This window comes from Piliocolobus tephrosceles, chromosome 10 (assembly GCF_002776525.5).
Source record: "Piliocolobus tephrosceles isolate RC106 chromosome 10, ASM277652v3, whole genome shotgun sequence".
NCBI classification, from domain to species: Eukaryota; Metazoa; Chordata; class Mammalia; order Primates; family Cercopithecidae; genus Piliocolobus; species Piliocolobus tephrosceles.
In genome coordinates, this window is record NC_045443.1 from 66109683 (window position 1) to 66167386 (window position 57704).

At 41.0% G+C, this 57704-nt stretch overlaps 1 protein-coding gene and 1 pseudogene across 6 annotated transcripts; one reads left to right on the top strand and one right to left on the bottom strand.

The window, feature by feature from the left end:
- Positions 1–13996: 13996 nt before the first annotated feature.
- Positions 13997–15393, bottom strand: LOC111528610 (annotated as a pseudogene). Its single transcript, XR_002727089.2, has one exon. The product of XR_002727089.2 is annotated as an SUZ domain-containing protein 1 pseudogene (transcript).
- MDM2 (MDM2 proto-oncogene) lies at positions 14579–53754 on the top strand. Of its 5 annotated transcripts, none has more exons than XM_023195333.2 (11): positions 14579–14597; positions 18723–18807; positions 22723–22797; positions 26004–26137; positions 29462–29511; positions 34003–34070; positions 34197–34293; positions 38679–38839; positions 45546–45701; positions 46387–46464; positions 48960–49867. In XM_023195333.2, the coding sequence occupies exons 2-11, from the start codon at positions 18727–18729 to the stop codon at positions 49533–49535; spliced, it is 1476 nt and encodes a 491-aa protein (XP_023051101.1). In that variant the 5' UTR covers positions 14579–14597; positions 18723–18726; the 3' UTR covers positions 49536–49867. The 5 variants fall into 5 exon arrangements, with proteins under 5 accessions (XP_023051101.1, XP_023051098.1, XP_023051102.1 ...); XM_023195330.3 differs by lacking the exon at positions 14579–14597 and adding an exon at positions 17404–18011 and having other exon boundaries at positions 48960–53754; XM_023195332.1 differs by lacking the exon at positions 14579–14597 and adding an exon at positions 18003–18111.
- The last annotated feature ends 3950 nt before the right edge of the window (positions 53755–57704 follow it).

The following is a 57704-nucleotide window of genomic DNA, read 5'->3' on the forward strand; positions in this document are numbered from 1 at the left end:
TAGCCAGGATGGTCTCAAACTCCTGACCCCGTGATCCGCCCGTCTCAGCCTCCCAAAGTGCTGGGATTACAGGATTGAGCCACCGCGCCCAGCCGAGAACTGTTTAAGAGGAAGGAATGACTAACGTCTGAAGGTCAGAGGACTAAAATCCTGGTGACTGAACATGTTGCAACACATGGGTTTTCCCTGTTAAAAAACAAAACAAGCCGGGCAAACAAAACAAAACAAAAAACATTATGTGCTGGCCCCAGTAATTACTTGTACCCTTGCTCTTTCATTTCCTCTTCTAATGATAAAGGAAGCTGCAGTTGCTCAACTTGTGAACTGAAAACACCAGACAGCAATGACATAGGAAAATGGGCAAGTTCAGGCAAAAGCCCGTGTGGAGGCTGGAGTCCGGGCCCCTCTGCTTTCCCATCATTTTCCTTTCCCATGTTTGTTCTTTTCACCTTGATTTCTTATCATGTTCCTTTTTTTTTTTTTTTTTGAGATGGAGTCTCGCTCTGTCACCCAGACTGTAATGCAGTGGCACAATCTTGGCTCACTGTAAACTCCTCCTCCTGGGTTCAAGCAATTCTTCTGCCCCAGCCTCCCAAGTAGCTGGGATTACAGACGCGTGTCACCACACCTGGCTGATTTTTGTATTTTTAGTTAGCATGGGGTTTCACCATGTTGGCCAGGCTGGTGTCAAACTCCTGACTTCAAGTGATCCACCTGCCTCGGCCTCCCAAAGTACTGGGATTATAGGTGTGAGCCATCACAACCAGCCTGTTCCGTTTTTAAAAAAAAAATTTCCCACCACCCCTTTTTCCTTGTATCACACCTCTCCATTAAGCCCACAAGTTAAAGAATTGATAAACACTTCTACTTCAACTCGGGAATATTAATACAAAAAAAAAGACCCAGCACTCACTGATATACAACACAGAGCAAATTCCTTTTTCTACAGCACTTTCCAATGGATTGAAATGGTTCTTAAATGAAATTTTTAAACATATAAAATTGGGAAACATTTTAATAGAGACCTATAAATCCATGTTTTCCCAAATTTAGTCCTGTCAAGGGTATGGGGAAACAAGTACCCTCTTACATTCATCATGAGACCATAAATTGTGTAGCCACAAAAATGCTTATGCCCTGTAACCCAGAAAACCCACTTTCAGGAGTTTATCCTAAGAAAGTAAAGATGTGCAAGAAGATTTTCTTTTTAGATGGGATCTCACTGTCACACTGGCTGGAGTGCAGTGGCAAGATCACAGCTCACTGCAGCCTCAAACTTCCATGGTCAAGCCATCTTCCCACCTCAGCCTCCTGAGCAGCTGAGACTACAGGCTTATGACACTGAGTCTGGCTAAGTTTTTAAAATTTTTTTATAAAGACAAAGTCTCTCTTTGTTGCCCAGGCTAGTCTTGAGCTCTTGGCCTCATGGGATTCTCCAGGCTCGGCCACCTGAAGTACTGGGATTACAGGTGTAAGCCACCACATCCAGCCCTGCATAAAGATTTTTGTGCAGAGAAGTTTATCACAGCATTATTATTATTATTTTTAGAGACAGGGTCTTGCTCTGTTGCCCAGGCTGGAGTGCAGTGGTGCGAGTATAGCTCACTGCAACCTCCAACTCCCGGGCTAAAGCAATCCTTTTGACTCAAGTCTCCTGAGTAGGTTTGCACCATCATGCCGAGAAACAACATTATTGATAACAGCAAAAAAATGGGAAAGCAATTAAATGTCCAACAGTTCTTGGTCCACCCATCTGTGTGACTCCCCAGTCTTCTGGAAAGGCCTGGGATTTTTAACCTTATGCTTGCCACCTAAACCTCTGCTGGATAAGTGAGGCCCTAGAGATCAATAGACCTCTCTAATGATTACTAGTCTTCTCCCATTTCTAAGTACACACAGCTTGGTTTCCCCACCTTTATCAACATGCTGCTTAGAACATCTAACTATTTTCAACTGGAACTCCTTCCACCTTCCACTGTAAGAACTATAGTTTTTGGGCTGGGCGCAGTGACTCACACCTGTAATCCCAGCACTTTGGGAGGTCAAAGTGAGTGGATCACCTGAAGTCACGAGTTTGAGACCAGCCTGATCAATATGGTGCAACCTCATCTCTACTAAAAATACAAAAAAACAAATTAGTCAGGTGTGGTGGCGTGTGCCAGGGTGACAGAGCAAGACTCCGTCTCAAAAAAAAAAAAAAAAAAAAGGAACTATGGTTTTTGTTTTGTTTTGTTTTGATTTTTGAAACAAGGTCTTGCTCTGTCACCGAGGCTGGAGTGTGATGGCACCATCACGGCTCACTACGACCTTGAACTCCCTGGCTCAAGTGATCTTCCTACATCAGCCTCCTGAGTAGCCGGGACAGTTTCTTTTAAAAATTATGATTATTGGCTGGGTGCGGTGTCTCATGCCTGTAATCCCAGCATTTTAGGAGGCCGAGGCGAGCGGATCACGAGGTCAGGAGATCGAGACCATCCTGGCTAACACGGTAAAACCCTATCTCTACTAAAAATACAAAAAATTAGCCAGGTGTGGTGGTGGGCGCCTGTGGTCCCAGCTACTCAGGAGGCTGAGGCAGGAGAATGGCGTGAACCCAGGAGGCGAAGCTTGCAGTGAGCCAAGATCACACCATTGTACTCCAGCCTGGGCAACAGAGCAAGACTCCATCTCAAACACTATATATATAAAAAAATTTAAAAAATTATGATTGTATTCCCCAGGGCAGAGCATCCACGTTAGTAGGCACTTAGCAAGTTTTTACTGAATGAGTGAATAAATGAATGAGATGTTTACAATCTGCCTTGCCTATAATTAGCTCTACTTCAAACTGCCTATAGCCTCTCCAGAAACAAATCATTTACACAGTAATATTATGGGGAAGAAAATGACCGTGATTCATAACATCTAAAATTTTAAACTAACAAAACTCACAGAGCAAACCAAACAGGATTAGACTTTATTACTGGAGACTGGGCTTGAACCTCCGGGCTGCAGCATCAGAGGCTAACAGAATGGAGAGTAAAAAGGTGGATAAAAGACTTGGGGCTGGAAAGCAGTAGATGTGAGCAGAATTGACAGGACAGCACATGGCCAGGAGGTCCCTCCCCGCTAAAATACTAGGATACTGACTTAGAAAAGCAGAGGGTCAGGGAAATCTTAAAAAAAAAAAAAAAAAAAAAAAAAAAAGACTGACATTTCTATTTAAGAGACACTGCCTAAATTGCTGATTAAACAAACAGATCCATCCAAATTTAAATAACATTGGACATTTAATTAGTTTTTCCTATTGCACTGCAGGTACAGCCTCAGGAACACTTATAGGCAAAATTAAAGTGCGACTTTTCTATCTGCCTCTCTGAGCTGGAGTGAGTTAAATGAGCAACCCCCACATTGTATATAATAATCTCTTACACTTTTGTTCATAGTGCCACCTATGGTCACGACCAATTAGGGCTGGTAAGGCAGCTGCACTATTTGCCGCAGCCAATGAGGGTAAATGTACTATGTTGCTAAGACTCTCAGCCAATGAGTACTCACCTGAGCTATCCTCAGCCACGCATGCCCTGCAAGATGGGTCATTTGTGCTTCTTTGGCTTAACTTTCTGCCATTGACTTTGGGTTCTAGGGAACAGATTGACCCCAAACATCTGATATAGGTCACATAGTCACATTGGACTAGGGGCCCATCCTGCTCCAGTATGACTTCATCTTAATTGCATCTGTAACAATCTAAATACGGTCACATTCTGAGATACGAGGGGTTAGGACAACATAAGAATTTTGGGGTTCACGGTTCAACCCATAACACCGACCTTGTATGCTTTAGGGAGAAAATGTATTTAAATGATATTGACTTAAAGAACTATTGGAAAGGCTGAAGCAGCAGCTTGGAAAATGAGCAGGTACGGGGGAGGCTGGGTGCAGCTGTTTCCTCAAATCATGCCCCAAAGCAGCCCAGTGAGGACACCCTGACCTCTGCAGGACACTGGGCACCACAGCTTGGACTATTCCAGTATCTCTGACCTGCTATGCTGCAACTGCCAACTACCTTCAGGCACCCCCCGCCCCCGCCCAAGAATGGAGCTACTAGATCTTGGCTTTTATACCACTAGTTCCCAATTTTAAGTCTAGGTAACAGCCCCTCCCTCAAGGGAGGCTGGGAAAGTAAGTACAGTCATGTGTCACTTAAAACAGGAATATGTTCTGCTTAGGTGATTTCATTGTTATGTGAACATGATAGAGGTGTCCTTACACAAACTGAGATGGAAGAGCCTACACATCTGGAATATGTGGTGTAGCCTATTGTTCTAGGCTACTATCTGTACAGCATGTTACTGTACTGAATACTATAGGCAACTGTAACACAACGGTAAGTATGTGTGTCTAAACATATCTAAACATAGAAAAGGTACAGCAGAAATGCAGTATTAGAGAAACAAATGGAACACGTATATAAAGCACTTACTATGAATGGAGCCTGCAGACTGGAAATTGCTCTCGGTGAGTCAGTGAGTGAGAGGTGAATCAATATGAAGGCCTAAGGCATGACTGTACACTACTGTAGACTTTAGAAACACTGTACACTTGGCCGGGCGCGGTGGCTCAAGCCTGTAATCCCAGCACTTTGGGAGGCCGAGACGGGCGGATCACGAGGTCAGGAGATCGAGACCATCCTGGCTAACACAGTGAAACCTCGTCTCTACTAAAAAATACAAAAAACTAGCCGGGCGAGGTGGCGGGCGCCTGTAGTCCCAGCTACTCGGGAGGCTGAGGCAGGAGAATGGCGTAAACCCGGGAGGCGGAGCTTGCAGTGAGCTGAGATCCCGCCACTGCACTCCAGCCTGGGCGACAGAGCCAGACTCCGTCTCAAAAAAAAAAAAAGAAACACTGTACACTTAGGCTACACTAAATTTATTTAAAACATTTTTCTTTCTTCAATGATAAATTAGCCTTAGCTTACTGTAACTTTTTTTTTTTTTTCTTGAGACAGGGTCTGGCTCTGTTGCCCAGGCTGGATGGAGTGCAGTGGCACTATCTTGGCTCACTACAAACCTCTGCCTCCTGGGCTTAAGCCAACCTCTCACTTCAGCCTCCTGAGTAGCTGGGATTACAGGCACATGCCACCACACCCAGCTAAGTTTTGCATTTTTTGTAGAGATGGGGTTTTGCTATATTGCCTAGGCTGGTCTTGATCTCCTAAACTCAAGCAATCTGCCCGCTTCAACCTCCCAAAGTGCTAGGAATACGGGCGTGAGCCACAATGCCTGGCCAACATTTTTACTTTATAAGCTTTAAAAATGTTTTAAAACTTTTTGTAATAACACTTAGCTTAAAACATGAATACACTGTACAAAAATATTTTCTTTCTTTATATCCTTATTCTATAAGCTTTTTCTATTATTTATTTACATTTTTAAAACAGAGTCTCGCTCTGTCGCCCAGGGCAGAGTGTATTGGTGTGATCTCCATTCACTGCAACCTCCACTTCCCAGGTTCAAGCAATTCTCCTGCCTCAGCCTCCCAAGTAGCTGGGATTACAGGCATGTGCCATTATGCCCAGCTAATTATTTTTAGTGGAGACAGGGTTTTGCCATGTTGGCCAGGCTGGTCTCAAACTGCTGACCTCAGGTGATCCACCTACCTCGGACTCCCAAAGTGCTGGGATTACAGGCGTAAGCCACCACGCCTGGCCTATTTTTTTTTTCTTTTTCAACATTTTTGTTAAAAACTAAAACACAAATGCACACCTACGCCTATGCAAGGTCAGGATCACCAATATCACTGTCTTCCATCTCCATGTCTGGTCCCACTGGAATGTCCTCATGGGCGATTCCACTCATGCAGTTGCCATCTCATATGATATCAAGGCCTTCTTCTAGAATACCTTTTTTTTTTTTTTAATAAGTAGAAAGAAGGGCCGGGCGCGGTGGCTCAAGCCTGTAATCCCAGCACTTTGGGAGGCCGAGACGGGCGGATCACGAGGTCAGGAGATCGAGACCATCCTGGCTAACACGGTGAAACCCCGTCTCTACTAATAAAACTACAAAAAAACTAGCCGGGCGACTTGGGGGTGCCTGTAGTCCCAGCTACTCGGGAGGCTGAGGCAGGAGAATGGCGTGAACCCGGGAGGCGGAGCTTGCAGTGAGCTGAGATCCGGCCACAGCACTCCAGCCTGGGTGAAAGAGCAAAACCCCGTCCCAAAAAAAAAAAAAAAAAAAAAAAAAGAGTAGAAAGAGTACACTCTAAAGCAACAATAAATAGTATAGTAAATACATAAGCTGGTAACAGTGGCTTATTATCATTATATCAAGTATGTGTACTGCACATAATTGAATGTGCTTTTTTTTTTTTTTTTTTTTAGATGGAGTCTTGCTCTGTCATCCAGGTTGAAGTGCAGTGGTGTGATTCCAGCTCACTGCAAGCTCTGCCTCCCGGTTCACGCCATTCTCCTGCCTCAGCCTCCCAAGCAGCTACAGGCACCCGCCACCACACCCAGCTAATTTTTTGTAGTTTTAGTAAAGACGGGGTTTCACCGTGTTAGCCAGGATGGTCTTGATCTCCCGACTTTGTGATCTGCCCGCCTCGGCCTCCCAGAGTGCTGGGATTGCAGGCCTGAGCCACCGCGCCTGGCCTGTATGTGCTATTTTTTTATACAGCTGGCAGCATAATAAGTTTGTTTACAGCAGCATCACCACAAATGCATGAGTAATGCCTTTTGTTACCATATCAAGACAGCTACAATGGCAACAGGTGATAGGAATTTTCAGCTCCATTATAATCTTATGGGACCGCTGTTGTATATGTGGTCCACACTGACTGAACTATTGTTAGGTGGTGCATGACTGTATTTGGGCCACAAATATCTCTTCATATTGTTGGGAATAGGCCTCTATTAGGACTATGATCACCCACTCCCTCTAGCTTATTAGAACACATCCCTATTATTATTATTATTATTCTGAGACAGAGTCTCACTCTGTCACCCTGGCTGGAGTGCAGTGGTGTGATCTCGGCTCACTGCTACCTCTGCCTCCTGGGTTCAAGTTATTCTCGTGCCTCAGCCACCCAAGTAGCTGAGATTACAGGCATAAGCCACCATGCCTGGCGGACATCCCTAATATTAAATAACATATAATAAGATTGAAAAGGACAACATAATTACAGATATAGTAGACACATACATCAAAAGATCATACCTAAAAAATAGAAAGTTGTGATAATTTTCTAGAAAAAACATAAACAAAATTGACTTCAGGAAAAACAAATCTAAACAATAATAATTATTATTATAGTTATTATTATTTTGAGACAGTCTCACTCTGTTGCCCAAGCTGGAGTGCTGTGGTGCAATCTCTCCTTACTGCAACCTCCGCCTCCTGACTTCAAGTGATTCTCCTGCCTCAGCCTCCTGAGTAGCTGGGATTATAGGTGCCCACCACCATGCCTGGCTAATTTTTTCTTTTTCTTTTTTTTTGAGATGGAGTCTTGCTCTGTCGCCCACGCTGGAATAAAATGGCACAATCCCAGCTCACTGCAACCTCTGCCTCCTGGGTTCAAGTGATTCTCATGCTTGTAATCCTGAGTAGCTGGGATTATGGGCGCCCGCCACCACGCCTGGCTAACTTTTGTATCTTTAGTAGAGATGGGGTTTCACCATGTTGGCCAGGCTGGTCTTGAACTCCTGACCTCAGGTGATCTGCCTGCCTTGGCCTCTCAAAGTGCTGGGATTACAGGTGTGAGGCACTGTGCCCGGCCCAGCAGTTAATTTTTCAAAAACATTGTTCATAGAGGCAGGGTTTCACCATGTTGGCCAGGCTGGTCTCAAACTCCTGACCTCAAGTGATCTGCTTGCCTCAGCCTCCCAAAGTGCTGGGATTACAGGCATGAACCACCGTGCCTGGCCCTAAACAACAATTATTTAAAAAATTTAAAACGGTAGTCAAAAATCTCTAATACCAAGACATCTTCAAGCCTAGTTTCATCAAACCTGCAATGAACAGATCATTCCAGTTTTATACAAACTGTTTTGGAGAATAGAAAAAGCTACTCAACTCATTTTATAATACCATTAAAACCTTGATCTCAAAACTGGACAAGAGTATATAAGGAAAGAACAATATAGATCAATCTCTAAAACCCACACAAAAAATGCCCTAATTTAAAAAGATCAATATAAAGGGTTCCTTATTGGAGTTTTACTGCAATCAAATGTGTTTTGGTGACTGTACCATATAATACCCTTTTTCATTGGGAAGCAGCCTCCCTCAATGACATCTAATCCAAATCCATAATCTTTCAGTTCTTTTAGTTAGTTAGTTTTTTTGAGATGGAGTCTCACTCTTTCGCCCAGGCTGGAGTGCAGTGGCATGATCTCGGCTCACTGCAAGCTCTGCCTCCCAGGTTCGTGCCATTCTCCTGCCTCAGCCTCCCAAGTAGCTAGGACCACAGGCGCCCACCACCAAGCCCGGCTAATTTTTTTGTATCTTTTTAGTAGAGACGGGGTTTCACCATGTTAGCCAGGATGGTCTTGATCTCCTGACCTCGTGATCCACCCGCCTCAGCCTCCCAAAGTGCTGAGATTACAGGTGTGAGCCACCGCGCCCAGCCAGTTCTTTTAGTTTTTAAAGCAGTCTCATTTCAGTTATTAATATTGACTTCTTCATTTTGAAACTTCAAGTAATATTTGGTTCAAAGCTTTCCTTCTCTCACCAGAGCAGGCTGGACTTGTGGCCCCAGTGACCTGGAACTGGGAATGGGGGTGTGGGATGTAGGGCATAGGTCTTCTTGTCACATCCCATTCTGTCTTCCCAGTTATTACTTGTACTCAGAATTCCAAGAATGACTCCCAGTGACCTTGCCTATGGATGATCCCCTCCCCTTTAAGTGTAGGAGGAACCCGTGAATATGAGGAGATATTACTCCCATGATTCTGTTACATTACATGGCAAAAGGGAGATGAGGGGTTGGCCTCATCAAATCACATCAGCCTTTAAAGTCAGAGTTTTTTCTGGCTGGTAGCAGGAGAGTAAGTCAGATTCGAAGCACAAGGGCAATTCAACACCCTGTTGCTGGCTTGAAGATGGAGGGGAGTGTGTGGCAAGGAATGCAGGAAACCTTCAGGAGCTGAGAGTGGTCCTCACTGCCAGCAAGACAAAGGAGACTACCATCCTACAACCACAAGGAACTGAATTTGGCTAACAATTTGAATAAGCTAGAAAGCAGGTTCTTCCCTAGATCCTCTAGCTAAGAGCCCAAACTGGCCCACACCTTGATTTAGGCTTTATGACACCTGGAACAGAGGAACCAGGTGAGCCTACCTGGATTTCTGATATATGGACTGTGAGCTAATAATTTGTGTTGCTTTAAGCTACTACATTTATGGTAATTTGTTACACAGCAATAGAAAACCACACATGACTCCTGCCATCCTAATACCAGTTGGGGTGGCAAGGAGGAAGGAGAGGAAAATTACATTTCTTTACATAATTGCCCTTCAAAATTAGTTGCCCTTTTATTAGCAGGACATAACTGTGGTTCATTGTATGAACAACCTCAGCTAGGTGATGGGAAACATTTCTGCCCCTTTCTACTGGTTGTCCCAGTTTCTCTGATTATTACCAATTGGCCATCAGTTCCCTCCATCTGGCAGGTGTCCAAATGATATTTCTCCAAAGACTTGTGGCATGGTCCTGGTAGGAAGTTGAGCAGAGGTATGTGAATGAAGCTCAACTTCTTTTGCCCTAGTCCAGCACATACTACCAATAGATATCCTATGTCATTTGTTTCCAGGGTTCTATTATCCAGGTAGTGGCCATCTTAGGAGTTACCAGCAGAACTGCTTATACTCCTTCCATCTTCTCCAGGAACCACTTAATCTGGGGGAAACTCCAGCAACCTTTCCACCCCAAAGAGTGGGGATGCTGCTCAACCTCACTACCTTTCTTCTGCCAGCTGAGTGGCTCTGTAACTGTCAGACAAGATATGATCACAGATCTCAGATTTAGGTCAGCTGGGAGATTATAAACTCTTCATTCCACCAAAGGATGACTTCTATTGTTACTGGTCCTTTCTTAAAACTCTCAGTCGTGGCCGGGTGCAGTGGCACACGCCTATAATCCCAGCAGTTTGGGAGGCTGAGGCAGGTGGATCACTTGAGGTCAGGAGTTCACGGCCAGCCTAGTATAGTGAAACATGTCTCTACTAAATACAAAAAAATTAGCTGGGTATGGTGGCACATGCCTGTAATCCGAGCTATTTGGGAGGATGAGACAGGAGAATCGCTTAGTACCTGGGAGGCGGAGGTTGCAGTGAGCCGAGATCGTGCCATTGCACTCCAACCTGGGCAATAAGAGCAAAACTCCATCTCAAAAAAAAAAAAAAAAAAAAAGTTCTCAGTGGTAAAAGTTATCAAACCAGTTCAGCCTGTATTGCCTCTGTGGGAACCACAGTCTCAGGCCAAGAATTGGGCCTTATTTGAACTTAGCTTTAGAGAACTGAATGTTCTTAACAGGGCAATATTCTTACTAAAATCTCTGAAATATTTGTTATCTTCTAAGAGCAGGAACTCAATTATGCCCCCATATCATTATGTAATACTTTTCCTGTTAAAAATTCAGTCCATAAATGTCCAAAAAAAGAGATCTTTTGTAACTAAGTAGAATTTTATCTGAGTAAAACAAGGAAGGTCAGTATTAAAATCTATCAATATAATCTCACCACATAGACAGATTAAAGGAGAAAAGCCACATGGTGATTTCTAGATCCATAAAAAAGCAGTGTACAAAACTGAACACTCATTCATACTTTTTTATAACCTCAAAAAACCAGGAATAGAAGGAAACTTTTATGTAATAAAGAGCATCTACCTAAAATTTACAGCAAACATCACATTTTAAAAGCATTTTTGCTAATGTCATGAATAAGATGAGGATGCCCACTATCATTGCTACTATTCCATTCTAATGGTTGTAAGAAAATGAAAAAGAGATTTAAGGGAGAGACAAGTTAGTGATTTTTGCAAATGATATTATCTACAAAGAAAACCCAAGAGCATCTACTGAAAAACTAATAGTACTGAATAATAAAAGAAAATGCAGCCTGTAATCCCAGCACTTTGGGAGGCCGAGGTGAGCGGATCACGACGTCAGGAGTTTGTGACCAGCCTGGCCAACATGGCGACACCCCATCTCTAGTAAAAATACAAAAATTAGCCAGACGTGATGTCACGTGCCTGTGGTCCCAACTACTCAGGAGGCTGAGGCAGAAGAATTCTTTGAACCAGGGAGGCAGACACTGCAGTGGGCCGAGATTATGCCACTGCACTCCCATCTGGGTGAGAGTGAGACTCCGTCTCAAAAAAAAAAAAAAAAAAAAAGCAGTATTGCTGGCTGGCTATAAGATCAAAACACAAAAATGAGTAATTGTTTCATATGGTAGCAATAACCAAATAGAAAATAAAATTTTAAAAGGTATAATTTATAAACAGCAATAAAACTTAAGCACCTCAGAAAAAAGCTAGCCAAACATACAAGAGCTTTAAGGAGGAAACGATAAAGCATTATTAAAGGATGTTAAGAGAGACCTAAAAAATGGAGTGATATATCATGTTCTTATCTGGGAAGAATTCATACTGAAAAGAAGTCAAATTAGTCTAACAATCCAATGCAACGCAAAGCAAAATCCCAAGAGGATTTTTTTTGTGAATTAGACAAACTGGTTCTAAAAGTTAACATCCAGAAAGAGCCAAAACAATCCTGAAAAAGATAAGGAGAGCTTTTCCTGTAACATATTGAAACTTACTCTAAGACTGACTATTCTCTTACAGGTATGCAGTCTACTGTCCCTGTTATTTATGGATTCATAAATTTACAGTGAATGTATAAAACACAGACTTAGTGGACAGGCACCAAATTGATCATTATCAAGAGGAGGGGAATGGGATAAAGAATAACAGTGAAATTTTAATATTTTAAGCAGTTTCATTGAAAAAATATATTTAGGCCAGGCTCAGTGACTCACACCTGTAATCCCAGCATTTTGGGAGGCCAAGGCAGGTGGATTGCTTGAGGTGGGGAGTTCGAGCCCAGCCTGGCCAACATGATAAAACCCTGTCTCTACTAAAAATTACTAAAAATTAGCCAGGCATGGTGGCACAATCTCGGCTTACTTCCTTCCAGCATGGGTGACAGAGCAAGACTCTGTTTCAAAAATAAATGAATAAAAAATGAAAAAAGAATGTTTGATGCAGGAATGACAAATGTGAATTCTGGGTAGTGGTTTCCTTTTTTCTTTTTTTTGTTCTTCAGAGCAGAACTTGAGGTGGTGGTTTCTTTTGTTGAATATTGTTCTGTGAATGTTTCTGCATGTTTCAGTCAAATTAAACAAAAAGTTGATTAATTTTCAAAGTAAAAACAAAAAGTCTTTGTATCCACTATTTGCTAGGATTTTGCTTTTTATTTGTTACTTTATTTATTCATTTATTTATTGAGATGGAGTCTCGCTCTCATTCTGTCTTCCAGGCTGGAGTGCAGTGGCACGATCTCTGCCTCCCAGGTTTAAGCAATTCTGCCTCAGCCTCCAGAGTAGCTGGGATTACAGGCGTGCACCGCCATACCCAGCTAATTTTTTGTATTTTTAGTAGAGACGGGGTTTCACCATGCTGGCCAGGCTGGTCTTGAACTCCTGACCTCGTGATCCACATGCCTCAGCCTCCCAAAGTGCTGGGATTACAGGCGTGAGCCACCACACCCGGCCTATTTTTTACTTGTTAATTTTCCAGGACAGAGTCTTGCTCTGTTGCCCAGGCTCGAGTGCAGTGGCACAATCTCGGTTCACTGCAACATCTGCCTCCCAGGTTCAAGCGATTCTGCTGTCGCAGCCTCCCAAGTAGCTGAGATTACAGGCTTGCACCACCACGCCTGGCTAATTTTTGTATTTTCAGCATGGACGGGGTTTCACATGCTGGTCTCAAACTCCTGACCTTCAGCGATCTGCCTGTCTTGGCCTCCCAAAGTACTGGGATTACAGGCGTGAGCCACTGTGCCCAGCCCGGATTTTGCCTTTTAAATAACACTAATCAGTTTCAGATGTTTGGAAAGACATATGGAATTTGAACTACTTCTGTAATTTTAGATAGTCTCATAAATATTGTGAAACTCAGCATTCTAAACACGGTTTCTGAGCTAAATCTTGTTTCGTTTTCACCATGCTTTAAAGATTAGTAGTGGCCAGGCACAGTGGCTCACGCCTGTAATCTCAGCACTTTGGGAGGGCGAGGTGGGTGAATCACCTGAGGCTAGGAGTTCGAGACCAGCCTGGCCAACATGGTGAAACCCGGTCTCTACTAAAAATACAAAAATTAGCCGGGTATGGTGGTGCAAGCTTGTAATCCCAGCTACTTGGGAGGCTGAGGCAGGAGAATCACTTGAACCCGGGAGGTGGAGGCTGCAGTGAGCTGAGATGGTGCCACCACTCCAACCTGGGTGACAGAGTGAGACTCCATCTAAAAAAAAAACATGAAAGAAAAAAGATTAGTTGTGATTAATAAAGTATGAAATGGCCCTTGGGTCAAGATAAGTCTATCGTAGACTTTTTTTTTTCTTTGAGACATGGTCTCTCATTCTGTCACATAGGCCGGAGTGCAGTGGCAGGATCACACACAACCTATCCAGGCTCAAGCTATCCTCCCATCTCTGGCTTCCAAGTAGCTAGGACTACAGGTGAGTGCCACCATGCCTGGCTAATTTTTTTGCATTTTGTAGAGACAGGGTTTTGCCATGTTGCTCAGGCTGGTCTCAAACTCTTGGCCTCAATAGATCCTCCCACCTTGGCTTCCCAAAATGCTGGGATTACAGGTGTGAGCCTTGTTTGCAGAGTTTATGTCCCAAAGAATATAAAGACACTCAAAATATCTCAACCTCTTGGAACACCTCTTGGGCATCAAGAACAACGCTACTAAAAATAAGCAGTTTGCCTCTAGAGAAACTTCAAGTAAGCACAGCAAAGGGCAAAGTGACACAGGATAACTGTGGAATGCAAACAAACAGCAGCAGCTGGTCTGTATTTTTTTAAATGGTAAAGTTACAAACAATAGCAACTGCTTTTAGAGTGAGCAGATGGTTTGCTTTCTTTTTTTTTCCAAAGGGAACTCACTTTTTAAGTGATGAAGACATGCACTTGGGGGTGGGTAGGTGTGAGTTCATTTGTGTTTCGAAATCCCAAATTAATGAGCATGATAAACCGTTATTTCTGGCCCTGTCTGACTCTCTGAGTACTTGGTGGGTTCCCCGCAACCTTCTCCTAACCACCACCCTTTCCCTTTCCATTGACTTGGGACAGTCCTTGTCGAAGTGCCAATCACAGTGGGAAGGGGAGAAGGGGGGAGGTCACAGTGCATGGGGTTCAAGGTCACAGTGGCGGAGCAACGGAGATCACCGGGCAAGTAAGTCAGGTTCCTGCTGCTCAAGTCCAGCTGTCTGCCACGAAAGTGCAACCCTTGGCGGACGACGCAGGAGGCGTTGACGCTGCAGTCGCGCCGTATCTTCTTGGCTGCATTTATCTGCGCTGTTTGAAGTCTTGTGACCCATCAGGACCCAGAGGTTGTCTGATCACATTATTGGGCTGCCTGCTGTCTTTGGGTTGGGAGATCCTGGTTAGCCTGAAGGGAAGAAGATCAGAGGAAGGCCTATGGAGGATGAGTTTCTCCTGCTTCTCCTCCCGGCCGGCGCTGCCCAGGATCCGCTTCCGAGTCTCCGCATAATCGGCCTCCCGCTGTGCCAGGGACTTGACTGGAAGGGCGGGTCTGCTAGCGGACTTGGGGCTGTTGACCACACCGTTGCTGGTGGGCCTCTTGAGGATGCGGTGGAGGGGTACGGGGGTGGGGGGAAACTATCGTCCTGAATCACAATGGGCACTTTGGGAGATTTGGATTTCCTGCTGTTTTTGTGTGATCTTCAGTTTTTTTTCCAGACTTCTATTTCCCCGCTGTCTACCGCCTCCTCCCAGCTCTCAGCGACCTCCTCATATTCCATCTTACTCGCCACTTTCCAGATCGCTTGCTTTCTTATTCCGCATTTTCTCTGGCTTTGGCAGTATTCAATATTATTACTTGATTCTGATTTTTCGGACATCACTATATGGCCCTTGGCTTTTTGGTCGTTCCTCTCATTCCTTTGCTGTTTCAAGCTCTGTTCCCAGCCTAAGCTTTTTACCACTGAATTCTGTTCTGTGACGCATCACTTAAAACTAACCCAACTTTTCATTCCCTCCATACTTTCTTTGGTAAGCAGTATTATCATGCTTTAGGTGGACACTGAGTCATATCGCTGTGGTAGTGCTGGTACACGTAGTTTGGAATACCAGGTTCTTGAGTGAATCATTTTTGCTTCTCTCTCTCTCCCCCACCCCCGCTTCTCCCTTCTGCCTTCATTTCTGCCCCTTCTTTTCTGGTTCCATTAGAAAAGGACTAATCTTATCAGTTCTGCCTTTTGTTTCTACTCTAATAACTTTGTCAAGACAATTTTTTCAAAGCACAAGGCCAATGAGAAGGGGGAAAGTCGGTCCAGAAGGCAGCTGGCCCGACTATTCTGAGTTTGAATTAACTCCTGGTGGTCCTGTTAAAATAGTGTTTGAAGCAAATCACCTGTTTTTATGCTACTAGCTACTCTGTCTAAAGCCCAAATTTCCTTGCTTGGCATTTAAGGAGACTCCAATTTCTTAAAACTTCTTGACTTTCACGCAAGTCAAACTGATTTATTGTAACTCAAACAGTCCTCTTTATATTCTCCTTTCTGTATTTTTTGATAGTTTTCTTGTGCCTGGAATATTTTCTGCGTTTATTTAGTCTCATCATCTTTCAAGACACAAAATATGTGTGACTTTCTCTGAGGCCTTTGTGAACTGCCTCCAGCATTCACTAAGCAATTAATTATGTCTCTTAACTTTTATAGCACAAACCTATTCGCTCACTTGATATTTAGCAAGTATCAACCTCTATCACTTATCTTTTTTTTTTTTCTTCCGAGACAGAGTCTTGCTCTGTCACCCAGGCTGGACTGCAGTGGCTCGATCTCCGCTCACTGCAACCTCTAGGCCTCCCAGGATCAAGCGATTCTTCTGCCTCAGCCTCCCGAGTAGCTGGGATTACAGGCGCCCGCCACTGGGTCCGGCTAATTTTTGTGTTTTTAGTAGAGACAGGGTTTCACTATGTTGGCCAGGCTGGTCTTGAACTACTAACCTCGTGATCCGCTCACCTCAGCCTCCCAAAGTACTGGGATTACAGGCGTGAGCCACCGTGCCCAGAGGTATCACTTATTTTTCTTTTCATGCTTACATTTTCTCACTGTTTGAGATTTTCTTTCATCCAATGTCAAGCACTGAGTCTAACAATTAGAAACCCCACTGTATTTGATCTGATGAAGATGAGATTAGCTTTTTAAAAGCAACATATTAAATCTCTTAAATTAATAATATTGGCAATCAACTTCAATCAACTGAGTGACCGCTATGTTTAAGGAAGGTTCCTTTCTGGTAGGCAGGGAAGCAAGAGAAGGGAAGGATATAACTTCATAAAAAAAGCTGCAGAAGGGAAGGATATAACTTTATTTAAAAAGGCCCTTGTTCACAAGGAGCTAATCACTTACTGGCCAAAGAAAGGTGTTCCTTCTTTGCAACGGCTGTGTTTTTGGGTTTAGCTAACTCAATTCTTTATGTCCTCAACTTATGAGACCCCATCAAAAACGTTTTTGCCACACCTCTGTGGGCAAGTAGGTGAGTCAGAATGAGTGCGTAACATATAAATATATATTTTAATGATAATAAATGTGTAGATTAACAAACCCAAACTTTTTTTTTTTTTTTTTTGAGAAAAAGTCTCGCCCTGTCGCCCAGGCTGGAGTGCAGTGGCATGATCTTGGCTCACTGCAGCCTCCGCCTCCCGAGTTCACGGGATTCTCCTGCCTCAGCCTCCCGAGTAGCTGCGATTATCGGTGCCCGCCACCATGCCCAGCTAATTTTTGTAGTTTTTAGTAGAGACGGCGTTTCCCATGTTGGCCATGGCTGGTCTGGAACTCCTGACCTCAAGTGATCCACCGGCCTCGGCCTACCTAAAGTGATGGGATTACAAGCGTGAGCCACCGCGCCCGGCCAAACCCAAACATTCTAAAAGCGGGGAGTAACCGCTCCCCTCCCCACCAACGGTAACCAGCGTCTTTGTTCTCCAACCAGAACAGCTGTATGCACCAGTGTATAAGCCTGCCTTAAGTGCTATTTTTAATCTTTTTTAAAAACAGGCCTTAACTCATTTGTGTACAACTCCAGCGGCTAGTGCAGTGGGCTTAACGTATTAAACAGCTGTTCTTTTTGGTAACAGCGACACGGAGATCCGCACTTGTCGCCGTTTCCACCGCGGGCGGGAAGTGTAAACACAAGAAATAACAAAAATAGCGCAACGGCTAAAGGAGCGTCCAGTGCCAAGCCAGGCAGGCGCCGCGCCCGGGCCGAGCCCCACCCGCCCAGTTCGCGGCCAAAACTCCCACCCCGCCTCAGAGTCTGCCGCGCCTGCGGGCCGACACTCCCAACTCCATCTTCCCGGAGGCGGTGTGGCCGAGCCCCGCACCCAATTGGCGGAAGCTGGGTCGGGTGTGTGCGCGCGCACAAATGCCCGGATGCGCCGCGACACCCCGCGCGCTCCCCTCCGGCGGTAGGGGGCGCGCACCGCGGCTAGCTTGGCTGCTCGTGGGCCGTGTCCGGCCCTGTGTGTCGGGAAAATGGAGCAAGAAGCCGAGCCCGAGGGGCGGCCCCGACCCCTCTGACCGAGATCCTGCTGCTTTCGCAGTCAGGAGCCCCGTCCCTCCCCGGATTAGTGCATTCGAGCGCCCAGTGCCCTGGCCCCGAGAGTGGAATGGTCCCCGAGGCCCAGGGCGTCGTGCTTCCGCGGGCCCCGTGAAGGAAACTGGGGAGTCTCGAGGGACCCCCCGACTCCAAGCGCGAAAACCCCGGATGGTGAGGAGCAGGTACCGGCCCGGCAGCGAGCGGTCACTTCTGGTTCTGGGCTGTGACGGTGTCCCCTCCATTGCTGGTTCCCAGCCTCTGCCCGCTCGCAGCCTTTGTGCGGTTAGTGGCTTGGGGGCGCGGGGCGCGGGGCACGTGGCTTTGCGGAGGTTTTGTTGGACTGGGGCTAGGCAGTCGCCGCCAGGGAGGAGGGCGGGGTTTCGGACTGCTCTCGCGGCGGTGGGGGGCGGGAGTGGTTCGGAGGTCTCCGCGGGAGTCCAGGGTAAAGGTCACGTGGCCTGGGGGCTGCGGGGCCGCCTCGGCTGGGGGGTCCGGGTTATCACAGGGGCCTGTCGGGTCGCTCTTGTGAATGCTGCGCGTAGTCTGGGCGGGATTGGGCCGATTCCATGGGCAGGTTGACTCAGCTTTTCCTCTTGAGCTGGTCAAGTTCAGACACGTTCCGAAACTGCAGTAAAAGGAGTTAAGTCCTGACTTGTCTCCAGCTGGGGCTATTTAAACCATGCATTTTCCCAGCTGTGTTCAGTGGCGATTGGAGGGTAGACCTGTGGGCACGGACGCACACCACTTTTTCTCTACTCATTCAGGTAAGCACCGACTTGCTTGTAGCTTTAGTTTTAACAAAGGCGTTGTTTATGTCCTTTATATATGATGTATTTTTCACGGATGTTTCATGATTTCCAGTTTTCATCGTGTCTTTTTTTTCCTTCTTGTAGGCAGATGTGCAATACCAACATGTCTGTACCTACTGATGGTGCTGTAACCACCTCACAGATTCCAGCTTCTGAACAAGAGACCCTGGTTAGTATTTTTGTCTCGTGTAACTTAAGAATTTATTTTATGAAGTGATAAACTAAATTTCATATACCTCAATTGTAGCATGGCTCTGTAAATGACATTGCATGTGCATAACTTAAAGTGTGCTACCTCGGGCATATCTGCGTGGAGTTAAAAACTGTTAAGAACTGGTCAGTATTTTCTTAGCCCTTTGCCACATAGGCTTTAAAAATTAGTTCCATTACATTGTTAAGCGTGGTTGAAGTTATGTTTGTTGTGTGACTGATTTTTTTTTCCTTTTTGATCTCCCAGTATTTAATTTTTAAAAATGATTTCTAAAAGTCACAAAAATTATTCATGCTTGTTTTAAAGATTTTTGTCATTAGAGAAATTTTAAAGTAAAACGTGAAAATTCGTCTTTTTGTTCCATGTTCCCTTTTAGATTTTTTCTGTGTGCATACCCACATGTATTTACATTTGAATTTAAATCTATGTTATTGTCCTGTTTGTTGTACTAACAAGATGAAACTGTAGTTCTGTGACTTGCATCCTTGTCAATAAAGTCTACAGAATTCTTTTTAATGGCTGCATAGTATTTCACAGCATGAGTATGCCATTTAAAAAATTATGCCTTTACTGACAGCTTTTTAAAAATTGCCTCCTGTTTTTGAGTGTTACAGATAGTGCTGCTTTGTACATCCGTCCCGTGTGACTATTTCAGTAAGAAAGATTTTAAGGAATTATAGGCTGGGTGCGGTGGCTCACCCCTGTAATCCCAGTACTTTGGAAGGCCAAGGCGGGCCGATCACCTGAGATGAGGAGTTCAAGACTAGCCTGGCCAACATGGTGAAACCCTGTCCCTACTAAAAATCCAAAAATTACTCGGGCATGGTGGCGCGTGCCTATAATCCCAGCTGCTGAGGAAGCTGAGGCAGGAGAATCACTTGAACCTGGGAGGCAGAAGTTGCGGTGAGCCAAGATTGCGCCATTTTACTCCAACCTGGGCGATAAGAGTGAAACTCCGTCTGAAAAAAAGAAAAATATTTTATAGAATTAGAACTCCTGAGTCCTAAATTTTACTCATATTTGATTGCTGCTGGTAACTTGCTCACCAAAAGGCTCTAACAGTTTCACTCCTGCCAACACTGAATATTACCAATCTTTAATTATTATTACTTTTTTTTTTTTTTTGATAAAAGCTACTGTGCCATTGTTTAAATTCATTTTTCCCTAGTTTCTTGGTGAGGCTGGGCACCTTTCCTTTTTTCTGAGACAGAGTTTCCACTCTTGTTGCCCAGGCTGGAGTGCAATGGCGAGATCTTGGCTCACTGCAACCTCTGCCTCCCAGGTTCAAGCGATTCTCCTGCCTTAGCCTCCCAAGTAGCTGGGATTACAGGCACGCGCAATCACGCTCAGCTAATTTTGTATTTTTAGTAGAGATGGGGTTTTTCCATGTTGGTCATGCTGGTCTCGAACTCCCAACTTCATGTGATCTGCCTGCCTCGGCCTCCCAAAGTGCTGTCATTGATTACAGACGTGAGTCACTGCACCAGGCCTCCATTTTGTTAAGTCATTTGTTTTTTCTGGGATTTGCCTCGTCTTCTCTGGCCATTTTCCTTTTGGTTCTTTAAAATTTTTCTTAGTAATTGGAATAGCTCTATGTGTTTCAAGTATGTTTAATTTTTGTTGCTTACTAATGTAGCATTTGCTTTTATGTTTTCTTTTCCCCATTGAGAACAATTCTATGAAGTAAAATTTGTTGGCTTTTGAATTTCTTATCATGCTTTGGAAGAACTCTCCTATCTTGCCAATATATTCCTATATTTTCTTCTAGATTTAAATTTTTTAGATATTTAGATCTTTACCAAAGTAATTTATCTTCCTGTTCTTCAATGTAAGATTACGAATGCTATTATCTTTTATAGCCATTTCTCATTAATACATGTCTTTTAAGTCACTAATATACTGATAGCTTTCCATTACAGAATTTTTTTTTTTTTTTTTTTTTTTTTTTGAGACTGAGTCTTGATCTGTTGCCCAAACTGGAGTGCAGTGGCATGATCTCAGCTCACTGCAACATCTGCCTCCTGGGTTCAAGCAGTTCTGCTGCAGCCTCCCGAGTAGCTGGGATTACAGGCACCCACCACCACACCCGGCTAATTTTTGTATTTTTTGTAGAGATAGGATTTCACCATGTTGTCCAGGCTGGTCTTGAAATTCTGACCTCATGATCCACCTGTCTTGGCCTCCCAAAGCGCTGAGATTACAGGTGTGAGCCACTGTGCCTGGCCTACACCTAGGTAATTTTTGTGTATTTAATAGAGACGGAGTTTCGCTGTGTTGGCCAGGCTGGTCTTGAACTTCTGACCTCAGGTGATCTGCCTGCCTCAGCCTCCCAAAGTGCTGGGATTAAAGGCCTGAGCCACCACACCCATCTTCCATTACAGATTTTTACTTAGAGTTATTTTATCTAGTTTGAAGCTAATATAGCATATATTAAAAATTCAGAAGAAAAAAGATAATTTTTAAATCTTTTTTGAGATAATTCATTCTTTTGCCTGAAAGTAAAGTTGCATATGTAAGTACAGTTAAAAAAAAGTGCAATCAGAAAAATTAATAATTCAATATGTATTTTAAATTTGTTAGTTGTTTAATATTTGTTTTATTGATTAGCTGGAAATAGGCAATTTTAAAAAATCTGTTTTTAAGACAGTCCCAGTGAGGGGTGCTGTCAGATTTTAAACAGCTGTCAGATTTAGACACCGGACTGGGGCATATCAAAGAGAGGCAGAGGTACCAGTTTGTGTGGTGGTGGCAAGCTGTAAAGATACTTGAGTTTTGCAGATTTTGGTAAAAGGAAGAGAGAAAATGCATATAAGTACATTACATTTCCCTCTCCCATGGCGATTATTTTCTCAATACCATTTGTAAAACTTCTAGATAAGTGGCAGGCAAACTTTAGCCTGTTGGCCAGCTTTGTCCTGTTGCCTGTTTTTGTTTTAGTTTTTAAATTTTTTTGTAAAGGTGGAGTCTCTCAGTATGGCCCAGGCTGGTCTTGAACACCTAGCCTCAAGCGAACCTCTGGCACTCAGTCTCCCAAAGTGCTGGGGTTATAGGCATGAGCTACCTCGCCCAGCCAGCTTCCTTTCTTTCTGTAAAGAAAATTTTACTGGAATGCAACCATGCCCGTTGGTTTACATAATAACTATACTTTTTACTTGGATAGAACCATTTGTATGAAAGGCTTAAGATACTTAACAGTCTGGCTCTTTACAGAAAAAAATTGACCCCTAATCTAGTTGGCAGGCTCCTTGAATACAGGTCATATGTCTTATTTGTAATTTTTTTTGTAGTACCTACCACTGTCCAGTGCATAGTATTAGCTCAGTAAATGTTTGTCAAGTAGATATTTGAAATGTAGACCAACTAAGAGGCAGCACGATACAGTAGGAAGAAAATGGTGAGTTGTAGTTGAGGGACCTGGGTTGCTGTGTCTGATCTGTTCTTAATTACTCTTGTCAGCTTGGATTAGTTAAGTTCTGTAGCTTTCAGGAACCTAATCTTTAGAGAAAATTGATAATAGGATCCACTCTAAAGATTTATTCATTTCTCTTTGATTCTCTAAGTTAGCTTGCAGTAAGCTCATTGGATCAGTACAGTAAGCTCATTGGATCTTAAGAATTTATGGTTGTTTGTAAGGCAGTAAGCAGGTAATATAAATAGCTGAAGGAAAAAGTAATTTTTTCTGTCTTGGATTGGATGCTATCTTTGATCACAACTAATGATACTTGATGAGTCCATGATATTTGCATAATAATTAGATCCTCCCCAGCATTTTTTCCAAACCCCCTTTATTGAAGTTGATGGATACGTTTGCTGCAGGGCCTATAGTTCTGGGATAATTTTGGAAGTATAATAACAGCTCTTTTCTCTTTATAGGTTAGACCAAAGCCATTGCTTTTGAAGTTATTAAAGTCTGTTGGTGCGCAAAAAGACACTTATACTATGAAAGAGGTAAGCTGAATCAAGAGATAACTAGTATCTTACTAGTTACATGTAGCCATACTTAAAGTTTTCAAGACTGTGGGGAGAAATTGGCCATATAGAAGGATTTTTCATTAAGCAGCAACATTTAATTTTGTGGTCATTTGGACTATATTTTAAAGCTGAAAATTCTAATTATACTCGAGTTTCATTTCTCAGCTAGGAACTCAGATAAGCAGAAGCCCTGTAGGGGTGCTTGACCATTTTATGCTGTGAACCCTTTGGTAGACTGGTAAAAGCCTTCTTAGACTGGTAACTCCTTCTAAGAATCATGTTTTTAAATATATGAAATAAAATGTATAGAATTACAAAGGAAACATACTAAAATACGGTTACCAAAATAGTAAACTAGTTTGTGATATGTGTCCTTTTTTTATTAACACAATAAGTACTAAGATTTAGAAGCAGCTATAATAAATATAGTGTTCTTTTGGGTGTTTTTTGAGATGGAGTCTCGCTCTGTCACCCAAGCTGGAGTGCAGTGGCATGATCTTGGCTCACTGTAACGTCCACCTCCTAGATTTAAGCCACTCTTCTGCCTCACCCTCCCACGAAGCCGGGATTACAGACACCTGCCACCATGCCTGGCTAATTCTTTGTATTTTTAGTAGAGACAGGGTTTTGCCATGTTGGCCAGGCTGGTCTTGAACTCCTAGCCTCAGGTGATCCACCTGCCTTGGCCTCCCAAAATGCTGGGATTATAGGCATGAGCCACCATGCATGGCCAATAAATATCATTTTGATTTAGTGAGGAATACAAGTCATATTTTGAAATGTTTGCCATAGCACAGTATGATATGAAAACACCTATGTTTTTGTTGGTGATGAAATCACAGGTATTAATACTGTTGTGCTGTTGTGATTTGTTGCCTACATTTATAATCGAAGGAAAAGCTAAATTCTAGTTAGAAGTTTGTGAAAATAAAGATAGAATTTTTTTCCCATCCAAATTAATGGACCCCCTGAATTCTATCCAAGGACTTCCTGGGCATCCCTGGATCCCAGGTTAAGAGCTTCTGCACTAGAGATACATGAGTACAGTATACTGATCTTTCTAGGATAGAGGTGAGCTGATTCATGACCATATATTCTATTTAATGGATCCAGCATTTTAGTGCATTCCCCAGCTTTAAATTTGTGCACAGAAGCATGATTTTCATGCTTTTCAGTGAGAGATTGAGCCACCTTAGGCAAAATTTCAGTGTGATTGAAATATGCCTGTTCTCTCTCTCTCTCCCACTTAGTTTGTGGGACTCAGATTACTTAAAACATTAAAGTTTTTTTCCTACAACAGTGTAGTGGGGCAGGAAGAGCTTCCGTATCCTTTTCCTCCAGCTATACTTTTAGAAACTTCCTTAAGGGATACTTGGTGGAATAAATCTAAGTTCTCTTCCTTTTTCCTTTCCCACTGCTGGACAACAATCTGTCCAATCCACAGTCACATAAGAATATTCCTTTAAGGCTGATGCCTGCTTAGCCAGTTAAATCCAAAGACAGTGCTTGTAGGGAAGTGCCAGGTTAAATGGTATTTTTAGGGCTAATTTGAGATTGACCTTACTATCATTGTATAATCAGTTAAGGAAACAAAAAAGTATGGATTTAGCAGTAGATAGAAATGAGAAAATTGGCCAAGGCCACCATAAAGACTTAGAATGCTTATGCTAAACTATGTAACAGTAGTGTATGTATTGTCTGATGGAGTTCTCAGTTATAGGATCTTTGTTCTGGGGCACACAGGAAGGTAGTAAAAGCTAGTATGTGTAGTAAAAAGAGCATTGGATTAAGAGTCAGAAGAGCTGGGGCCAGTTTCTTCTTCTTCTTCTTTTTTTTTTTTTGGTGACAGCGTCTCACTCTTGCCCAGGCTAGAGTGCAGTGACATGATCACTGCTCAGTGCAGCCTGGACCTCGTGGGCTCAGGTGATCCTCCCACCTCAGTGTCTGCAGTAGCTAGGACTACAGGCTTCATGCCTGGCTGATTTTTGTATTTTTTTGTAGAGATGGAGTTTCACTATGTTGCCCAGGCTGGTCTCAAAACTCCTGGGCTCAAGGGATCTGCTTACCTCGGTCTCCTAAAGTGCTAGATTTCCAGGTGTGAGCCACTGTGCCCAACCCAGTTTCTTCATTTCTAATACAGCAATAATCCTATGAAATATCAGAGTGAGATAATACTTGTCAAAGTACACTGTAAACTGGAAAATGCCATACGTATTTAGGTAGTTGTTAATAGGTTTATATCTGGATATCTTAAGAATGTATTGCCAACTTCTTGTCTTAATGCAGCACGGGGAATGTAATTTAACTTTTATTAATGGTTCAATGTCATTATTTTTATTATTTATCATAATATGGAGTAAGTTGATACCTTTGAGGGTTTATTTCATTCTCAGAATTCTCTCAGTTTTGTAGCTGTCATTGATTGATTGTTTTTCTGTCCTCCTCCTCTGGTGACCTCAGAGGCTATTGAGGTTTATAGTGTTTATGACTGTTTACTAAGTGACTCCAGGCCACTGCCATATTTTAGTCGAGTTTTGTTTCTGCAACTTTTTATGGCTATCAGTTTTTTGTTTTGCTGCCTTTTCCCTTCCTAATATGTTAGTATCTAGGTATCTGGGCAGAGTTCAAGTCTATAAAAAGAAAAAAACCTCACATTTTAAGGTTTACTTAAGTAAATAGAGAAGCAGTTATTTTTGCTTCTGTCGAATTAAATGGAAAAGCCCTAAAAGTAGCTTTTTTTTTTTTTTTTTTTTTTTTTGAGATAAGTCTAGCTCTGTCGCTCAGGCTGGAGTGCAGTGGCGCAATCTCAGCTCGCTGCAGCCTCCACCACCTCCTAAGTTCAAGCATTCTCCTGCCTCAGCCTCCAGAATAGCTGGGATTACAGGTGTCCGCCACCATGCCTGGCTAATTTTTGTATTTTTAATAGAGATGGGACCAGGATAGTCTTTGTTGCCTGACCTCGTGATCCATCTGCTTCGGCCTCCCAAAGTGCTGGGATTACAGGTGTGAGCCACTGTGCCCAGCCAAAAGTAGCTTCTAAGTACAAAATGGTGGTTGTTCTACATAGTTGTGGATATGGTTGCTGGTTGTTTACCCCACTCAGATAAATAGTATATTATTAAATGTATTTAAAACTAATATTTAGTTTTCTTTAATGCTCAGAAATCATATTTCTATTTCAGGTTCTTTTTTATCTTGGCCAGTATATTATGACTAAACGATTATATGATGAGAAGCAACAACATATTGTATATTGTTCAAATGATCTTCTAGGAGATTTGTTTGGCGTGCCAAGCTTCTCTGTGAAAGAGCACAGGTAATTCTTCAGTTTAGTCCATTGTAAAAAGCCCGTTGGGCTAACATTTCAGTTCACCTCTACCCTCATTCACTTTTGTCAGAGAAAAACTGGTAAAACATATAAAAGACATGCTGAAATTTAATTTTTTAGCTCTGTGGCATATTATTTGAAAACCTGAGCTCTGGCATCTTATAAACCAGTGTTTGAAACCTAGCCCAGTCATCATTTACTAGTTTTGTGACTAGGTAGATTAACCTCTTTAAACCTGTTTCCCCATTTATAAAATGGGGATAATTAAATACTTCAGGTGGAGGTTAAAGCTCTTGAAGAGAGACGTTGTATAAAAAAAGCATAGTTTTTGGCACATACCAAGCATTCAAGTATTAGTCGTAGCTATTATAAATTTTTATTCCAGTCACTCCCAGAAACAGTATACCACCAAGTAGTAAAGGCTTAAATTTGAGCCTTAGCTGTTTTGGAGATCATTTTCATGGTCACTTATCATTATGGCACTTAACCAGCAGAATTTAACCCAGGTATTCTAGAATTAGGCCTGGCGCAGTGGCTTACACCTGTAATCCCAGCACTTTGGGAGGCCGAGGCGGGTGGATGATCTGAGGTCAGGGGTTTGAGACCAGCCTGACCAACATGGAGAAACCCCATCGCTACTAAAAATAAAAAATTAGCCGGGCATGGTGGTGCGTACCTGTAATCCCAGCTACTCAGGAGGCTGAGGCGGGAGAATTGCTTGAACCCAGGAGGTGGAGGTTGCGGTGAGCCGAGATCGTGCCATTGCACTCCAACCTGGGCAACAAGAGTAACAGTCCATCTCAAAAAAAAAAAAATATATATATATATATATATATTTTTTTTTTCCTAGAATTATTCTTTTTTTGTTTTGTTTTTGAGAGGGTGTCTTGCTCTGTGGCCTAGGCTGGAGTGTAGTAGCACAATCTCAGCTCACTGCAACCTCTGCCTCCTGGGTTCAAGATTCTCCTGCCTTGGCTTCCCAAGTAGCTGGGATTACAGGTGCCCGCCACCACACCTGGCTAATTTTTGTATTTTTAGTAGAGACAGGGTTTGGCGATGTTGAGCAGGCTGGTCTTGAGCTCCTACCCTCAGGTGATCCACCCCCCTTGGCCTCCCAAAGTGCTGGGATTACAGGTGTGAGCCACCACACCCGGCCTACATTTGGAATTCTTTGTCACATTTGATTTAGCACAGGCAATCGGTGTTGAGCCTTAGCATTCATTCTGTTAATAAATAGAATGAATGCTTTCACCTGAAACAGTTAACTAGCTTCTGCTAGTATTTAATACTCAATAGTATAGCTGAAAAGATGATAATTAAATGGGATTTTATTTTATTAAAAAAGATAACTTCCTCAGCTGAGCAAGGGATTTTATAATTTTAAAACAACCTCATTATTGTAAACGTAGTATATATTATATTATTGAACATTAGGAAATGACAGAAAACTAAGAAAAGTAGAGAATAAAAGGACTATCGTTTGTTACCAAAAGTTATTTTTACCAGTCATTTGTATATTATGTGCAACTGTGTTTTAACCTAGTTTTAAATATAGTACTGTATTGAATTTCATCTAGCTTTTAAATATTATTATAATTTTTATATAATTAATATATATTATAAATATATAATTTTTCATTGATGAATCACTTCTGTTTAATATCCATATATGTTGTCATTTTATACTTGGCCTTGGGATATATGATTTAATTTTATAAATTTAAAAAATATATGGGTATATTGGTGAATTTTTTGCCTATTGAATCTTCTAGTTTTTTTTTTTTTTTTTTTGAGATGATGTCTTGCTCTGTTACCCAGGCTGCAACCTCTGCCTCCCAGGTTCAAGTGATTCTCTTGCCTCAGCCTCCTGAGTAGCTGGGATTACAGGTGCATGCTACTATGTCCAGCTAATTTTTTGTATTTTTAGTAGAGATGAGGTTTTGCCATGTTGGCCAGGCTGATTTCGAACTCCTGACCTCACGTGATCTGCCTGCCTCGGCCTCCCAAAGTGCTGGGATTACAGACGTGAGCCACTGTGCCTGGTCTGAATATTGAATCTTCAGATAATGTTTGGAAGTATGATTTCGTTGGATTTGAATTCTAAATGTTGAGAGATAAGAAATAGGAGAAATTATTGACTTGAAAAGGATATGAATTAAAAATGTTATGGGTTTAGGTTGCCGTATCCTTATTCCCAAGGGTGAAAAAAGATAGTTGGGATTCATATTTCCTCTTAATATTGAGTGAGGAGCAATATTTTGTGACTAACACTCTCCCAAATCCTTAGTTTAAAAAGAAAAGGGAAAAATCCATCGTGATATCAACGAATACTGGGGTAAATGAATTATCCTCCTGTTAGGATATCAACTTCATCAGGGCATATACATTTCTGTTTGATTCTTCGTTTTCCCCAGTGTCTGGTGGTACATGGTTGGTTTTCAGTCTGTATTTATTGAATGAATGAGTGCTGCTTTATCTGTTAATAAGTTTTTTTTTTTTTTTTTTTTCCTCTGAGTCAGAGTTTTGCCTTGTTGCCCAGGCTGGAGTGCAATGGCATGATCTTGGCTCACCGCAACCTCCGCCTCCCAGGTTTAAGTGATTCTCCTGCCTCAGCCTCCCGTGTAGCTGGGATTACAGACATGCGCCACCACGGCCAGCTAATTTTGTATTTTTAGTAGAGATAGGGTTTCTCCATGTTAGTCAGACTGGTCTTGAACTCCAGGCCTCAGGTGATCCGCCCTACTTGGCCTTCTGAAGTGCTGGGATTACAGGTGTGAGCCACCACGCCCAGCCTCTGTTAATAAGTTTTAAGATCAAGAAAGGAAGTTGAAGCTTGATGAAAGTCAAGATTATAATTCCTATTTAGTGGATTTTGCATAACTCGATACTTTTTTTGGCAGTTTGTGTTTAATGGATTTTGCATAACTCAATACTTTTTTTTGGCAGTTTGCTACTAAGCACAGAGCTAAAAACATTTCTGTTTGAAAATAAGTATGTTAAACTGCTTCCTGCTTGCACACCCATTTTTTGAGGTTTGGTAAAGTCCAAACAAAGCACATTTCAGGAATTGGCAGTGTGAAATCTTTCAACTAGAGAGACTTTAACAATTTTTAAAAGTAGCTGTACGTAATCATTGTGCTACTAATTATTCTGCTTTTATGTGCCTACAAACTTGCCAATGATAAATTTGGTTTTGAATGTGTGCAGTAGTTCATACTAAGTATGTATGTAAAAGTCTGGTTAAATCTAGCTTAATACAAATTATTTTAAAATGTACATCTCTTGTTATTTTTTTTTTTTTCTGTCTACAAGGAAAATATATACCATGATCTACAGAAACTTGGTAGTAGTCAATCAGCAGGGTAAGTTAATTTTGAGCATCATGAATAAATACCATAAAAACATTTTAAAGACATTTTTGTTCATGTGCATATGTTTTGTAATTGATTCTCTTTGAAAGTTGCTTTAATATTGTAATAAAAATATGATAAATTTATTAGAAGTACATATGAACTAAAACTGCATTATACTGAGGTTCTAATGTAAGGTTAAATACCTTGTTACATTAATTTAAGACTTGGGATATCAGAGTTAGGATTTGTTTTGAAAGGTCTATAATTTCAAAAGCTCCTATTTAGGAGTGATCTGCCTTGAAAATGTATTGAAAGGCTTTGGGAAATAATACAGTTACCTAGATAGGACCTTGTGTAAGGATGAAGGATGGGTCTTTTTCTTTGATTATAGACAAAATTTTGTTTACCAATTTGTGGAAGTGGAATTTTATGTTCCTACTTCTGGTTCTTAACTGGTTATTAACCAGATTAGAGATTGGTTATCTCTTATTTAAGAGATTGGGTCACATCTCTTAAATAAGCTGATAAAAGCATTGGGTTCTTGTTCCAGAAAGATGCACATGGGTACATATACATGGATAAGTCAATAAGTGTTTTACAACCTTCTTTCCATGAGAAAAGCCCAGATTTATTTGCTTGCTGACTTCCATAATATAATACTCTCATTTGAAGGCTAAAAACATGGAGTTGGGAAGAGATGTACACAGTTTGGGTTTTTTTTTTTTTTTTTGAGAAGGAATCTTGCTCTATCACCCAGGCTGGAGAGCAGTGGCACGATCTCGGTTCACTGCAACCTCTGCCTCCCAGGTTCAAGTAATTCTTCTGTCTCAGCCTCCCGAGTAGCTGGGACTGAAGGCTTATGCCACCATTCCCGGCTAATTTTTGTATTTTTAGTAGAGACAGGGTTTCGGCTTATTGGCCAGGCTGGTCTCGAACTCCTGACCTTGCAATCTGCCTGCCTCGGGCTTCCAAGGTGCTGGGATTACAGGTGTGAGCCACTGCACCCAGCCCCACAGTTTGCTTTTGAGTGCTGGTTAGAGCTGTCTCTAATACACTACACCCTTCCGAAAGCCCATCCTCGAACTACAGTTAAGAAATGCTGTTAGGCCAGGTGTGATGGCTCATGCCTATAATTCCAGCGCTTTAGGAGGCTAAGGCAGGAGGATCACTTGAGCCTAGGAGTTCAAGACCAGCCTAGGCAGCATGGCAAAATCCTGCCTCTGCAAAAACTACAAAAATCAGCTGGGTATAGTGGTGCATGCCTGTAGTCCTAGCTACTCAGAAGTCTGAGGCAGGAGGATTGTTTGAGCCCGGGAGGTCAGGACTGCAGTGAACGGTGATCATGCCATTCCAGTCCGGGTGATGGAGCAAGACCTCATTTCTTAAAAAAGACAAAAACAAAATAACACCTCTCAGGAGCTTATTTAGTTCCTAGAATGAAATGACCACTCCCTTGTACTTCCTCTATTCCATATTCAGATTTTATTGTAAAATTGCTTTGTTATACGTGTGGGTTGTTTATTTGTTTTTGAGATGGACTCTCACTCTGTCACCCGGCTTGAAGTGCAGTGGTGTGGTCTTGGCTCACTGCATCCTCCACCTCCAGGGCTCAAATGATCCTCCCCCTCAGCCTCCCAAGTTGCTGGGACTACAGATGCACTCCACCGTGCCTGGCTAATTTTTCTGTATGTTTGGTAGAAATGGTGTTTTGCTATGTTGCCCAGGCTAGTCTCAATCTGAGCTCAAGAGATACTCTCACCTCGGCCTCCCAAAGTATAGGGATTACAGGCGTGAGCCACCACGCCTGGCTGTTACACTTGTTTATATTTTTGTTACCTATGTGCTATTCAGGTTTGCATTCTGCATCACACAGTATAGTGTTTTATTAATGTGGTATTTAATAAATGTGTTGAATACTTATTCTTCCAAAGTTAGGATTTAAAGCCCAGAAAAGTACCTCCATTTTATCCCAGAGTAAAAGTAGTTATTAGGCTGATGATTTGGCATTTTATTGTTTTAAAGCTCTTTAAGAAATTGTATGATAGCTAAATATACAATTATAATATTTGTAGTAGTATTTTGAGTTTTCTGAAGTATGTATCCCTGATGTATTCATTCCTTCATTTGTTTAAATAAACTTTGGCACATTACTAGAAAAATTGTATTACTGAGATGGAAACTTACAGATAATTTGCAGTCTGAGTTTAATTTAGGTATCAGTAGAATTAACTTCAGAACTCCTATTCCATGTTCTCAACTTTGTCACTTTTTTTTTTTTTTTTTTTGAGATGGAGTCTCCTTTGTTACTCAAACTAGAGTGCAGTGGCATGATCTTGAATCACTGCAATCTCTGTTTCCCGGGTTTAAGCAATTCATCTTCCTTAGCCTCCTGCCTGAGTAGGTGGGGTTATAGGTGCCTACCACCACGCTGGTTAATTTTTGTATTTTTAGTAGAGAAAGAGTTTCACCATGTTGACCAGGCTGGTCTCAAACTCCTGACCTCAGGTGATCCTCCCACCTTGGCCTCCCAAAGTGCTGGGATTACAGGCGTGAGCCGCTGTGCCCGGCCTAGGGCTTCCTTTTTATTACATCTTTTTTGTAGCAGCTGTTTATACTAATCCAAAATTCCTGGACAATGTAACCTACTATGTACAACTTAAGAAAATTAGTGTAATACCTTACCCGTAGTATAAAGAGAAAATTAACATATGATAATGCATAATTTCAAAATGTTAATGTCCAGGCATAAGTTCACTGTTAAGATGAAAATGTTTCCAAGGGGGTAGTAAAGGGTATTTGATGATGATTATCTGTATATCCCAAATCTGAAACTTTGACTTTTGAGCTCCAAGTCTTTATATCCAACTACAAATGAAACCTATGTGTCTGAATAACTCAGTTTGTTATCTTCCCATCCAATCTGTTTATCTTTCTGAAGTTTCTCTTTTCGTGAATAGTGCCACTCATTTATTCACCCAAGGCAGAATCTTGGAATCATCTTAACTCCTTTCTTCTTTGCCTTCTATTATCAAATACCAGGTCTTGTTGGTTTTTACCTATTTAATTTCTCTGGAATTTGTCTTCCATGCCTTAGTTTAGGCTTTAATCATTTTTAGTTTGTATTGCAATTGTCTAATCCTGGTTTTCCTGCCTCTGCCTTCTTTTTCTTATATTTTGCCAGAGTGATTTGTCACTCTTCTGCTTAAAATTACCATTTAGGAGTTCATTATTGCTCTCTGGATGTAATATTTTCTGTGAGCTAGAAATCAGTTTTATTTTTTGGACTAAAATCCTTTTTTTTTTTTTTTTTTTTTTTTTTTGAGACGGAGTCTGGCTCTGTCTCCCAGGCTGGAGTGCAGTGGCCCGATCTCAGCTCACTGCAAGCTCCGCCTCCCGGGTTTACACCATTCTCCTGCCTCAGCCTCCGGAGTAGCTGGGACTACAGGCGCCCACCACCTCGCCCGGCTAGTTTTTTTTTTGTATTTTTAGTAGAGACGGGGTTTCACCGTGTTAGCCAGGATGGTCTCGATCTCCTGACCCCGTGATCCGCCTGTCTCGGCCTCCCAAAGTGCTGGGATTACAGGCTTGAGCCACCGCGCCCGGCCTAAAATCCTTTTTAATTGTGAGTGGCTGCAACATCGCATTAGGGAAGATTCTGAAGTATCTGCTGGGAAGAATGCAGTGATAAGGGAATGACAGCCTGAGTCCTGCTCTGGCTAGACACACAGGATCCTTTACAATCTGAACCTGCCTACATTCCAGTAATAATGACCTGCTTGTGGTGTCCTGCAACAGGAACTGTTAGTTTGCTTTTGAATACTTTTTCACATGGCGTTTTCTTGGTCTGGAATGGCCTTTCCTAGCCCTATTTTCACATTGTCCTACAAAATATTTCCTGATTTTTTGCTTCTCAGACACTCCCTGTCCCTACCAAATAATGACTGTCCTGTCTCTCTGCTAATTTATCTTACAGTCTTTTAATGTCTTTTTTTTTTTTTGAGACGGAGTCTGGCTCTGTCACCCAGGCTGGAGTGCAGTGGCTGGATCTCAGCTCACTGCAAGCTCTGCCTCCCGGGCTTACGCCATTCTCCTGCCTCAGCCTCCCGAGTGGCTGGGACTGCAGGCGCCCGCTACGTCACCCGGCTAGTTTTTTGTATTTTTTTTAGTAGAGACGGTGTTTCAATGTGTTAGCCAGGATGGTCTCAATCTCCTGACCTCGTGATTCGCCCATCTTGGCCTCCCAAAGTGCTGGGATTACAGGCTTGAGCCACTGCGCCCGGCTTTAATGTCTTGATTATACTTTGCTCTTCTACATTAAAGTTGAATTATTTTATTTACATCTGCAACATTTAGTATGAGGGTGCCACCTGGAAAATACATGTTTAATGTTTATTGAAAGGTTAAATTGCATAAGGGTTTGTGTTAGACTGATCGCATATCTACTGAATAGCGGCCCTACCCCCACCCACCAAGTTTCTGATTCTTTTTCTTTTCTCTCAGAATCATCAGACTCAGGTACATCTGTGAGTGAGAACAGGTGTCACCTTGAAGGTGGGAGTGATCAAAAGGTAATCTTTAAGTAAATTTCTCATTCTAATGTAATATTATTTGCCAATTGGAAAGGTTATTTACAACAAATTAGCTTACTGGTTATGTTAAGTTTGTTGTATTTTATTTTTTTCCTGAATGCTTAGGACCTTGTGCAAGAGCTTCAGGAAGAGAAACCTTCATCTTCACATCTGGTTTCTAGACCATCTACCTCATCTAGAAGGAGAGCGATTAGTGAGACAGGTATATATGCATATTTGACACATTCACACAGCTTTTTGATGTTCTTTCTTTAATGAAATTAGTGCTTTTAGACTTAATTAAATTGTTCCCTTTTTTTGGTTGAGATGAATTAACCTCTGAGTTTTTTCATTCTTGATTTTATTAGATTTACAAATTGCTTATTTAGCAATATTTTTGTGGCTGACTACAGCAGGCACAGTTTACTGTGCCCCACTGGAGTTTATAGTTAGCCAACTCTCTGTTAAGATAATAGGAGGTGGCTGCGTGTGATGGCTCACGCCTGTAATCCCAGCACTTTGGGAGGCGGCGGATCACGAGGTCAGGAGTTCAAGACCAGCCTGGCCAACATGGTGAAGCCCCATCTCTACTAAAAAAAAAAACCAAAAAAAAAAAACCAAAAAAAAAACAAAAAGTAGCTGGGCCTGGTGTCGCACACTACTCAGGAGGTTGAGGAAGGAGAATCGCTTCAACTCCGGAGGTGGAAGTTTCAGTGAACCAAAATTGTGCCACTCCAGCCTGGGTAACTGAGCAAGACTTTGTCTAAAAAAAAAAGATAATAGGAGGCAGGCATATAAACTATTTTCACCTTTATTCTTAGTCACCTTAACAGCTAAAATTTTAAATTGTTGTTTTTAATAAATGATAGTACATACCTATGAGTTTTAAAACAGAAAGTAAATAACATTTTAGAAATGAAGAGATAAGGGCCAGATGCGGCGGCTCACACCTGTAATCGCAGCACTTTGGGAGGCCGAGATGGGCAGATCACAAGGTCAGGAGATCGAGACCATCCTGGCTAACACAGTGAAACCCCGTGTCTACTAAAAATACAAAAAATTAGCCAGGAGTGGTGTTGGGTGCCTGTAGTCCCAGCTACTCAGGAGGCTGAGGCAGGAGAATGGCGTGAACCGGGGAGGCAGAGCTTGCAGTGAGCCGAGATCACACTACTGCACTCCAGCCTGGGCGACAGAGCGAGACTCTGTCTCAAGAAAAAAAAAAAGAGAGAAAATAGTTAAGAACAATTAGTAGAGGAGAAGACTGTAGCCTGAGGAAGTCACAGTAACTAAGACCGTATGATTCAGATGAAAGAGAATGTCAGATCAGTGAAACAGAGTAAATGAACCCAGACCAGAATCTTACACATGCGGGCAGAAGACAGGAAGGGCAGAGGTGTCTAGGGCAGAGGTGGAACTAGAACAAATGGTGGTTACTTGGGAAAAAGGTGAAGTTACATCTGTACCTTATGCCAAAATGAATTTCAAATGAGTTTAAAAGATAAATGAAAAATAGAATGCAACATATTTGAAAGATAGTCACTTTAAATTTGACTGTTAGTATCTGTATTACATAAAAAGTCTCCCCAAATCAATAAGGAAAACATTAAAACTTCAAATAGCAAAAAGGGCAGACAGTTCACAGAAATTTCCCACAATAAATACAAATGACTAATAAATATGGGGAGAGGGTGAATTTTGGTGATTTTAGCTTTACAGATAGTAAAAAAATGCCAAAAGGGTGTCCTTTTGGTCTATCAAATTAGCAAAAATAAATTTTTTACTCATCCTTACAACTTGTGTATTAGCACTGATAAACTGTTGATCTACAAATTGGTATAAGTTGGTAAAAGTTGATTAAATGTTTCAGATTATAAAAAAGCTTAGATGGCCTGGTGCTGCAGTGGCTCACACCTGTAATCCCAGCACTTTGGAAGGCTGAGGCGGGTGGATCTCTTGAGGTTAGGAGTTCGAGACCAACCTGGCAAACATGGTGAAGCTCCGTCTCTATTAAAAATACAAAAATTAGCCGGGTGTGGTGGTAGACGCCTGTAATCCCAGCTACTCGGGAGAGTGAGGCAGGAGAATCACTTGAACCTAGGGGGTGGAGGTTGCAGTGAACCAAATCGTGCCATTGCACTCCAGCCTGGGTTACAGAGTGAGACTCCATCTCAAAAAAAAAAAAAAAAAAAAAAAAAAGTCTTAGAGTTCTTAACATTATCCTAGTAACTCCATTTCTAGGAATCTATCCTAAGGATGTAATTAAACATTCAAAGATTTATATGTAGAGATATTAATTACAGCATTATTTATAATTGCAGCCTGGCCAAGATCACCTTTTTTAAGATAGGGAATACAAACAGGATTAAGAACTCATGTGAAGAACTTGTGATCTAGTTGTGGAGATAAAACATAAAAATTCTTAGTGGGATGTAAGAGTATTTTGGGAATTGAGAGGAAGAGGAGATGACTTTTGCTTAGACAGGCCAAGAGAGGGAAATGAAATGAGCAAAGGTGTGAGAGTTGTACCTGTTTCAGGGATGTGGATTTTATTTCACTTAATACCACAACCCTATTAAATACTTACATATGGGCTGCAGTGAACACCTTTGCACATACATCCTTAAATTATTATGGAGATATTTCTCTAGGATAGAGAAATTGCCTGCAAAATGTTGGACGATTTAATATTCTTACTAACTGTATAAAAATGTCCTTTCTTGGCTGGGTGCGGTGGCTCGCACCTGTAATCCCTGCACTTTGGGAGGCTGAGGCGTGCAGATTACCTGAGGTCAGGAGTTCGAGACCAGCCTGGCCAACATGGTGAAACCCTATCTCTACTAAAAATACAAAGATTAGCCGGGCGTGGTGACAAGCACCTGTAATCCCAGCTACTTGGGTGGCTGAGGCAGGAGAACCTCTTGAACCTGGGAGGTTGAGGTTGCAGTGAGCCAAGATTGTGCTACTATACTTCAGCCTGGGGGACAAGACTGAGACTTTGTCTCAAATAAATAAATAAATAAATAAAGTCCTTTCTCAAATCTTTGATATTGTCTCATTTTAATTTTTGTCATTCTCATGAGTGAAAAATGAGATCATTTCCCTTTGCATTTCTTTGATCCCTAGGAGGTAGGAGATTTTTTTTTTTTCCATTACTCAAGTACATGACTCAAGATTTTTCATATGTTTATTAGTCATTTGTATTTCTTCTGTGACTTGCTTTTTCCTGTTTCCTTCAAAAAAAATCCAGTCTATCTTGATTTGGTAGGACTTTGTATAATATGTATGATATGGGTATTTTTTATTATATATGTTGCAGATATTATCTTCGAATTTGACCTTGGCCTTTTAACTTTTGTTTGGTATGTTATTTTGCCATGTAAACCTTGACATGGTCTAATCTTGATAGTCTTTTTCTTGAGGGCTTTGCAGTATTATGAAATACTTCTCCACGCCAGCATTATAAGAATATTTTGTTATAGGTACTTGCATGGTTTTGTTCTTTATATTTAGATCTTTAATCCACCTGGAATTCATTTTTATGTCTAGTGTAAGGTAGGATTCTCATGTCTAACAGATTTGTCTAACATTCTGACCCATTCAGAGATAATTTATTATTTAAAATAAAATGGAAAATTTTTAGTGGTTTTGATTTCTGTTTAAAATATAGGATACTGAAGAGCTGGGTTTAGTGGCTTAGGCCTGTAATCCCAGCATTTTGGGAGGCTGAGGCACTGGGATCACTTGAGGCCAGGAGTTTGAGACGAGTGTGGCCAACATGGTGAAACGATCTCTACCAAAAACACAAAAATTATCCAGGCATGGTGGTGCGTGCCTGTAATTCCGGCTACTTGGAGGCTGAAGTCACAAGAATCACTTGAACCTGGGAGGCAGAGGCTGCAGTGAGCCGAGAATGTACCACTGCACTCCAGCCTGGATGGTCGAGTGTGACTCTGTCTCAAAAGAAAAAATGTAGAGTACTGAAGAAATTGAAACACTAAGAATACCTTATAAGTAAATTAACCACTTTGGCTCTTTTCGGGAAAAAAAAAAAAAAGAGCTCTTATATTTTAAAGTTTGGTTTTGGCAGAAAAAAATTCCCAGATTGTTTGGTTAATAAAAACTTTATTAGATGGATTAAATTGTGATGTATGGAGATAGAGTTCTGAAAGAAGAATAGAAACTTTTTAAAAAATAGTATTCTCAGCCTAGGCAACATGGTGAAACCCTGTCTATACAAAATATAGAAAAATTAGTGAGCTGTGGTGGTGCGTTCTGTGATACCAGCTACTTGGGAGGCTGAGGTTGAGGTGGGAGGATCGCTTAAGTCCATGAGGCAGAGGTTGCAGTGAGCCGAGATTGCACCTCTGTACTCCAGCCTGGGCGACAGAGCAAGACCCTGTCTCAGAAAATAAATAAATAAACAAACAAACACACACATACAGCTAGTGTTCTGCTGTAACTCTTAGTTGGACAGATTCAATAAAACAGTGTTAACTTTTGAAGCTAATTTTATTGAAACTAAGTTTCTGTACAAATAGGTACTCAAAACAGCTCAATTTTCTAAATCACAGTACAGCAATTTATTTTTTTTTTTCCTTACATATCCAGAAGAAAATTCAGATGAATTATCTGGTGAACGACAAAGAAAACGCCACAAATCTGATAGTATTTCCCTTTCCTTTGATGAAAGCCTGGCTCTGTGTGTAATAAGGGAGATATGTTGTGAAAGAAGCAGTAGCAGTGAATCTACAGGGACGCCATCGAATCCGGTAATGTTCTCATTTTAAGTAAGGCAAGACTCTTACTGTTAAACTCTAGTCGTGGCAGTCCTAATAAGCATACTGATCGAATGTACATGTGTCTTACGAGATTGATGCAAAACACAGTGCTAAATTTTACTTTAAAATAAAACTACTGTATTGATCTCTGCCTTCAACCCAAGGTATTGTGAGAAATGTGGAAAATAGTGGAGTAACACTGGTATTGGTAAAATTAGTAGTAGTATTAGTAATTATCGGTGTCACTGTATGTATTAGAGAATATTTGTGGACCACTGCACCAATAGTACATTCAAATAAATTGGAGCATAGAGTTGTTTGAGAATTTTGAAATAAAGGAACAAAACCAAAAATTTGGTTCAGTTAAATATTTTAAAATTTTAAGGCAAATTTGACTGTTTAGAGTAAAAATATCTTTTATTATAGCCATCAGCAAAAAAGTCAACATAGTCTGAACTTAACATTTGCCAAATAGGTCTAGACATGAGGTAAGTTCTATTTACTTACGCTGTAAAATACAGGTTTATACTGGGCTGGGTGTGGTGGCTCATGCCTGTAGTCGCAGTACTTTGGAAGACTGAGGCGGGTGCATCACCTGAGGTCAAGAGTTCAAGACCAACCTGGCCAACAAGGTGAAACCCTGTCTGTACTGAAAATACAAAAATTAGCCAGGCGTGGTGGCACACGCTTGCAGTCCCAGCTACTCGAGAGGCTGAGGCAGGAGGATCGCTTGAACTCAGGAGGTGGAGGTTGCAGTGAGTCGAGATCGTACTACTGCACTCCAGCCTGGGTGACAGAGAGACTCCAGTTTCCAAAAAAAAAAAAAAGAAAAAACAGAAAGAAATGCAGATTTATTTATTGCATGATGACGGGAGAGTATCAGTGTTTTCTAATTACTAATACAGACTTCCAAAATATTAGCAAGCAGCATTTCTTAAGAGATGTCACTGAAAGACGTTTGGTAAAATCTTTTTTTGTTAACAAGAATGCTTGACAAGTGGAATATTTTGTTTTTGTTTTGTATGTCTTTAAACAAGCTTGTCCAACCCATGCCCTGTGGGCCATATGCCAAGATGGCTTTGAATGTGGCCTAACACAAATTCATAAACTTTCTTAAAATATTATGAGTTTTTTTTTTTTTTTTTTTACAATTTTTTTCCTGCTCATCAGCTATTGTTAATGTATTCTACGTGTAGCCCAAGACAATTCTTCCAGTGTGGCCCAGGGAAACTAAAGGATTGGATACAGTTTTTGGTAATATGGTAGTGTCTGATGGTCATTATTCTGGATATTAGTAATCCTTGTAATCCTTGTATAGTTCTCTAGAAGATGTAGGAGATGGAACCAATTGTGATAGTAATCCTAGTCTTTTACCTATTCTTGTTAATTCCTGTATTATCTTTTTATTTTTCTCTTCCAAAGTTAGTGATTATTTGAACGCATACCCGCCCTCTGGAATTACTGTACTTAACGGAGCTGTTACTCATGTAGACCACTAGATGGCATACTGAGCTCCTGCTCGGCCTGAGAGCACGTTCTTCATTCGTAGATAATTTAAGTTTATACTAGCTTCCATACATTTGAGATGGCACTGCAGATACAGTGGTAGTCAAGGTAGATGTGATTCTTGTCTTCATGGGGAGATAGATCATTAATGACAAAAATGAAAAAATTTAATTAATCCAGTGAAAAAACAGAGGTGCTTGAGAGGAAATGTGTGTGATAAAATTGAATCCAATTAAAACTTGATGAGTACACAAACTACAAGTTTGGTTAAAAAGAGAATTATCATACCCTATTTATTTATTTATTTATTGAGATTGAGTCTCTCTATTGCCCAGGCTGGAGTGCAGTGGTGCAATCTTGGCTCACTGCAACCTCCGCCTCCCAGGTTCAAGCAATTCTCATGTCTCAGCCTCCTGAGTAGCTGGGATTACAGGCTCCCACCACCACACCCAGCTAATTTTTGTATTTTTAGTAGAGACAGGGTTTCACTATTTTGGCCAGGCTGGTCTTGAACTCCTGACCTCAAGTGATCTGCCTGCCTTGGCCTCCCGAAGTATTGGGATTACAGATGTTGAGCCACCACACCTGGACCCCCATTAAATGTATAGTTTTGTTAAAGTTATATCAGAATTCTAGCTGAATGATATTTAGAGTTCTTGTTTCTGCTTTGTACCTGGGACACTGCCTTGTTACTGATACGGCTTTGAGGACTAGAGGAACACCAGGTTTTTTGTTTTGAGTTGAATTAGGTAAAATGACATGGACACACGTGGAGTGATTTTAAGGAGCAGAGAGTTTAATAGGCAAGAAGGGAGAAGGCAGAAGGAAGAAGCTCCCCCTTACAGAGACAGAGGGAGGGGGGCTCTAAAGCTGAAAGAGGAGACCTCACATACTAGCCAGTTTTATGTGATGGCTGGAGGGAGCGGTGTCTTATTTGCATAGGGCTCCGAGGGTTGGTTTAACCAGGCATGTCATTTAGCCCTCGAGAAAACTAGCCCTCCCACTCTAGTCCTTTAATACTGCAAATGCAGGGTGCCATGACATTTTACACACGTGGGGTTATGTGGGGGCGGCCATGCTGTTAGGTACCTGTTGGGGCAAGGGCAAGAAGATGACAGTGGGAATCGCCATGTTGGGTGGACCCTCTTGCATTTGCATCTTAAAGGTTGCCAGCCTTTAAGAGCCAGGGTTTTATGCTAGACAAGAAATGTTTCCGGAGTGGAGCTACAAAAAAACCTTCCAAGGACCACTTTCCCTTTCTGTTTGCCTAAAATAATTTCTTAATAACTCCCACCACATTATCAAAGTGTGGAGTTAGAGGGGTATTTCTTTTTGTTAGTCCTGTCCTGCATTCTCTTAAAAAACCCTATCTATTAAAAAACCTCACCTGGGCGCGGTGACTCATGCTTGCAATCCCAGCACTTTGGGAGGTCCAGGCGGGTGGATCACCTGAGGTCAGGAGTTCAAGATCAGCCTGGCCAACATGGTGAAACCCCATCTCTACTAAAAATACCAAAAATTAGCTGGGTGTAGTGGCGGGCACCTGTAATCCTAGCTACTCAAGAGACTGAGACAGGAGAATTGCTTGAACCCAGGAGGTGGAGGTTGCAGTGAACTGAGATCACACCATTGCAAGGGCAACAAGAGCGAAACTCCATCTTCAACAACAACAACAAAATCTCGTTTTTCAGGTTAAGTCCCTAGTTGTGAAAGCTTTTGGTAGGGCCCGTTTTTTTTTTCTTCTGCATTTTAATTTCCCTCATTTGAGAATGTTATAGTCATCACTGGGTGTCATCAATCACCAGTTTGTGAAGGGAGTTAAAGGAAAGTGCATTCCTCTCCCATCTTTTCTTTCTTTGGAGTTTAGTAAATTGTGGGAAACTGAGACTGTGTTCTAGACTGTACACCACACAGTTTATATTATGATCTTCTGTCATTTTTGCAGCCTCAGATTCCATTTTTTGCTAAGACTGGGGTTTTAAATAACTTGTTTAAGGTTCCTACAACTGTCACAATTGGAATTCAAATAATTCTAGGTATTTCTCACTGCAGAAATCTAAAATCTTTGCAGAGCAAGCCTTTCTGATGCTTTAAAAAAAAATTTTTTTTTTAAATTTTTGAGATAGTCTCTCACTCCGTTGCCCAGGCTGGAGTATAGTGGCATGATCATGGCTTACTGCAACCTCAACCTCCTGGGTTCAAGCGATCCTTCCTCCTCAGCCTTGAGAGTTAGCTGGACTACAGGTGTGTAGCACCACACCTAATTTTTTCTACCCTTTTTTTTTCAGAGATGAGGTCTCAGCCTGTTGCTCAGGCTGGTCTCAAACCACTGGGCTTATGTGATTCTCCTGCTTTGGTTCCCAGAGTATTGGTATTACAGGCATGAGCCACCACCTGCAGCCTGATGCTTTTTAAATATATAGTATTTAGGCCTGGTGTGGTGGCTCACACCTGTAATCCCAGCACCTTGGGAGGCTGAGACAGGCGGATCACAAGGTCAGGAGATCGAGACCATCCTGACTAACACAGTGAAACCCCGTCTCTACTAAAAATACAAAAAATTAGCTGAGCGTGGTGGCGGGCGCCTTTAGTCCCAGCTACTGGGGAGGCTGAGGCAGGAGAATGGCGTGAACCCGGGAGGCGGAGATTGTAGTGAGCCGAGATCACGCCAGTGCACTCCAGCCTGGGCGACAGAGTGAGACTCTGTCTCCAAAAAAAAAAAAATATATATATATATATTTAAATAATATATATTTATATATTAAGTTTACATATAAATTTATATTTTATATAATTATATCAAATATATAATTATATAAAAATATTTTTAAAATATATATTTTTATATATAATATTTAAAATATATATAGAGAGAATTTAATAGTTTCTGGGGCATTCGTTTATGAACATTAGCCAAAACCTTTTAAAACCACTCCCAATATTGCATTTTTTTATAGTATCCTAGGACAGGAATTGGCAAACTTTCTGTAAAGAGCCAGACAGTTAATTATTTGGGCTCTGCAGAGCGGTGGTTTCTGTCACAGCTACTCAGCTCCACTCTTGTAATGCAGGAGCAATCATAGACAACAAGTCAACAAATAGGCATGGCTGTGTTCAGTAAAACTTTATTTATAAAAGTAGATGGGTGATGGGCCACAGTTTGCAGCCCCCCTACCATAGAATATGTTTTCTGAGACTTAATGTTTCTTGTGATTTACTCCCTTATTCTAAAATTAGTGCACTTTAGTTAGTTGAAGTATTTGGTTTGTGGGGTTGCTTTGTTAAGAGTGTTAATTGTATCCTAATTTGACTTGTGATTCTAATTTGGTAGTAGAGCCCCTGTTAGGAATTAGAGCGGCAACTTGATGAATGTTGCTTTTACTCTCCTTCTTAACACTACTCTTTTTAAAAAGTCTTTTGACATCAGAGGCCTAAAAATAATACACTTTGTTTCCGTTTTTAGAACTGATGCAAATATGGATATCATTTAATCTAAGCTCCTTTTCTAGATGAAGTAGCTACGGCCTTTAGAAGTTAAATGATATGGGCTGGACGCGGTGGCTCACGGGTGTAATCCCAGCACTTTGGGAGGCCGAGGTTGTGGATCACTAGAGGTCAGGAGTTCGAGACCAGCCCAGCCAACATGGTGAAACCCCGTCTCTACTAAAAATATAAAAATTAGCCAGTTGTGGTAGTGGATGCCTGTAATCCGAGCTACTTGGGAGGCTGAGGCAGGAGAATAGCTTGAACCTGGGAGGCGGAGGTTGCAGTGAGCCGAGATCATGCCACTGCATTTCAGCTTGGGCAATAGAACAAAAAAAAGGGCCAGGCGCAGTGGCTCACACCTGTAATCCTAACACTTTGGGAGGCCAAAGCGGTTGAATTGCTTGAGGTCAGGAATTCAAGACCAGCCTGACCAACATGGTGAAGCTCCACCTCTACTAAAAATACAAAAATTAGCCAGGCATGGTGATGCATGCCTGTAGTCCCAGCTACTTGGTAGACTGAGGCAGGAGAATCACTTGAACTTGGGAGGTGGAGGTTGCAGTGAGCCGAGAGATCAGGCCACTGCACTCAAGTCTGGGCAACAGAGCAAGATTCGGTCTCAAAATAAATAAATAAATAGATAAAATTAGCTACTTAGTGGCAAGTGTAGAATAAATCATATCCTGACTACTAGACTTTTTCCAGTTGTAGCCTTCTGCTTAATATATGCTCCTACCCTTAGCCACTCACAGCAAATGTTATTGGCCTGAAGGTCTTATTAGGTTCGTATACAATTTATTGAAGTCCTGAAATGAGGAATCAGGTGAGCAGCTACAGATTTTTTTTTTTTTAATTTTCTGAAGGCTCTTTAAAAGAGAATCTCAAAGTTTATTAAAAAAACGTAAGTATCTATGACTCAAGAGACATTTTTCTAAGAAAAAAAACCCATAAGTATTATAAGTGTTGTGTCTTGTTACTTGTATTCTACCAATTTGGACATATAAAGATGAGTAAAGACAGGTCTTAGCTCAAAGTGTATATAATTCAGATGAGAATCGTGCCTGCAAAATTGTGTTTTGCATAATTTATTTGTGAGACTATATAATTCATTATTATACAAGTAGTAAGGATAATTAAAGGTGGAAGAGCCTTTTCAGTTACGGTATTGACAAAGGCTTAGTCAAAGAAGGTTGAATAGGATTTTGAAACTGAAATTATTCTAGTTAGAGGGAGAAAGTGTGGAAGTTGAAATGCCAAGAGTAGTTGAGGAAGCAATCTAGATCTGGCAGGATTGTCCATATTTAGTAAGGGAAAAGGGGTGTCTAGTTGAAGACAGACAAAGATGTTAATACAGTCACACTGTATGTACTTTCAATGCCAAGAGACTTTGGCATTTTTCCTTTATGCAGTGGGGTTTTGAACAGGGAAAATAACATAGTAATAACCTTGAAATCTTAATCTAGTTTAAGTGTGCAGGATGGATCTGAGGAGGAAATGTGCGTGGCAACCAGCTCCAGGATGACTGGGGGGTACCCAGTCCTCCCCCCACCGATTTCCCTCGGGAAGTCCCGGATCGGAGTAGCAGGCCCATCCCCCAAGTGTTACATCCTACTAGCAGCAGCAGAGGCACAGGGATGAGTTAGGAAACTGTTACAGAGGTCAAAAGCTGATGTTTATTAAGTTATATATTTTTTTCTTGTTTTAGGATCTTGATGCTGGTGTAAGTGAACATTCAGGTGATTGGTTGGATCAGGATTCAGTTTCAGATCAGTTTAGTGTAGAATTTGAAGTTGAATCTCTCGACTCAGAAGATTATAGCCTTAGTGAAGAAGCACAAGAACTCTCAGATGAAGATGATGAGGTAGTATTTTTTTCCCCTCTAATTATATTGGAAAATTATTAAATATTTTCCATGTTCATTGACTTTGAGATTGGAATAATAATAAATTCAGATTTCACTTGAAATCTTTACCTCTTGATTTGTTCAAACTAACACATTGGTTTGTGGACCTGAGGATTTCATAGTTCTTAATCATCTGATTTCTATTATTATATTACTACTAATGCCAAGAAATCAATAGACCTCAATGAACATGCTTATTATAATGGTCTGTTCACTTTAAAAAAAAAAATTCAATTACTGTTTTAATATTAACTTACTTTTTATAAAAGTAAAACATGCATACAGTTAAAGTCAAATGGTACCCTCAGAGATCTGTCTCCCAGAAGTGACTGCCTTTAACATTTCTAGCTATTTCCCTATTATGTAATATCTCCATATTATTTATTTATAAAGTAAAACCACTTAGCTGAATGTTTTGTTTTATTCATCCTAAACATCCTTTGTATTGACTTTTACCATTGTGGGTAAGGATTTCTCTCTCCTGCATTTTTTCCCCCTTTACACTCACTTACTCTATTTGAAATTGTCTAAGACTTTCTCATATATTATAGTACATGATGCTTGTTTAGGACTTATTACTAGGAGGCCTTCTGATTGAAGGAAAAAGGGTGATGAATTAATGCTAATGAATGTGTTTTATTAGGTATATCGAGTTACTGTGTATCAGGCAGGGGAGAGTGATACAGATTCATTTGAAGAAGATCCTGAAATTTCCTTAGCTGTAAGTATATATCTACTTTTTTAAGAAATAAAAAAAATTTCATTAAGGTCAAGATTAGGAAAATATGTCTAGCCTACTTTCTGAAATGAACTATTTTTATAAAGTTAAAATGTTTTTGTAAAGTCTGAATAAAGCATTTTTCTTTTATTTGTTGTGATGAGACATGTAGCTATAATTTTTATTTTTAGGTGCTGGAATTTGAACTTTTTTTTTTTTTTTTTTTTAGACAGGGTGTTACCCTTCTCCCAGGCTGGAGTGCAGTGGTGCAATCTCAGTGCACTGCAGCCTCCACCTCCCAGGTTCAAGCGATTCTCGTGCCTCAGTCTCCCAAGTAGCTGGGATTACAGGTGTACACTACCATACCCCATTAATTTTTTTATTTTTAGTAGAGATGGGGTTTCACCATGTTGGCCAGGCTGGTCATGAACTCCTGACCTTAAGTGATCTGCCCACCTTGGCCTCCCAAAGTGCTGGGATTACAGGCATGAGCCACTGTGCCCAGCTGAATTTGTTATTTTGGAAAATTTCAATGTATCTCCAGTATACTCATCACCCAGCTTTAACTATTACCAGCATTTTGTCACCCTTGTCAAATGTAAGCCTTTTTTTTTTTTCTCAATTGAGATAGGGTCCCGCCCTGTCATCCCGGCTGGAGTGCAGTGACACGATCATGGCTCACTGCAGCCCCCACCTCGCAGGCTCAAGTGATCCTCCCACCTCAGCCTCCTGAGTAGCTGGGACTACAGGTGCATGCCATCACACCCAGCTAATTTTTGTATTTTTTGTAGAGATGTCACCATGTTGCCCAGAATGGTCTCGAACTCCTGGGCTCAAGTGATCCACCTGCCTCAGTCTCCCAAAATGCCAGGATTACAGGTGTGAGCCGTCACGCCCAGCCAAATGTAAACATTTTTATTATTGATTTGTATTATAAAATGTGGTAGGATTTGCCATTAAAGAAATTAAGACTTAAATGTTTACATCTCATGCATACTTCACTGACTTCCTGAGGTATTACAGGTTTATTTAAAACTATCGTGCTTTAGTTTTTGTTCTTAATATTGCCTTCATTATATTTAAATAGGAAATAAATTCCATTTTTTCTGAGTTATAAAGTTACTAATTATTCAAATGCAAAAAAGGATGAAAATTCAAGAGTTTCCTAAGTTTTTAGTGTATTAGAAAATAATTTAAATAACTAGTTGAATCATTTGATGTTGAGTAAAATATTTTAGATACTTTTAATTTTTTAAATCTATTCTAAGACTCAAATTATTTTAGATATTGATCTTGCAATTTATTGGACTTTTTGATATACTTTTACTCCATACTGCAAGGCCTTTTTCTTTGGTTTTATAATCTGTGAAAAACCCCCTTGTATAACTTGAAAAAAGAAGAATGAATAATCTGTTTTTATTGCCCCTGTCTTAAGGTCATTTGTGAAGCAATCTCAAAATGGTTACGGAAAGACCTCTTGCCAGTTTTCACTTGTTAAATGTCCTCAGGCAAGAACCATGCTTCAGCTAAGGCAAAAAGATAGGTTATGTAAAAAGGCTGAGGATGTGGGAGAGTGTGTTATCCAAATTGCATGGTGGAAAGGTTTGCGGGATGAAACGCTGGGAAAAGGAAGAAGCATTGAGCAGTTACAGAGATGAGAACACAGGAAAGGATAGACAAGTAAAGGGCATATATTATGGTTATTGACCAAGGATGGTAGGTTTTAGCGGCAATGCTTGCTGTGAAAAATGTTTTAGCATTTCTCTTGTGGATGGGGTTAGGGAGTACTCAGTTAAGCCATGGTTTTAGAGCACTTCTAAGGTACTTCTAGTCACTGGTGGATTAGGAAGTCTTTCTCTAGGAGGCAGGTTTCATCTAGATTGGTTGGATGGACTCTTGGAATAGCGTCTAGGGTGGGAGTGGGTATAGGCTGCATGACAGAGTAAAAGATCCCATAGACTTGCTTCAACTAAAGGAAGCAACTGCATTTGTGTCCTGAAACAGAGAACTTTATAGGTACGTGATTAATATCACATCACAGTTAATACATTTTTAGTTTAGAAGTTTTCAGGATGGTATAGTGAAAAGAATGGGTGTACTTACTCTACTTTAGGAGAGACTGTTACATATTGACCTTTTAAAAATCTGTTTTGCGTATAATTGAGACATATAACATGATGTTTGACACACTTGTAAATAGTGAAATGATCACTACAGTCAAGCAAATTAATGTAATCCATTATCTTGAATAGTTAACCTTTCTTGTGTGTGTGGTAAAAATACCTAAAATCTACTCTTTTAGTAAATTTCCAGTATACCAATATATAACTAGCTATAGTCGTCATGCTGTTCACGGTGACTATTTTATATAAAACATGAAACACTGAATACTGAGCTGTATGATATATTTTACCTTAGACATAGCAAAGTTGCTAGCATTCCTGTGACTAGTAGTTAAAGGGTTACAGAAACTGACTCTGTGTCTTATTTCATTGAAGGACTATTGGAAATGCACTTCATGCAATGAAATGAATCCCCCTCTTCCATCACATTGCAACAGATGTTGGGCCCTTCGTGAGAATTGGCTTCCTGAAGATAAAGGGAAAGATAAAGGGGAAATCTCTGAGAAAGCCAAACTGGAAAACTCAACACAAGCTGAAGAGGGCTTTGATGTTCCTGATTGTAAAAAAACTATAGTGAATGATTCCAAAGAGTCGTGTGTTGAGGAAAATGATGATAAAATCACACAAGCCTCACAATCACAAGAAAGTGAGGACTATTCTCAGCCATCAACTTCTAGTAGCATTATTTATAGCAGCCAAGAAGATGTGAAAGAGTTTGAAAGAGAAGAAACACAAGACAAAGAAGAAAGTGTGGAATCTAGTTTGCCCCTTAATGCCATTGAACCTTGTGTGATTTGTCAGGGTCGACCTAAAAATGGTTGCATTGTCCATGGCAAAACAGGACATCTTATGGCCTGCTTTACATGTGCAAAGAAGCTAAAGAAAAGGAATAAGCCCTGCCCAGTGTGTAGACAACCAATTCAAATGATTGTGCTAACTTATTTCCCCTAGTTGACCTGTCTGTAAGAGAATTATATATTTCTAACTAACCCTAAGAATTTAGACAACATGAAAATTATTTACATATATCAAAGTGAGAAAATGCTTCCATCCACATAGATTCTTCTCTTTAGTATAATTGACCTACTTTGGTAGCAGAATAGAGAATACTTACCATAATTTGCATTGAATATGTAGCTCATCCTTTACCCCAACCCCTAATTTTAAATAATTTCTATTCTGTCTTAAATGAGAAGTATCTGTTGTTGTTGTTGTTGTTTTTTAATATATGTATATGGCATTTAAATGTAACTTATTAATTTTTTTTGGAGATGGATTCTCGCTGTGTCGCCCAGGCTGGAGTGCAGTGGCGCAATCTCGGCTCACTGCAAGCTCCGCCTCCCAGGTTCACACCATTCTCTTGCCTCAGCCTCCGGAGTAGCTTGGCCTACAGGCATCTGCCACCACACCTGGCTAATTTTTTGTACTTTTATTGTAAGAGACAGGGTTTCACCATGTTAGCCAGGATGGTCTCAATCTCCTGACCTCATGATCTGCCCACCTCAGCCTCCCAAAGTGCTGTGATTACAGGCGTGAGCCACCGCACCCGTCCTAAATGTAACTTATTTAGTACCTTTGATGTAAAGAGAAAATGTGTGAAAGATTTAGTTTTGTTTTTTTTTTTTTTTTTGAGATGAGTCTATTACCCAGGCTGGAGTGCAGTGTCATGATCTTACAGTCTCTGCTTCCCAGGTTCAAGCCATTCTTCTGCCTCAGCCTCTGGAGCAGCTGGGATTACAGGCATGCACCACCACGACCAGCTAATTTTTGTATTTTTAGTAGAGACAGGGTTTTGCCATGTTGGCCAGGCTGGTCACGAACTCCTGACCTCATGTGATCCACCCGCCTCGGCCTCCCAAAATTCTGGGATTACAGATGTGAGCCGCCATGTCCAGCCAAGAACTAGTATTTAAATTTTCGACACACTTTTTTTTTGAGACGGAGTCTTGCTCTGTCACCCATGCTAGAATGCAGTGGAGTGAAATCGGCTCACGGCAACCTCAGCCTCTGGGTTCAAGCTATTCTGCCTTAGCCTCCCAAGTAACTGGATTACATGTGTCACCATGCCAGCTGATTTTTTTGTATTTTTTGTGAAGATGAGGTTTCACCATGTTGGCCAGGCCGATCTTGAACTCCTAAACTCAAGTGATCTACCCACTTCAGCCTCCCAAAATGCTGGGATTACAGGTGTGAGGAACTGCACCTGGCCCCAGATTTTTGATACTCTTAAACCTTCTGATCCTTAGTTTCTCCAAAATACTCTTTCTAGGTTTTAAAAAAAAAAAAAAAAAAAAAAAAAGGCTCTTATATTTGGTGCTATGTAAGTGAAAATGTTTTTTAGGTTTTCTTGCTTTAACAATAGAGACAGGGTCTCCCTATGTTGCCCAGGCTGATCTTGAACTCCTGGGCTCAAGAGATCCTCCTGTGTCGGCCTCCCAAAGTGCTAAGTAGGATTACAGTTGTGAGCCACCACACCCAGCTGTAAAAATGTACTTATTTTCCAGCCTCTTTTTGTATAAACCGTAGTAAGGGATGGGAGTAATGATGTTATCTGTGAAAATAGCCACCATTTACCCATAGGACAAAACTTGTTAAAGCATCCTGAGTCTAACTTAGTACATCAGGCCCTTTTTCACACAAAAAAATCCTTTTTGGGATTTAATGGAATCTGTTGTTTCCCCCTAAGTTGAAAAACAACTCTAAGACACTGTAAAGCACCTTCTTGGCCTGGGTTACATAGTTCCCAGCCTAGGTTTCAGACTTTTGCTTAAGGCCAGTTTTAGAAACCCGTGAATTCAGAAAAGTTAATTCAGAAATTTGATAAACAGAATTGTTATTTAAAAACTAACTGGAAAGATGGTAAGTTCTTAATTATTCAGAAATGATGCATCGTTTTCCTTCAAGAATGACATGGTCAGAATGTGGAATTCCAAGATACCTCTTGACTTCCTCGCAAGCTCTGTGTTTGCTCAGTGGAGGCCCATCCCAGCTCAGCATGTGTACTGAGAAGTGTTCGTTTCTTTGGGGCCCATCTACCCTGACCACATTATGATGTTCATCTGCAGCTGTTGCAAGGTGTTCAGATTGTGTAAATACAAATGGTATAAACACTTGAAAAGAAGCGCAATCCTCCAAAGGTTATGTGGACTCAAGCATTCTGTAAAGCAACTATTATTAATGAGCTTACAGTGGATACTTCATTTGAATTTGAAAAATACAGAAACAAGCCTGTGAAATACCAGCAAGAGCTATGGAATAAAACTACTGATGCGGTGAAGACAGTTGAAAAGATCAGATGCCAAGCTAAATGTGTAATGAACAAATTGAAGAAAAATAAAGGACTACAGAAAGTTCAGGACATCAAAGAAATTAGACAAAACTCATCTTGACCCCTCTTGCAGGCAAAGGAAAGCAGCTGGAAGAAAAGATGATACAGCAGTTACAGCAGGATGCAGACGTGGCAGAGGTTTCTTAAAAATCTCATTGTCTATAACCTTTTCTATATTTACATTTGAAAATCTCCTTTGGAGACTTAGAACCTCTAAATTATTGACTTATTTTTCATATAAGGTCACTCAAATGAAAGGTGATTAAAAAATCATCTACATTGCTGTCTACAGGATGTCGGATAATATGGATGTTTGATTGCATCTCATTGTTAACTCTTATAGATATGTTTGTAAATACAGAAGTGAAACGTGGACATAAAATAGTTAACACTATTTGGTTAATGGTACTAGGCAACATTTATGTAATGACATTCAAAAATTTGTGGCTAGTGATATATATAAAGTAAAATTTTCTTTGCAGTAAAATATGCCCTTTATTATAGAAGGGAAGATATAAGGAGTCAATAGTTTGTATGAAAATAGCTCAAATAATATCTTCTTCTTCTTTCTTATTTTGGTTTATTAGCATCTTAGAACAAAATCGCCTTATATAATGAAGCCTAGTTATGCTGGACTGTTTTGACCTCTTAATTGTTCTGACAGATAGCTGGGGGTGAGAGCCAAATAACATTTGCCTGAAATGACTGACACTATGTACTTTCTGCTTTGGCAAATACTCAGTTCTAACTTGTGATTCCTGGTAGAACAAGCGTTATTTTTCGAGCCTAGCACTGATCTGGAAGCAGATATTATCTCGGTGCCTTTTACAATTTGTTGTGTGTGTGTGTGTTTTTTTTTAAAAAGGCCACACAATAATTTTGGAATACATAATATGGGTAGAACATCTGTCTGTTATTTGCGCACAAAACCACTTTTAATGGGTACAAAGTTAAATTAGGAGGAGTACATTCCAGCTGAAGTATTATCAACTCCAAATAAAGCTTTGAGGACCTCCAAAGGTAAAAGTACTAATCCCTTTGGCCATTTATTGAGAGAAGGAGACACAGTAGGGTGACTATAGTTAATGTATTGAATGTTCTTGCTACAAATAAATGATAAATGTTTGAGCTGATGGGTGTGCTGATTGCACTGATTGATACACATTGTATGTGAAAGTCATACGCCATAAATATTTACAATTATGTATCAGTTTAACATTTTAAAAAACATTTCTAATGTAAAAAGTACCTCTCAAACTGGATTAGCTTCTTAGTTTATATTTAAATATGAATCTTAAGTAAAATAGTGAAAATAACCATCTTGATTTAGTGTTTTTCTCTCATGTGAATTGTATATACTTAGGTGAGGACAATAAAATCAATTGAACTGTAAGCTTAGAATAGGACTGGGATAATTTTGCACAGCAGCTTTACTAATGGTACATTGTTGCTTCAAAACTCTCTCTCTCTCTCTCTCTCTCTCTCTCTCTCAATAAACGGCCAAAGGGATTAGTACTTTACCTTTGGAGGTCCTCAAAGCATTATTTGGAGTTGGTAATAATTCAGCTAGAACTTAGTAGAAGCTTTTTTCTTTTGGAGGTCCTCAAGGCATTATTTGGAGTTCATAATGCTGAAGCCTATAACCAAGTAGAACCTTTCTTTTTCTGAGGAGTATTGTAGCATGTTATTATAAACAAAGTACACTTGATATATATATGCAATGACTGCTATTTATACAAAATTGAAATCTGCAAATGGAATCAACATGTTTATGGGTTATTAAAATTGTCTAATTTCTTAGGTTCTTTGTAGTGCACGTGTTGAAAATAAATGATTAAGTGATTAAGAATTGTTTCAAGAATGTGATTATTTGATCTTAAATTTTTAATGAGTTAAAATAGAAATTGTTTGAATATCTCATATTTGGGTAACAAAAGGCGCAAGTCTGAATGTTTCTTTTTCTGGAATGGCCATGCCTGCCCACTTTAGAAATACAAATATCACTGGGCAGCTTGAAGCAATTGGGAGCCTCTAGTGAGAGCAACTTGAGAGAATGATGTTACAAGTTAGTAGGAGTAAGAATGCTGTGTTCTCCCTGTCTTCACTTAGGTCTCGTGGCAGCCTGGTCTAAGTGATCGTGAATGGTCTATAAGGGAGGTAGCTGGGTCAGGGAGGGGAATTTGGGCTAGCCTCTGTGCCACTTGTCAGCATGAAAAGTCAGATTGTAATTGCCTGTTTACTTTTCTGTCTCATCTTTGAAAGTTCCACCAAGCTGGGAACCTCTTGATTGTGATGCACAAATGTAAGTACATCAGAAAAACAAAACTGACTTTAAAGCAGGAGCTTGTGGGCCCCTAAGCCAGACGGGGACTAGCTTTTGGCATCATGTAATTAAGGTTGTTTAAATCCTTAATAAGGTTTTATTTTATTTTTATTTATTTATTTTTTGAGATGGAGTCTAGTTCTATGGCCCAGGCTGGAGTACAGTGGTGCAATCTTGGCTCACTGCAACCTCCGCCTCCTGGATTCACGTGGTTCTGCTTCAGCCTCCCAAGTAGCTGGGGTTACAGTACCCCACTAATTTTTGTATTTCTAACAGAGATGAAGTTTCACTACGTTGGCCAGGCTGGTCTCGAACTCCTGACCTAAAGTGATCGGCCCACCTTAGCCCCGCAAAGTGCTGGGATTATAGGCGTGAACTACCGTGCCTAGCCTAATAAGAGTTTTGAAGATAATCAGTGTGTAGGTCTGTAGGCTTATGATGGTAACCACAAGTTGTGAATGGCATTGTGAAAAGTTTGTAGTTGCACTTTATGGTTGGATGCTGAATTACATTTTGATTTGATACTTAGAAAAAAGTATTTCTTCAGCTTAAGTTGTTTAAAAGTTTGTGATCATATTGTCTACCATGTAGCCAGCTTTCAATTATATATAATAGGGACTTTTTGACATTTACAAATAATACTTTGAGATAGATACCTGAAAGCACCAGCACATGGAAGGTGTTCAGAAGTAACAGATTATAAAATGAGTTAATGAAAGGCAACATAGAAAAACAACCGTAAAGCAAGCAGATGGGAGGCGTGTTCAGTTAACTTATTCATAATGCATCTGAAATGATCGCTGTACTCAAATATTTAACGTTAGAGTAATAACATTTTGAATAAAAACCATAATTGATTGTCTTTAGGAGAGGAGTGTCCTGAAACATACTTCAATTTGTATTGCTTTCCTTTAAAGCTCTCCTTTAAAGACTTTTAAAAAATTGATAGGCATTTTCCTCTCACCTGTTTCAGTCCTACAGTCCCACATCTCTACTGCCTTCAGAATGCTACAACTTAGATGTCCAGCCAACAGCTTAAAGCCAATTTATAAAAATAGTATCTTTCCTAATTCCAAAATTTCACCTTTTGTTTGTTTTGTTTTGAGACGGGGTCTTGCTCTGTCACCCAGGCTGGAATGTAGTGCTGCAAACATGACTCACTACAGCCTCAACCTCCTGGGCTCAGTCCTCCCACCTCAGCCTTCCAAGTAGCTGGGACCACAGGTGCAAGACACCAGGTCCAGCTAATCTCCCCCTCCTGCCCGCCGCCACCTGTCCTGAGACAGAGTCTTGCTCTTTCACCCAGACTGGAGTGCAGTGGTGCAATCTTGGCTCATTGCAACCTCCACCTCCCAGGTTCAAGCAATTCTGCCTCAGCCTCCTGAGTAGCTGGAATTACAGGTGCCTGCCACCACACCCAACTAACATTTTTTTTGTATTTTTAGTAGAGGTTGGGTTTCAGCATGTTGGCCAGGCTGGTCTCAAACTCCTGACCTCATGATCTGCCCTCCTCGGCCTCCCAAAGTACTGGGATTACAGGCGTGAGCCACCGCACCTGGCCTAATTTTTGTATTTTTTGTAGAGACAGCTTCAGCATGCTGCCCAGGCTGGTCTCAAACTCCTGGGGTCATGTGGTCTGCCCATCTTGGCTTCCAGAAGTCCTGAGATTACAGGCGTGAGCCACCACGCCAAGCCCAAAATTTCACCTTTTAAATATTCCATTACTATTATGTTCTAGGTGAATTTCATGTGTTTCTCAGGGTTAAATTTTAGAGCTTCTGCGTACGTCTATTTTTGGTTCACACCTCCCCAGCCCACTGTCCTGTATTAAGTAGGCCTTCTTTCAAGATCACAGTAATATCTCCCTAAATGAATTTCACTAGGTTTGGTCCTATTTTTGGTTCAGTTATAGTTTACAGATATCATCATGTTGCTTTCCTGATTTAAATATTGGGGGAAAACCTTGCTTTTTGGATTTTTGTCTCTGATTTTGTCTCTGCTTTTTGTCTCTGATGTTCTACTGGATTATTTTAGACTTTTAGAACACTATGAAACAGGTGCTTGCTTTTCACTTCTCAAACCATTTTTGCTTCAACGAAGTTCATAAGCTTATTGTAGTGGGAAGTTAAAAGTCACAGATCTGGTATTTACTTGCCGAGTAACCTTAGAGACAGTAAATATATAGAGCCTAGTACGGGGTCTGGCAGGTAGTAAGCACTTTTAATAAATGGCAGTTTAATATTCTGTTTGCATCCATTCTTGACCATAATCACCCCAAATCCAGCTTAGGTAGCCTCAAATTAACCCCTACTCCCACCTTGAAGTTTTTTTTTTTTTTGTTTTGTTTTTTGCTGAGACAGGGTCTCATTCAATCACCCAGGCCGGAGTACAGTGGCACAAACATGACTCACTGCAGCCTCCTGAGTAACTGGGAACACAGGCCTGTTGTCACCACGCCTGGCTAATGCATATATATATGTATTTTTTTTAGAGACAGAGTCTCGCTATGTTGCCCAGGCTGGTCTTGAACTCCTGTGGGCTCAAGCAATCCTCCTATCTTGACCTCCCAAAATGCTGAGATTACAGGTGTGAGCCACTGCATCTGGTGAATTAATCCTTTTTTATACACTGTGAGGTATTCTGTTCATACCAATATGTTCCTTTGTATCTTCTTGCCATAGCAGGTTGTAACATTCTTTTGTATCTCCTTTCAAATATCAAATAAATACATTGTGTATACAGTAGTAAAGGATGTTGATTGGCATTGAAAGCAACTATGAAGTTCTTACTGATTTAGAAGATGAAAAGACAATTTTAAAGTAACATCCTGGGCCAGACTTGGTGACTCACACCTGTAATCTCAACACTTTGGGACGCCAAGGAGGGAGGGTCACTTGAGGCCAGTGAGGTCAGCCTGGGCAACATAATGACACCCTGCATCCAAAAAATTGTGGTGGCATGCACCCATAGTCCTAGCTACTTGAGAGACTGAGTTGGGAGGATCACTTGAACCCAGGAGCCCCATGTTAAAATGAGCTCTGATTGCACCACTACGCTCTGCTTGGGAGACAGAGGGAGACTTGTCTCTAAAAAAATAGAAAATAAAGAACACTATGTTCATTAAACATTAATTTTACTGATTGTGGTTTTTTTTGTTTGTTTGTTTGAGACGGAGTCTCACTCTGTTGCCCAGGCTGGAGTGCAATGGCATGATCTTGGCTCACCGCAACCTCCACCTCCTGGGTTCAAGCGATTCTCCTGCTTTAGCCTCCCAAGTAGCTGTGATATTTCAGCTAATTTTGTCATTTTTAGTAGAGATGGGGTTTCGCCATGTTAGCCAGGCTGGTCTTGAACTCCTGACTTCATGTGGTCCACCCGCCTTGGCCTCCCAAAGTGCTGGGATTACAGGCATTGAGCCACTGTGCCTGGCCTGATTATGATTTTTTAAAGTCCCCCCCAAATTATTGTT

Coding starts and splice junctions, on each gene's coding strand:
- MDM2 (XM_023195330.3), top strand. CDS start 17,656: ATGCCCGGATGCGCCGCGACACCCCGCGCGCTCCCCTCCGGCGGTAGG. Junction 26,138..29,461: donor TTCTCTGTGAAAGAGCACAG/GTAATTCTTCAG, acceptor TCTGTCTACAAG/GAAAATATATACCATGATCT. Junction 45,702..46,386: donor TCTCAGATGAAGATGATGAG/GTAGTATTTTTT, acceptor GTGTTTTATTAG/GTATATCGAGTTACTGTGTA.